General features: G+C 35.7%; 4 pseudogenes; 2 read left to right on the forward strand and 2 right to left on the reverse strand.

Moving 5' to 3' along the window:
* Nucleotides 1-24,447: 24,447 nt before the first annotated feature.
* On the reverse strand, nucleotides 24,448-25,280 carry LOC125814054 (endoribonuclease Dicer homolog 2-like; annotated as a pseudogene).
* Nucleotides 25,281-25,359: 79 nt separating this feature from the next.
* Nucleotides 25,360-26,560, forward strand: LOC125814127 (endoribonuclease Dicer homolog 2-like; annotated as a pseudogene).
* A 3,353-nt stretch (nucleotides 26,561-29,913) lies between these two features.
* LOC125814221 (endoribonuclease Dicer homolog 2-like) lies at nucleotides 29,914-32,621 on the reverse strand (annotated as a pseudogene).
* A 101-nt stretch (nucleotides 32,622-32,722) lies between these two features.
* Nucleotides 32,723-36,586, forward strand: LOC125814318 (endoribonuclease Dicer homolog 2-like; annotated as a pseudogene).
* Nucleotides 36,587-72,089: the final 35,503 nt, after the last annotated feature.

The raw sequence follows: 72,089 nt of genomic DNA on the forward strand, positions 1-72,089 counted from the left end.
TCTTTTATTTAGTGACTGAACGTGGTCAGTCATGGCCATAACTTCTCATTGAAACTCTATAATATCACTCATTATTTTATCTTTTTATGTTTTGTAATGGGATAAAGCACAAGTACCCCCTAGAATATGACCAAAATCTTAGAGACACACCTAAACTTAACTAGGGTCCTATTGCCCCCCCCCCCCCGAACTCATTTTTTCCATATTTTTGTGCACCTTTTGTGCTGACGTGACACGTTCAACCACCCAAGTAAGTTGTGTTTGTACACTTTGTACACACTCGCCTTCCACGTGTGTAAATATATTTTTTTATTTTTTTTATTTAAAAAAAAATTATTATAGAATATTCTTATTTTCTTTATCTTGTGTTTAAATTAAGTTAATACACTTTTTTTACTTTGTACCGAAACTTCTAATTTTTACCTTCATTCAATGTTTTTCTATTGATTTTATTTTCTTTATCTTTCGTTTTGATTTGATTTCAAATTTAATTACAAATGTCTTGTATTTAAAATAACTTAATTTTGAACTGATATCAAAATAAGTGAAGGAAACCAAATAAAACATCAAAAAATAAAACGTTAAAATTAAAGGACACTTTTAAATTTTTTATTTTTAAAAAATATACATAATTCTTTTTAAAAAAAATGAAAGTGAAAAGATAACAAATTAATTTTTTAAAATTTAAAGTGAGAGAGAAATTAAAACAAATATTTTATAAAGAAAGAAATAAAAATAATTAAATGTATATAAGTTTTATAATCAATAAATATGTGTACTAACTAATTATAAAATTACTAATCAATAAATGACATGTGTCCTATTTGTGCACTCATCACTTGTCTTCAAGTGAGTGTGCACATTCTCTATGCCATGTTAGTGTATGTAGTATATTTATTCCATTTTAAATTAGTTTGGGGGGGGGGGGGGGGGGGGGAATAATAGGACCTAGTTAAATTTAGGTGTGTCTCTGAGATTTCGGTCACAATCCACAGGGGTACTTTTGCCTTATCCCTTTTGTAATTTATGTAACCTCTAGGCCATTCATCTACCCAATTTAATACCCCACATCTTCCTTTTTATTGCAAGGAAGAATTTCTCCCCTATAAATAGTTATGGTCTTACTCTATTAGCAGAACATTGAGAATAATTGTCTTTTGTTTAGCAACTGAACGTGGTCAGCCATGGCCATAGCTTCTCATTGAAATTCCATTATTTTATCTTTTTTATGTTTTGTGATTCATGTAACCTCTAGGTCATTTATCTATCAAATTTACTACCACACAATCTTCCTATTCATTGCAAGGAAAAATTTCTCCCCTATAAATAGTGATGGTCTTACTTTTTTGGCAGAACTTTGAGAGTAATTGCCTTTTGACTGAACGTGGTCAGCTATATTGTCCACAACTTCTCATTGAAACTCCATTATTTCACTCATTATTATATCTTTCTATGTCTTCTAACTCATGTAACCTCTAGGTCATTAATTATCTACAAAATTTACTACCCCATAATCTTCTTATTCATTGCAAGGAAGAATGTCACCCTTATAAATAGTGATGGTTTTACTTTGTTAGCACAACGTTGGAGTAATTGCCATTTATTTAGTGACTGAATGTGGTCAGCCATATTGGCCATAACTTCTCATTGAACTCTATTATTTCACTCATTATTCTATATTTTTATGTCTTGAAACTCATGTAATCTCTAGATCATTTGTCTATCCAATTTACCACTCCATAATCTTCCTATTCATGGCAAGAAAGAATGTCTCCACTACAAATAACAATGATCTTACTTTTTTCGGAGTATAAGAAAATATAGAGTGCATAAAAGTGAGTAAAAAAAGTTCTTATTAGTTGAAGGGAGATGTTCTTTTTATGAAGCTTTGGATTCAATTTTTGTCTCGTATTTGCTGACTTGTCTTTGAGATTGAGGTATGTTGTCTGGAGAGGACAAGTTAAGAAGATTATTGCTGGACTGGTGAAAAGACTTGTTGCCATGGGCTTAAATCTATTTAAAAAGAGCAAGATATATATTCATGTCTCAACCTGGAAATTTATTTTCTTTATTTTATTTTCAATTGTAATTTTGTAATTTCACCAACAAAACTACTTGACTTTCCCATATTAATATATATCATCCTGTAATTTCTTTTAAAATTATTTTTAACAAAAACTATACTATCTAATCAGTTGAAGAATATCTTGTTGGGTATGTAGCAAGAGTTAATGGGAAATTGAGGGAAGATGAAAGAGGAACTTGGAAAAAGTTGGGAACTTGAAAAGTTGAGAACTTGAAAAGTCCTCTTATGCTTTATTGAAAAGACATTTGTCCCTCATCGGTGGTGGAAAGAAAAATAGGAGAGTTTAAATATAGAAACACTTCTATTAATTGTTAAAAGGGTTGGAAAGAGGGACCCCCCTCGCGCCGTCGTCGTCGCTCACTCGGCTCGGCTTGGCTTCAGATTTGGATTTGGAAAAATGATCGAGAGATTATTTTTTGGACAAAGTTTGTTTTAATTATTTTAGTTAATTAATTATTTAATTAATTAAATTAAATTAAATGGCCAACGTTTTAATTAGTTAATTAACCGATTCAATTAATTAGTTAATTGACCCGACCCGACTCGGATCCACGCGCGGCCCATTTTATTTAAATCTTTCCCATTTTATTTAAATTTCCCGCAGGAAAATGCACAACCTAATGAAGATCCTAGGCGTAGTACTCCCCAATGGAAATCCACTTCTTTCGGACCAGATTTTGTGGCATTTTTGCTTGAAAATAAGCCTCCAACATTTAAAGCAGCTATGTCGTCATCTGAGTCAAGCTATTGGAAAGAAGTTGTCAATAGTGAGATCGAATCAATTTTAAGTAATCATACTTGGGAATTGGCTGATCTTCCTCCAGGAAATAAACCTTTAGGATCAAAGTGGATCTTTAAAAGGAAAATGAAAGTCGATGGGACTATTGACAAATATAAGGCTAGACTTGTAGTCAAAGGATATAGACAAAAGGAAGGTCTGGACTACTTTGATACATACTCTCCAGTAACAAGGATAACATCAATTAGAATGTTAATAGCACTAGCGGCAGTGCATGAACTTAAAATCCACCAAATGGATGTAAAGACAGCCTTCTTAAATGGAGAGTTGGAGGAAGAAATTTACATGGAACAACTTGAAGGGTTTGTGGTTCCTGGTAAAGAAGAGAAAGTGTGCAGACTTGTGAAGTCGCTTTATGGACTCAAGCAAGCACCCAAACAATGGCATGCTAAATTTGATCAAACAATGTTGACAAATGGATTCAAGATTAACGAATGTGATAAGTGTTTTTACATTAAAAACGTTCCGAATCATGAAGTCATTGTTTGTTTGTATGTTGATGACATGTTAATAATGAGTAAAGATATTGACAATATAAATGCTACTAAGCGCATGTTGTCCAGCAAGTTCGATATGAAGGACTTAGGAGTTGCTGATTTGATCTTAGGGATCAGGATTCTCAAAACTCCTCAGGGACTAGCATTATCTCAATCTCATTATATTGAAAAAGTATTGGATAAGTTCAAGTACTTGAATTTCAATGTTGTCAAAACTCCAATTGATTTAAGCTTTACATTTCAAAAGAATGTAGGCGAAAGTGACTCTCAAGTGGAATATGCCAGAGTGTTGGGAAGTTTGATGTATATTATGAATTGTACGCGACCAGATATAACATGTGCTATTAGCAAACTGAGTCGGTTCACTAGTAATCCGAATCAAACTCACTGGATGGCAATGAAACGTGTGATGGGTTATTTGAAACATACACAACACTACGATTTGCATTATAATAAGTATCCTGCCGTGATTGAAGGATATAGTGATGCAAATTGGATCACCGGGTCAAATGAAGTAAAATCCACAAGTGGTTATGTGTTTACACTTGGTGGAGGAGCAGTCTCTTGGAAATCATCCAAACAGACATGTATCGCTCGCTCCACAATGGAATCTGAATTCATTGCCTTAGATAAGGCCGATGAAGAAGCTGAATGGCTCCGGAATTTCTTAGAGGATATTCCATTCTGGCCCAAACCTGTGGGACATATTTGCATTCATTGTGATAGTCAAGCAACAATAGGTAGGGCAGGGAGCGTTATGTACAACGGGAAGTCTCGTCATATACGACGGAGACATAATACCGTAAGACAACTCCTCTCTAGTGGAATTATCACAATTGACTATGTGAAGTCAAGTGATAATGTGTCAGATCCACTAACGAAAGGCCTAGTGAGAGAGGCAGTTGAAAGATCATCTAAGGGAATGGGTTTACGGCTTAGGACAAGTCAGCATGGCGGTAACTCTATCTAGCAGACTGGAGATCCTAAGAGCTAGATTCAAGGAGAAAAACAAAGTTGTGACTGACGGTTCGACATTGTTAATCAACTCAATCCATTCTCATGATGAAGACAATGTTCAGGAACAAGGTTAAGACTTTAAGGCTTGTTAATGAGTTAATAAAGCTTAAAGTTTTTAATGATTTGCTAAGTTTGGCAGATTTGACCAAATAGTGTATCTACGAGATGACACGGTTAGAAATCACCTATGTGAGTGTGAAGTGTAAGCCGCTTCAAAGAGAATTTTATGTCAAAAGCCTATTCTCTATACACACATGAAACCAGGAGGTGTTCATGGCTGAAACGAACACAACCGTAAGAACCATAAATGGTAAAGGGTTAATTGTGTGACATATGGTTGTCTAGGTATACACCAAAGCTCAACGGTTCAAAGATATCACATCTACCGATTGACCGAGTATATCCGACATATGTTCACTACGGAAAGTCCAAGGGGGAACCTACTTATCCAGATGCAATTGATTCTTGCTTGTAAAGTACACACTCGTCCGTGCATTCCTTATGTTATAATCATTCCCCATTAATGTGGGGGATTGTTGGGTATGTAGCAAGAGTTAATGGGAAATTGAGGGAAGATGAAAGAGGAACTTGGAAAAAGTTGGGAACTTGAAAAGTCCTCTTATGCTTTATTGAAAAGACATTGAAAAGACATTTGTCCCTCATCGGTGGTGGAAAGAAAAATAAGAGAGTTTAAATATAGAAACACTCCTATTAATTGTTAAAAGGGTTGGAAAGAGGGACCCCCCTCGCGCCGTCGTCGTTGTCGCTCGCTCGGCTCGGCTTCGGCTTTGGCTTTGGCTTTGGATTTGGATTTGGAAAAATGATCGATCGAGAGATTATTTTTTGGACAAAGTTTGTTTTAATTATTTTAGTTAATTAATTATTTAATTAATTAAATTAAATTAAATGGCCAACGTTTTAATTAGTTAATTAACCGATTCAATTAATTAGTTAATTGACCCGACCCGACTCGGATCCACGCGCGACCCGTTTTATTTAAATCTTTCCCGTTTTATTTAAATTTTCCGCAGTGACTGTTTTGAAAGGTTGCAACTTTCAGAAACAGCCATGACCGTTTGAAAGGTTGCAAACTTTCATGAATGGTCGTGTGGATTCTGAAAGGATTGCAACCTTTCGGAACCAGTTCCTCTTGCCTATAAATACATTGATTCTTCAGATTTATTCCTTACGAATTTTTCTGATTTCTTCTTCTTCTTCTGCACAAAATCTCTTCGTGTATTTTACTGCTGTTGAGTGGTTCGCTGACACCAGAGTTTTGGGTATCAATACACTGGTGATTGAGATCATTCTATCCTGGGAGGACATATTCCAAATCAAACCTCGGATACTAGAGGGGAATAATTTCCTTAAGGGGACACTATGCATTCAGTGGGCTTGATTTTTTTCTGATTCTATTTTCCAGATTGTGGTACGTTTTTTACAGGATTTAGTTTTGTCAATTAATTTCTGTTCATCTATTCTTTCTGGTTTATTAAACTTTGGTTACTTCGTGTTTCTGCAAAGTTTATTGAAATCAGTAATTTTGGTTTTTTTATACACAGATTGATAACATATCTACGCATAAACCTAAATTTGTTTTCTCTATTGCTATTTTATTGTCATATTTTTTTCCTTACAACCATGTTATGAACTTTTCTTTTGAATCGTGGGTCTATGAGAAATAATATTTTTATCACACAAAGATATGGGTAAAATATGTGTACATCTTAATTCTTACCCTCCTCAAACTCACTTGTGAGATTATACCGAATGTTCACTACTAGAAAAACCAACTTCCAAAGAGGTCTGAATAAACCCATCTTTTGAATTGTGGATCAATTAGAAAAAAACTCTTTATCCCGCAAAGATATGAATAAGATATGTGTACATCCTACCTCCCAGATTCAACTGTAAGATGAATATGTTTTTCACTACTAAAATTTGATATTGGGCAAGACTTCATTAACATCAAGTTATGGTGATGTTAAAAAAATTGATCATAAATCTTGACAAATTGCCTTACAAAAAGTCATGGTGATCGTCAAAAAATTGTCCACAAACCTGGATGAATCACCATAATATTTTCAGCATTAACAACAATATCATATTGTTTGATTTATCTCTTGATATATTTGGGATAGTTCTGAAGGAAGTGGAACTGATACACTCCCTACTAGTATTGTTGAGCTCTATCCATTTATACTTTGTAATTTCATCATTCTCTTGCTATTAAACTAAAACTATACTCTTGAAAACTCAACGATAAATTAATGTGTGTGTAGAACTTTTCCAGCCCATTTCAATGGTATGTTTTTTCTTTACTAATCATGAATAGCTTGGTTCTACAGGTTGAAATCTCTCTTTTCGAAAGGGTTAAACACAGTGAAGTTTGGCATTTTAGCTAAGCAACTTTGTGATGAATTAACCAATTATGGGATAATGAGTGATGAACTTGTAGAAGTGGTAGCTATGAGAAAGAAAGTCGTGAAGGACACTACGATAGCAATTTGGAATGCTAGTTTATCCATTAGTATTTTCTTAAATGTATTTTTAAGGTTAGTTAACATTTCTCTTTCTTGACCTTTCTAGTAAGGTTGTAACTTAAAGAACTATTAATTACCATTCCTATATTCCGTTGTGCTAGTCTAGGAATTCTTCCTTTTTGCCCCCATTCTTTGTCCTCAATTAATTGAAATGTTTTTATTTTTCGAGTTACCCTAATATGTTGTTCGTATATTTATGAGGAAGCATCTCACCTATATTTCTTTGCACTTTTCAATATTTGTTGTTAACGATATTGTGAAATCACTATGACCATACAAAATAGTAAATTCTTTGAAATTTACTTCATCTCTATTAAAGACTCACTTCCCTTCACTTGCAATACAATTTTCTTACTTAAATAGTCTTGCTTATAGAAAGTAAGATACACCAATATTGAAGATGGAAGTGTAGTTAAGGTAAGAATTCTTCATATTCCCTTTAGCTAATGATGAAAGAGAATGTGGACCATTTTTCTCGAGATGATAATATTGTGCCCTCCTAATTTGATGCGCGTAATTCCTTTTCATAGCTACAAAAAAAGGTTGAAGGTATAGTTGATAAGTTGGAGACCCAACATCGATCTATTATCCTCATCTACTAATTTTACTTGTTTGCACATTCTTAATGCAAGGCGATTCAAATCAAAGGTAGGATTTCCTACCTTTAAGTTTGTGACATAAGTACTTGAACATGAGCACAGTTTCAATGTTTACCAGATTCCTCTACTATATAAGTCTAATGGTTAGGGGGACATAATTTCTTTAGATTTTCTTGATTATGGTGTATTAGAGTTTGATATCTAAAGAGTAAATCATCATTGGTCATTGTGCAGGGAGTTCATTGAGAGAATCAACAAATTTGATTCATATTGTTCTCAAATTTTTGGAGGAGCTAGCAAACTCTTCAGGATTACTTCATCTTTGGTGATCAATAAATCTCTCATATTATCATTATCTACAATAGATGGAATTTTGATTTCTTATATTCCTACACAATCCGAATGTAAGTAGTTGTGAAGGGGGATGAAGGTATTTTCTATATGAGGAACTCACGAAAATCTTGGCAATTTCATATTTTAACTGTTTTGAAAATATTACATGATTGACATTTCTTTACCATATTTGATATTCCGATACTTCCTAAATTACCCCGAAAACCCTTTTCTTAAGAATTGTTTTTTGTCGTATAGGCCATTTTATTAATTATCAAAAAATGAAAATAAAGTTTTGGCCCAAGCCCAAAATAAAACAATCAAAACAACCTATTTCTAATCTGATTAGGGTAAAGCCCACTTTCATTAACCCTATCTATAAAAGCTAATTTCAACTTCCTCTAGAGATCACTTTCATTTCTTCTTACTATGTTGCCTCCTTGCTCACGGCTGAATGTTACTCTACTCCTTCTTCTCTTATAGGCTGTACCAGATCCCTATTCCAACATTCTCATCTCTCTTCTTCTCATACAAGATGTGTCACTCAACCAAGTTAATGTAACTCTTATCTTTTCCCTTCTTTCATTCATCACTGTTCTAACTCTTTGTTGTTTATCCATGTGCAAGAATTTTTTGTTGGAAAAAATCATTCTAGAATTTTGAAATTTTCTTTTGAGTCTTGTTGGAAAAAATTATTCTAGAATTTTGAAATTTTCTTTTTGAGTTTAAAAATTGGCTAAAAGGGAAAAGTCATTTATGGGGAGAATCAAAGGAAACTCTTCAGTTTCTTACCTAGAAGATGTTAATTACTTTATTCCAAATCACACATGTAGTCATTACACATTACTAATGTATATTTAGTGATTTGAGATTAAAACTTAAATTATTTAAGATTGTATTCATGTAGTGGTGTTCTAGACAGATCATGATGTGATATGGATTAGTCATCATGGATATGAAGACCATCAAGTCGATTCAAAGTAATTTGGATACCATAGAAGATTAATGAAAGAAGCATGAAAGATTTAAAATATACTAAAATGAAAATTTAAGCAAGAGGTGACTACATATTAAATAATTAATAGGCTAGACTTTCCTTCGTTTTAGCTCAAGGGTATTATTTTAACTAGCTTAGGTTAGTTTATCTACTATTATAAATAGCAGAAACTAGGGTTTGTTTTAGGGGTCGGTTTTTGAATGAACATTTGATGTTTAGGCTACTTTGTGAATTTGGGGAAACCCTCACATCTGTCCAATTGAACCCTCTTGATTATTTGGGTAAGTCTTCACTTTTATGAGTTCAATTTCTTTTCACCTTTATATTTTACTCTAGTAATTAAATGCCTTTTAGTTGATAGATCGTCCTTTTTTTCTTCTAAATCTCTCCGTCTTTCTTTGTGTTTCTTAATAATATATTTTGTTTGCTTGATTGTGGTTCACTTTATTATTCTTGCATCTAGAATTACATCAAGTATCTCTCCCTCTTCCTTACTATTTCTAAACCATATATCTTGCTTGCTTTATCATGGTACTAGGTAAGTCTATCCTTCAAGGCATAAACAGAATAAATCACCTAGATTTTTTCCATCGCTGAAAATTGTACTTGATACCTCATGGTTCTCAACTCACTTCCTTGTCAACCAGGTAATGTTTTGATTGTATGCTAAAAAAATTATATTTCTGATGCAAAGGGAATTTTCCTCTTGTGAGCAAGATATTGAATTGCCTTTTTATTAAGATCCATGAACCCTACTATTCTAGGTAGGTATTAAGTAAATTTTGGTGCACCTCTAATCTCTGAAGTTCTTTATGTCTTCATAATTCAATTATTAGGTTACCGTAGTGCGGGGATTGGAAGTATAACTTATACATGTGTAACATCCGACAATTTAAAAATGAATATGAAGAAGCTTGAAATTTGGAAATAGTCTTTTTTTTGAAAAAATTTAAAATCTGGAAATTTGGCAGTCCAGAATCTGGAAAATTTGGCTAAGTTCAAAAATTTGGAAATTTGGCTAAGTGTGGAAATCAGTGAGTTTTTGGCCAACTTTGAGCAGTCATAACTCCTAGCTCAGGATGAGTTAGGAGTAGTTCCAGTTATGGTTTCGAAGCTTGTGGAACGATCTTTCCAACGCCACTGAGTTTGCTCAATTCCGAGTTCGTATGAGCGAGTTATGATCTTTGAAAGTTGGGCAGTTGGCAGGGATTCCGTTCCGGAAATTTAAGGGCGTTTTGGTCTTTTCACGAATCATTTCTTTTGAGCTTATATTGTTGTATTAGGCTGATATTTGGATCATTCTATCCCATTTTGAAAGAGAAAGAGTTAGGGTTCAAGAGAAGAAGAAGAGAAGAAGGAGAAGAAGAAGAGAAGAAAGAGGAGATCAACAAGATTGGTCAAGATCATTGTGGATTTTCGTCGGGGGTGATCCCTATCAAGGTATGTGAGTCTTTAGTGTGGGTTTATCCTTTCCCCCCACATACCAAGCTCGTTTTTATGATTTGAGAAGAGATTGGATTTGTTGTTGAAGTTGTTGAAGTTGTTAGTTGTGTTGTTGAAGTTATTGTTGGTTGTGGGACAGGATTGGGCTGTGTATTTGAGTTGTGATCTATTGTATGTTGAGAGATTGATGATCCTTAGTGTTGGTTGGTTCATACCCCCACACACCAACTCGTTTTTAATTCCGAGAGAAGATTTATTGGTTGTTGAAGTTGTAGTGGTGTTGTGTTGAAGTTCTTGCTGATTTAGTACAGATTTCTGGCTGTGATTTTTGAGTTGAATCTATTGTATAATAAGGGTCTTTATGGTTCTAAGTGTTGCTGCTGAAACCTTGAGGTTGAGAGGGTTTAGAATTGGAAAGAAACAAGGGGAAAAAGTCGGATTTTTGGGGAAAAAGGGGCTGGGCTGTTGCACCTCTCCTAGTGCCAAGGACACCAATCCTTCCCTTTCATTCACCATTTCTTTTTTCATACATGTTCCTAGGTATTATACCTATGTTTCCTAGTTGTTTCCAACACTCCAAGGTACTTCCAAAAGTCAAGTAAAACTACAAGTCAAGTGAAGTTAGTTTCCAAGTCAAGTGAAGTCAAGCTTAGAAGTAAGTAAGTCAAAGCAAGTCTTTAAGGTTTTCCAAGAGTCTTCATTGAGCGTTTTAACTTCATTCTAAGGCTCAAGTTCCAAGTTAAGTATTGAGTTTCAAGTCAAGTCAAAAGTTAAGAGTTTCATGTTAAGTTAAGAGTTTCACATCAAGCCAAGAGTTCAAGTAAAGTAAAGAGTTTAAAGTTGAGTTCTTTTCTCAAAGTTATTAGGGAACTATGTATTCCCAAAGAAGTTTTAAAGAAATGTTTTTACATTTAAACAAGGTTGGAAACTGAGATTTCCAAAAGAGCCTTCGGGCTAGTTTTTGAGTAATTATCTCATATCAGCAGGAAGAAATATGTTTTAAAAACATAAGAGCCAGTACATTTTTGGGAGTAGTATCGAGCACCGAATTGGGGGAGCGTTCAAAGAACCCACAGCCCCCATAGAACCATGTTAGCCACCATGGGTAGAAAAGGATCATACTTTTTAGATGAATCCTTTTCAGATTAGACTAGTGGATCCATTAGGCAGTTCAGGTCTTATACCTTTGGCCGGGTATAAGATGCTCTGGCAGCGTGAGGTCGATCGCTGTATCATCACTATAGCTCTTATGTGATGGTTGTCGGTTAGAGAAACTCCCACAGCAGTTATTGTATTTTTCATACACAGAGATTATTGTATTTTTTATATACATCAGTTCATTGTATTTTTATACACATTTCAGGCTTATTGTATCCTTGTATACACACAGAGTTCATAGCATGTTTTAAGCAATCTTTCTTTATATCGCACTTGTTTTAAATTGCCTTATATTGAAAGAAGTCAGTCAGGTTGAGTTAAGTTGAGCCAGGTAAGCTATTCAGTTTCTTCCAGTTTTCCTTCTAGCCTTTGTTGCTTAGTTTTCCAGCTTGCATACTCGTACATTCCATGTACTGATGCCAGTTGGCCTGCATCGTTTGATGATGCAGATTCAGGTACCCCGGATCAGCATCCTGCACGTCGTTGATCCAGCTGAGCACTCCAGAGTCAGTGGTGAGCCTCCTTGCATTCCGGAGGACTCAATTATTTTGTGTTCTTAGTTTTTGTTTTATTAGGATGTTGCGGGGTCTGTCCCAACATCCATCTCAGTATTTTAGAGGCTTCATAGACAGACAGTCAGTCAGTTAGTTTTGAGTCTCTCATCTATATATATGTAAATATTCTATTTTGAGATTCGAGTTGCCTTTATGGCCATATTTTATAAGTTAAGTTGTTTTGTAATATTGCATTTCATTGAGTTATTCTGTTGAGGTTTCCGCTGAGTTAAGAAAGCCAGGCCAAGGGTTCGCTTGGGGCTAGAAATGGTCTCCGGGTGCCGGTCCCGCCCAGGGTGTAGGCTCGGGGCGTGACAAACTTGGTATCAAAGCACAGAGTTCAGGAGTCCTAGGGAGTCTATGAAGCCGTGTCTGTAGAGTCCTAGTTATCGGTGTGAAGCGCGCCACATCTATAATTGGGAGGCTGCAACATTTAGGAAGATTTCTCATTTCTTTCACACTCATTTCATGCGTTAGAGTTGATCTCTAAAAAGTTTCTTTCTAATCCGTGCTTGCGCGTGTTTCAGATAGTCATGCCTCCACGAAGAGTTGGTAGAGGGCGTCTTCCTAGACGTTATGTTGATGAGCAAGAGTTACCCTATGCACCGGGAGTGCAAGATCAAGGGGAAGTTTCTAATGCCGAGTTCAGAGAGGCAATTAGAATGTTGAGTCAAGCTGTAGCAAATCAGATTGGTCAGCAAAGAGGAGCTCGACATGAAGGAGCTGACACTTCAAGGATTCGTGAGTTCTTGGGGATGAATCCTCCGAGTTTCATGGGTTCGAGCACTACTGAGGATCCAGAGGATTTCATTGAGGAGTTGAAGAAGATTTTTGATGTGATGCATGTGGCAGATATTGAGCGGGTTGAACTAGCTGCTTATCAATTGAAGGATGTTGCTAGAACTTGGTTCGACCAGTGGAAAGGGGGCAGAGCTGAGAATGCACCACCTACAAGTTGGGCCGATTTTGAGGAAGCTTTCTTGGGGCATTTCTTTCCTCGAGAATTGAGAGAGGCCAAGGTACGTGAGTTCCTCACACTTAAGCAGGAGTCCTTGAGTGTTCATGAGTACAGTTTGAAGTTCACACAATTATCCCGCTATGCTCCGGAGATGGTTGCGGACATGAGGAATAGAATGAGCTTGTTTGTTGCTGGGTTGTCTCGGTTGTCGAGAAAGGAAGGTAGGGCTGCAATGCTTATCGGGGACATGGACATATCAAGGTTGATGGTTTATGTGCAGCAGGTTGAGGAAGAGAAGCTGAGGGACAGAGAAGAGTTTAGAAATAAGAGAGCTAAGATCGGGAACGAGTCCGGGCAGCAGAGAGGTAATTCAAACCGTTCCTCCTTTCAGCAAAGGCAAAAGGGACCTGCTCCATCATTTGCTAGAGCACCTGCACCCAGATACAGAGGTGAATTTAATGTTCAGAATTCGAAGGACTTCAGGGCTAGACCAGCACAATCTTCGGGTAGTGTGGCGCAAGGGAGTAGTAAGCCTCTTGTTTGCGCCAAATGTGGTAGGAACCACTCAGGTATTTGTCGAGATGGCTCCATTGGTTGTTTCAGGTGTGGTCAGAATGGACATTTCATGCGAGAGTGTCCAAAGAATAGGCAGGGTAATGGAAGCAATAAAGCACAGTCTTCTTCAGTTGTTCCACCAGACAGGACGGCACCTAGAGGAGCTACTTCTAGTGTAGGTGGAGGAGCAAACCGCCTTTATGCTATCACCAGTCGCCATGAGCAAGAGAATTCTCCGAATGTTGTCACTGGTATGATCAAAGTCTTTGCTTTTGATGTGTATGCTTTGCTAGACCCAGGAGCGAGTTTATCTTTTGTAACTCCTTATGTTGCAAATCAGTTTGAGGTTTTTCCTGAAAGACTTTGTGAACCCTTTTGTGTTTCTACACCTATTGGGGAGTCTATTCTAGCGGAAAGAGTTTATCGTGATTGTCCTGTTTCTATCAATCACAAGAGCACCATGGTTGATTTGGTTGAGTTAGACATGGTAGATTTTGATGTCATTCTAGGTACGGATTGGCTTCATGCTTGTTATGCATCGATAGATTGTAGAACTCGAGCAGTCAAGTTTCAGTTTCCGAATGAGCCAGTCATAGAGTGGAGTAGCAGTTCAGCAGTGCCTAAGGGTCGTTTTATTTCGTACCTTAAGGCAAGAAAGTTAGTTTCGAAGGGTTGTATCTATCACTTAGTCCGAGTTAATGATTCTAGTGTTGAGATACCTCATTTCCAGTCAGTTCCTATAGTAAGAGAGTTTCCAGAAGTGTTTCCTGATGATCTACCCGGAATTCCTCCTGAGAGAGAGATAGATTTCGGCATAGATCTCATTCCAGATACTCGTCCTATCTCTATTCCGCCATATAGAATGGCACCAGTAGAGTTGAAAGAGTTGAAAGAGCAGTTGAAAGATCTCCTAGAAAAGGGTTTCATTCGACCGAGTGTCTCACCTTGGGGTGCTCCGGTTTTGTTTGTGAAGAAGAAAGATGGTTCCCTTAGAATGTGTATAGATTACCGCCAGTTGAACAAGGTTACCATCAAGAACAAGTACCCTCTTCCGAGGATTGATGATCTTTTCGATCAGCTTCAGGGTGCCACTTGTTTTTCAAAGATTGACCTCCGATCCGGCTATCATCAGTTAAGGGTAAGGGAATGTGATATCCCAAAGACAGCTTTCAGAACCAGGTATGGTCATTATGAGTTTTTGGTCATGTCCTTTGGTTTGACTAATGCGCCTGCAGCTTTCATGGATTTGATGAATAGAGTCTTCAAACCTTATTTAGATATGTTTGTTATTGTCTTTATTGATGATATACTAGTCTATTCAAGGAATGAAGAAGATCATGCTAGTCATCTCAGAGAAGTTCTTCAGACTTTGAAAGACAAGGAGTTGTATGCTAAGTTCTCTAAGTGTGAGTTTTGGCTTAAGTCTGTGGCATTCCTAGGCCACATTGTGTCCGGTGATGGAATTAAAGTTGATACTCAGAAAATTGAGGCAGTGCAGAATTGGCCTAGACCCACATCTCCAACTGAAATTAGGAGTTTCTTGGGATTAGCTGGCTATTATAGAAGGTTTGTTGAAGGGTTCTCGACTATTGCATCTCCTTTGACAAAGTTGACTCAGAAGACAGTGAAATTTCAATGGTCTGAAGCTTGTGAGAAAAACTTTCAAGAATTGAAAAAGAGATTGACTACAGCTCCAGTTTTGACGCTACCAGAAGGTACTCAAGGTTTTGTGGTGTATTGTGATGCATCTAGAGTTGGTTTGGGTTGTGTCTTAATGCAGAATGGCAAGGTTATAGCTTATGCCTCCAGACAGTTAAAGGTTCATGAGAAGAACTACCCAACCCATGACTTAGAGCTAGCTGCTGTAGTATTTGCTTTGAAGATATGGCGTCATTACTTGTATGGTGTGCATGTCGACATATTCACTGATCACAAGAGCCTTCAATATGTGCTTACTCAGAAAGAGCTTAATCTCAGACAGAGGAGGTGGTTAGAGTTACTCAAGGATTATGACCTGAGTATTCTTTACCACCCAGGTAAGGCTAATGTTGTTGCGTTTGCATGGTTGTTTGTTGGGTGTTGAGTTGATGTTACACCCTTAGCTTTGTAAGAGTTACCTCATTCGAGGACGAATGTTCCCAAGGGGGAGATATTGTAACATCCGACAATTTAAAAATGAATATGAAGAAGCTTGAAATTTGGAAATAGTCTTTTTTTTGAAAAAATTTAAAATCTGGAAATTTGGCAGTCCAGAATCTGGAAAATTTGGCTAAGTTCAAAAATTTGGAAATTTGGCTAAGTGTGGAAATCAGTGAGTTTTTGGCCAACTTTGAGCAGTCATAACTCCTAGCTCAGGATGAGTTAGGAGTAGTTCCAGTTATGGTTTCGAAGCTTGTGGAACGATCTTTCCAACGCCACTGAGTTTGCTCAATTCCGAGTTCGTATGAGCGAGTTATGATCTTTGAAAGTTGGGCAGTTGGCAGGGATTCCGTTCCGGAAATTTAAGGGCGTTTTGGTCTTTTCACAAATCATTTCTTTTGAGCTTATATTGTTGTATTAGGCTGATATTTGGATCATTCTATCCCATTTTGAAAGAGAAAGAGTTAGGGTTCAAGAGAAGAAGAAGAGAAGAAGGAGAAGAAGAAGAGAAGAAAGAGGAGATCAACAAGATTGGTCAAGATCATTGTGGATTTTCGTCGGGGGTGATCCCTATCAAGGTATGTGAGTCTTTAGTGTGGGTTTATCCTTTCCCCCCACATACCAAGCTCGTTTTTATGATTTGAGAAGAGATTGGATTTGTTGTTGAAGTTGTTGAAGTTGTTAGTTGTTGTTGATGTTGTTAGTTGTGTTGTTGAAGTTATTGTTGGTTGTGGGACAGGATTGGGCTGTGTATTTGAGTTGTGATCTATTGTATGTTGAGAGATTGATGATCCTTAGTGTTGGTTGGTTCATACCCCCACACACCAACTCGTTTTTAATTCCAAGAGAAGATTTATTGGTTGTTGAAGTTGTAGTGGTGTTGTGTTGAAGTTCTTGCTGATTTAGTACATATTTCTGGCTGTGATTTTTGAGTTGAATCTATTGTATAATAAGGGTCTTTATGGTTCTAAGTGTTGCTGCTGAAACCTTGAGGTTGAGAGGGTTTAGAATTGGAAAGAAACAAGGGGAAAAAGTCGGATTTTTGGGGAAAAAGGGGCTGGGCTGTTGCACCTCTCCTAGTGCCAAGGACACCAATCCTTCCCTTTCATTCACCATTTCTTTTTTCATACATGTTCCTAGGTATTATACCTATGTTTCCTAGTTGTTTCCAACACTCCAAGGTACTTCCAAAAGTCAAGTAAAACTACAAGTCAAGTGAAGTTAGTTTCCAAGTCAAGTGAAGTCAAGCTTAGAAGTAAGTAAGTCAAAGCAAGTCTTTAAGGTTTTCCAAGAGTCTTCATTGAGCGTTTTAACTTCATTCTAAGGCTCAAGTTCCAAGTTAAGTATTGAGTTTCAAGTCAAGTCAAAAGTTAAGAGTTTCATGTTAAGTTAAGAGTTTCACATCAAGCCAAGAGTTCAAGTAAAGTAAAGAGTTTAAAGTTGAGTTCTTTTCTCAAAGTTATTAGGGAACTATGTATTCCCAAAGAAGTTTTAAAGAAATGTTTTTACATTTAAACAAGGTTGGAAACTGAGATTTCCAAAAGAGCCTTCGGGCTAGTTTTTGAGTAATTATCTCATATCAGCAGGAAGAAATATGTTTTAAAAACATAAGAGCCAGTACATTTTTGGGAGTAGTATCGAGCACCGAATTGGGGGAGCGTTCAAAGAACCCACAGCCCCCATAGAACCATGTTAGCCACCATGGGTAGAAAAGGATCATACTTTTTAGATGAATCCTTTTCAGATTAGACTAGTGGATCCATTAGGCAGTTCAGGTCTTATACCTTTGGCCGGGTATAAGATGCTCTGGCAGCGTGAGGTCGATCGCTGTATCATCACTATAGCTCTTATGTGATGGTTGTCGGTTAGAGAAACTCCCACAGCAGTTATTGTATTTTTCATACACAGAGATTATTGTATTTTTTATATACATCAGTTCATTGTATTTTTATACACATTTCAGGCTTATTGTATCCTTGTATACACACAGAGTTCATAGCATGTTTTAAGCAATCTTTCTTTATATCGCACTTGTTTTAAATTGCCTTATATTGAAAGAAGTCAGTCAGGTTGAGTTAAGTTGAGCCAGGTAAGCTATTCAGTTTCTTCCAGTTTTCCTTCTAGCCTTTGTTGCTTAGTTTTCCAGCTTGCATACTCGTACATTCCATGTACTGATGCCAGTTGGCCTGCATCGTTTGATGATGCAGATTCAGGTACCCCGGATCAGCATCCTGCACGTCGTTGATCCAGCTGAGCACTCCAGAGTCAGTGGTGAGCCTCCTTGCATTCCGGAGGACTCAATTATTTTGTGTTCTTAGTTTTTGTTTTATTAGGATGTTGCGGGGTCTGTCCCAACATCCATCTCAGTATTTTAGAGGCTTCATAGACAGACAGTCAGTCAGTTAGTTTTGAGTCTCTCATCTATATATATGTAAATATTCTATTTTGAGATTCGAGTTGCCTTTATGGCCATATTTTATAAGTTAAGTTGTTTTGTAATATTGCATTTCATTGAGTTATTCTGTTGAGGTTTCCGCTGAGTTAAGAAAGCCAGGCCAAGGGTTCGCTTGGGGCTAGAAATGGTCTCCGGGTGCCGGTCCCGCCCAGGGTGTAGGCTCGGGGCGTGACAACATGTCACCTATATATCCATTCCTTCTCGCCCTGATCCAAAAAAAACCAAGAGAATTGACCCCAACTAGCTTAGAATTGACATGTAATTGTTGTTTATATCAATTTTTGTTTGACAAATGTCTTTATCATAACTTTCACATAATGCCTTATGATGTAAACCTTTTATACTAGTATGATCAATATAATGCTAGCTTCGATATTCACTTAAATTTTGCTTACTTTAATATTGGATAACTTAGCATTGGGTGTTATAGTGGGTGTTCAGGAGTTATTATTGTCCAGATACCTAATGGAAAGTGTCGTTTGTCTTGGACCTTAGTGATCCATAGCTTATGTAAAAATATAGGACATAAGAGGAAACTTGTTAGCATTGTGTGTTGCAGGAGTTATTATTGTCTAGAGACCTAATGCAAAGTGTGATTGGCTTGGACCGCAGTAATCCATAATGTCATGTCCCTCCACTTCACTGTTCAGATTCGGCATCAGGATAAGGGAGAAAATCTTAAGTTGTAGAGAGGTTAGTAGAACACTCTAGAACTCCCTAGATATTTTCAAGAAGGCTTTAGAATTCCCTGAACTTGTAGACAATTCTAGAATAGGACTAAAGTGTAAATATTGTAGGGAATTGTAAAGTAAATAATATTTACACTTAGGCCCTTAGGAGATAATATAAATAGAGGGCCTCTCATTGGCAAAATAGTCCAACCAAGTGTAAATCATTCAACAAAGTAATACAAAACCTTCTTCCAAAGCTTTTCAAGTCTTTCTTGCATTCTCTTAGCGGTCTTAGTTTGAAAAGTCTTACTTGAGCTTACAAGACCGTGAAAGATTCGTGAGTAAGTTGTCAGGTGCTGCACAAAACATTAGTGAGACTCTAAGTCTCCGACAACGTGGTATCAAAGCAAAGGTTTGTACTAAGGAGATGTAAATGTTGCTAGCACCACCAACATTAGGCTGGATGGTGGAAGGAAGATCTGCAAATGAAAGACGCACCATAAGAGTAGTAAGGAAATGTTGCTCGACCTTACACCAAGCGAGGCGCTAACATGTCACCCACCTTCGACCATTGAAGCAAGTGACGATGAGCATGGTGACGAGGCCATTGACGTCACCGTCGGAGAGGAATGGGTCGCAAGGGTTGAAATGGCGAGGCAGACCGTGGATATATTAGGCCGGCGTTTGAATGAGGTTGATGGAAAGTTCAAGACTCTAGAGGGCTTCACCCTTGAGGAAAACAACAACATCCGCAAGGAGTTGGAGGGCCGCTAGCGTGTCGAGTTCGAGATGAAGGAGGCCATCACTTTCTTGGAGTGTCGACTCATTGATGCACAAAGTATGATTGAAGCCATGAGATCCGAGAAGAAAGCACTCAAGGAGGGCGTTAAAGTTGAAGGATCTACGTCATCCGACCGAGATAGGGAAGCCAAGGTCGAGGCTCCCAATCCACATATGTTCAAAGGCGTCCGTGATGCCCAAGAGGTGGAGAACTTCTTATGGCACTTGGAGAATTACTTCAAGTGTAGTCAGCTAAATAGCGACAAAAACAAGATCAATACTATCGTGATGCATCTTTCGGAGATGTCCATGCTATGGTAGAAACACAAGAAAACTGAGATAGGGAACGAGCTGTGCACCATCAACACTTGGGCACGATTTCGAGAATAGTTATAGAATACCTTCTTCCCTAACAACATCATCTATGAGGTCAAATGCAAGTTCATGGAATTGAAGAAAACAAGCAGCATTTGGGCATACGTGAAGGAATTCATTACTCTCACGGTTCAAATTCCTAACTTGAGGAATGAAGACATATTGTTCCACTTCATGGACGGATTGAAAATTGGGCTAAGATGAAGTTGGAATGAAGGCAGGTTAGGACCATCGACTACCGGGATCTTAATAAGGTAACCATAAAAAATAAGTACCATATCCTGCTTATTGCCGATTTGATAGACTTGGACAGGCCAAGTATTTCACCAAGGTGGATTTTAGTAAAGGTTACTACCAGTTTCGCATTGCGGAAGTGGATGAGCAAAAAATGGTGTGCGTGACAAGATTTAGAGCATACGAGTGGTTGTTCCCTTCAGCTTAACCAACACACCCACCATTTTGCACGTTGATGAACAAAATCTTTATTCTCTACTTGGATCAGTTTTTGGTAGTATACTTAGATGATATCATCATCTATAGTAACACCTTGGAGGAGAACGTGGAGAATTTGAAGAAGGTTTTCCAAGTCTTACGGGATAACCAACTCTATATCAAGTAGAAGAAATGAAAGTTCACCCAGTACGAGGTACACTTCTTGGGGCAAATAATTAGCTAAGACGAACTGCGGATGGATGAAGTGAAGATACGTGTGATCAAAGAGTGGGAGGAACCCACAAAATTGATCAAGTTGAGATCTTTCCTTAGACTTGCGAACTATTATCGCAAATTCATAAGTGGCTACTCCACTAAGGTCGGTCCGCTGACCGAGTTATTGTAGAAGAATAAGTCATAGGTTTGGAGCGAGGAGTACCAAAGGGTTCTCGAAAACCTCAAGGCCACTGTGACTAAAGAGTCGGTCTTGACGCTGCTCGACTTTTGAAAGAACTTCGAGGTACATACAGATGCTTCAGATTTCACCATTGGGGGAGTATTGATGCAAGATAGACACCCAATAACATTTGAGAGCCGCAAATTGAATGAGACCGAACGACGCTACACGGTGCAGGAAAAAGAGATGACAATCATCTTACATTGCCTACGCACATGGAGATACTATTTACTAGGCTCCAAGTTCGTGGTTAAGACCAATAATGAGGCCACTAGCTAATTCCGATCACAAAAGAAGATCACCCTGAAGTAATCTAGGTGGCAAGACTTTCTAGCCGAGTTTGACTACATCTTAGAGTATAAGCCGGGAAGGGGCAATGTAGTGGCTGAGCACTAAGTAGGAAGGCTGAGCTCGCTTCCATCACTACAACTCATTGTGACATCTATGATGATATCAAGGATGGCATGCAACACGATCCAAAGGCAAAGAAGCTAATGGAGTTGGCCTCCCAAGGCAAGACAAGATGTATTTGGGTCTATTAGGTAGGCGGCAAATCATCAAAGAGAGCCACGCCACACTGTGGCTGGGCATCCAAGGAAGCAACAAACGAGGGCATTGATTAAGGCAATCTATTATTGGCCATGCATGTGGGACGACATAAAATGCTACATATAGACATGTCTGGTGTGTTAGCAGGACAAGGTAGAGTAGAGGCAACCGAGAGGGATACTTGAGCCACTACCTGTAACAGAACTCCGATGGGAGAGCGTGACCATGGACTTCATCACTTCCTTACCCAAGTCTGATGGGCATGGAATGATAATGGTCGTGGTGGACATATTTTCAAAATATACTACTTTCATGCCTGTCACAGCCGATTGCATCGCTAAGGAGGCAGTCATGCTATTTTTCAAAAAACGTGGATAAGTATTGGGGGATGCCAAGACATATCATTAGTGATCAAGAATGTCGCTTAACCGAGAACTTTTGGTGGGATTGTTTGAGATACTTGGCACGGAGCTTCACTTCTCCACAAGTTTCCACCCACAAACAGATGGGTAAGTCTAGCACGTCAATTCCCTACTAGAGTGCTATCTAAGGAACTACGTAAGTGCAGACTCGAAAGATTGGGCAGACTCCTAGACATAGAGCAATTTTCTTACAATTTGCAAATGAGTGAGTCCACCGGGTGCACACCATTTGAGTTGGCGACTAGCCAACAACCTTAAACTCCACATTTGTTACCTGCCATTTTTCATGGAAAGAGTTTGGGACCCTACCATCTTTCCAAAGGATAGGAGAAACAGCTCAACACTGCCAGTCCGACTTAGACAAGGCCACCAAAAGAATGAAGAAATTTTCTGACCGCAATTGACGTCCCACTGATTACCAAGTTGGAGACATGGTCTTGGTAAAGTTCAACCTAAGATAGTTTAAAGCACTAAGGGTCGTACATTAGAACTTATTGCGAAAATATGAGGTCCCGTTCAAGATCATTCCTAAGGAAGGCAAGATCTCCTACAAAGTGGAGTTACCTCCACACTTCAAGATCCATCTAGTATTTCATGCGAGCGTTTTCAAGCCATACCATGAGGACAAAGATAATCCCTGCCAGAACTAGTCATAATGGGCAACCATAACTATCACTGCCTCGCATGATTGAAAAAATGAGTCTATCATAGACTATCAAGCAAGAAGGAAGCGAGGAAAGCAAGTAAGTGCCATCTTCCTTGTACATTGGAAGGTACAATCTTCGTAGGAGGCCACATGAGAGAGATATGAAGATTTCTGGCAGTTTAAGAACCGAATTCGGGAGTTCTTGCAGCAATGCGCCACACTCATTGCATCAACAAGTGGGGGAGAGTGTCATGTCCCACCACTTCACTGTTCAAATTTGGCATCGGGATAAGGGAGAAAATTCTAGAGTTGTGGAGAGGTTAGTAGAACCCTTTAGAACTCCCTAGATATCAAGAAGTCTTTAAAATTCCCCAGAACTTGTAGAGAATTCTAGAATAGAACTAAAGTGTAAATATTTTAAGAACTTGTAAAGTAAATAGTATTTACACTTAGGTCTTTAGGAGGTAGTTTAAATAGAGGGCCTCTTATTTGTAAAATGATCCAACCAAGTGATATTTTAAGAACTTGTAAAGTAAATAGTATTTACACTTAGGTCTTTAGGAGGTAGTATAAATAGAGGGCCTCTTATTTGCAAACTGATCCAACCAAGTGCAAAGCTTTCCACAAAGTAATACAAAGCCTTCTTCCAAAGCTTTCCCAGTCTTTCTTGCATTCTCTTAGCGATCTTAGTTTGAAAAGGCTTACTTGAGCTTACAAGACTGTGAAAGATTCGTGAGTAAGTTGCTAGGTGTCGCACAGAACATTAGTGAGACTCTAAGTTCTTGACACATAGCTTATGTAAAATATAGGACAAAAAATAAAACTTGTTCTTCTATTTATAATAATAATAATCTTTTTTTTATATTAACGTATTTAGGCAACCTATTAAATATTGAGACATTTAATACTAGAATTTTGGTAATTTAAATGAGAATGCTTTGTGTACATTGACAAAAATGATATTGAAACACAATTTAAATCTGTCCTAAGCTACAAGTGTGTTAAGCTCGTTCGGGAGGATGTTCCCACTAATTGTGACTTTACAATTTGTCACCCATTTCTTGAGGAAGTGACCTATCTCATAGAGTTCCACAAAAAATTGGTATCTATAAATGCCCACTACTTCAAGGCTTGTCAAAGTGTAAACTTGATAAACTCAAAGATCATACTTGAAGTACCCAAACAAATGGAGTTTCAATTTTTGTAGTTTGTGGCTTCATTTTTGCATTTTATTTGTGAGAGAGGAGATGAAGAGTAAATTAGGTCACACTAGGCGTGCAAATTTATTTGCACTATTTTTTTCCAAATACAAAAAGAATATTGCAATCAGATAATAAATAAAAAAGAATGAGTTTATTCATAAAGATTATGAGTACAAATATATTTATCCCTTGATTCCCCTCTCATAAGATTTCTCTATGATTCAAAGGCTATTAGTGTCACTCAAACTAGGATGATGTGGACCTTCTTAGGATTTATTTGATCTTCGTGAAATGATTTTACAGATCTTGTTAAAGTATTTGGTTGTCAAGAAGAGTGCGCCCATATCTTGATCACTTCATGAATATTTCATGAATATATGAAAATTTAGAGATGCCTAATCAAAGAAATATATTACACTTTATATAAGTGTTATATAAGTGTGAGCTAGAGTTTAGGGTAACTAGTCTCCAAAAATCCTAAATGAAATTGGACTCATCTTGTAGAGTCCCACAAAATTTTGATGTCTCAAATGTCAAGGTCTTGTCCCATGAATTTTTTTGGGTCACATAGTTCACTTAATAGTCTTGCTGGATAGAGTTTTATTGGTTGAGGTCTAATCAACTATTCCAGAAGAGGTCTTATGCTTAGAAATGTAGTATCTTTGTCGAAGCCAGTATCAACAAAGATCGCTCTCTCGCAAGGGACTCAGAATCATCTCCAAGCACCTTTGGGAAAGTAGTTCCACTCTCCCATCCAAACGTGGACACAAGATCCAATTTCTAAATATCTTCAACAGTACAACATATCTGCCTTTGCAGATCTGGCGAGGCAAGAACAATGTGCTTATGCAGGCTAGCCTTGTCTACAATTTGAGAATAACATTCATTATTTACAAAAGTAGACCTCAAATAAGTAATTAGTCTTGGATTCAGTTTCGAATATTTGAAATAGAGATGTGTTGTAACAACATAACTAGCACTATATCTCCAAGAAACTCCAAGTGATAATAGCATCTTGGTATCTCAGGTAGCATGTAAGATCCGTGAGTTAGCGCTTTAACAAGCAACGAAGGGTCATAAAACTTGTAACGTAGCGGTGATTTCCAAGTACCGTACAATGACTAGCTTCTCAACATTCATGAGGAAATGCCTTAGCATAGGTGCATCAATAAAATCAATGTCCATCCCGATCCATTTCATAATTGATAAAGTTGCTACTTCCCCGCCTAAGTTGAGGTAGGCACATATTAGCGCCTCAACCACATCAACTACTCTCTTGCTTCAAATCTCCTACTTTACCCTACTATATATACATTTTTACCGAAGGCAAACTCTTTGCCAAAGTTTTAAACTTGAGGATTATCCCTAGGAATGAGCCCCATTTTAAGATTGAATGGTTCATTCCAGATAAATCTCAGAAATTTACTATCACATCCAAGCTTGAACAATGAAACACTGAAAATTATTTTATATTTCTTAATGCTGAAAAGACCCTCATGATGATTTTCACAAGTCTTAAACAGCTGTATACTGATAGCATATTTAAGAAAAGAGTCTCAAAGTTACCTAAGTGATTTCAAATGAAACTTCTGGAGGCATTTCTTTGTTGTCATCACTTCCAAAACCTTAGCAGTTGGGATAAAAAGTTTTAGTTTGCAGTTATAAAAAAGAATTCTTTTCAAGTTTATTCTGATGGCTTCCCCTATAAAGTCTAAAGGTTCTAGCACGGCAGATAGTTATTGGCGAAAGATTCTTGACCTAGAGAATCTTATGAATCTAAGTTATACACATATGGCAGTGAATCTGTTCGGGTGAAGTATAACAAATTCACTGTCATACGTGTATACCTAAGAATTCATAAGATTCTCGAGCTCTAAAATCTTCCGCAATACCTATCTGTCGTGCTACAACCTTTAGACTTTATAAGGGAAGCAGTCATGCCGAATAAACTTATAAAGAAAGCTTTTGGATCACTACAAGCTAAAACTTTGTAACCCAACTGCTAAGGTTTTGGAAGTAATGACAATAAAGAAATGCTTCTAGAAGTTACATTTGGAATCACTTGGGAAACTTGGAGACTCTTTTCTTGAATGTGATGTTAGTATACAACTGTTTAAGACTTATGAAAGTCATCACGAGGATTTTCTCAAAATTAAGAAAAATAAAATCATTTCCAATGTTACACTGTGCAAGTTTGGATGTGCTCGTAAAATATCAAAATCCATCCATAATGAACCATTCAATCTTAAAACATGAATCATTCCTGATGATAATTCTCAAGTGCATAACTTTGATTAAGAGTTCATGTTGCCTTCAATAAAAATGTATAGTAGGCTAAGGCAAATGATTAGAAATAGTAAGAAGTAGTTGATGTGGTTGAGGCACTAATAGGTTCCTACCTCAACTTGTGTGGGGAAGTAGCGGCATTACCATTTACGAAATGGCTTTGGTTGCACAGTGATTTTGTCGATGCACCTATGCCAAGACACTTCCCTGTGAATGCTGAGAAACTAGTTAATGTCTGGTACTTTGAATCCCTGCTACATTACAAGTTCAATTATCCTTCAGTGCTTGTTGAAGCTCTAACTCAAGGATCATACATGCTACTTGAGATTCCACGATGATGTTAACGTTCGGAGTTTCTTGGAGATGCAGTTCTAGATTATGTTGTTACAACACATCTCTATTTCAAATATTCGAACTGACTCCGTGACTAATTACTAATTTGAGGTCTGCTTCTTTAAACAATGAATGATATGGTCAATTTGCAGGTAAGGTTGGCCTGAACAAGCACCTTCTTCATGCATCGCCAAATATACAAAAGCAGATATGTTGCACTGTTGAGGATTTTTGAGAAATTGGATCTTGTGTCCATGTTCATATGGGAGGCTGAAACTACTTCCCAAATGTGCTTGGAGATGTTGTTGGGTCCGTTGTTTGTGCGATCTTTGTTGATTCTAGCTCCAACAAAGATACTAATACATTTATAAACATAAGACCTCTTCTGGAACCGTTGATTACACCTCAAACAATAAAACTCCAGCCAACAAGAGAGTTCAGTGAACTATGTGACCATAAAGGTTTTTTAAAAAAGACATCAGTTTCTTCATGAGACAAGAACTCGACATTTGTAGATATCAAAATTGTGTGGCACTCTACCAGATTAGTCAAATTTTAGTTAGGATTCTTGAAAATTACTCCTAGCTTACACTATATAAAGGGTAATATATCCCTTAGAGAGGGATCTTCAAAATATCATAAATTCATGAAATATTTACAAAGGTATCAAGATGTGGGTGGACTCTTCTTGATAACCAAATACTCAAAAAAAGATCCACAAAAACCTCTTTACATGGATATCAAATAAAATTCATTTAAGGTGCAAATTATCCTACAAAAGAATCAAGAGAGGGACATAATTGTACCCAAACTGTTAATTGATAAAATATTCATGTTTCGTCATATTTATTTTGTGGTCAAAGTTTATTTTCCATATATAAGATTTATTGCAAACAAATTTTGTCTCCTAGAACCCTAACTAAAATTATAATTTGTTTTGGGGTTTGATTAGTTCGATCGGAGTTGCTTAATTGGTGAGAATTTGTTCGACATTGAAAAAAATGAATATTTATTGATCAAATCACACTCCGTAGTCTGAAAGATCTTTTGTAGAAATTAATTAATCAAACGAGAATAAAGATAGATCAAGTGCCTTTGGGTTCATCTCATACCTTGTATGTAATATTTATCTCCCAAAAGCATGGAGATGCACACACAAGATTTGTTGAAGTCTGACTTAAAATAATGAGAATGACCTCAAACAGTATAATAGGCATTGTTCATATATATATATATGATGACTAAATTTTAAATAATTAATAGGCTAGACTTTCCTTGGTTTTAGCTCAAGGGTATTATTGTAACTAGCCTAGGTTAGTTTATCTATTATTATAAATAGTAGAAACTAGGGTTTATTTTAGGAGTTGGTTTTTGAATGAACATTTTATATTTAGGCTTCTTTGTGAGTTTGAAGAAACCCTCATATTTGTTCAATTGAACCCTCTTGATTACTTAGGTTAGTCTTCACTTGTATGAGTTCAATTTCATTTCACACTTAGATTTTATTTTAAAAATTAAATGTCTTTTAGTTGCTAGACCGTCTTTTTTTACTTCTAAATCTCTGTCTTTCTTTCTGTTTCTTAATAGTATATTTTGTTTGCTTGATTGTGGTTCACTTTATTGTTCTTGCGTCTAGAATTACATCAATTGATATTTCTCCCTCTTCCTTTCTATTTCTAAACCATATATATTGCTTTCTTGATTGTGGTATTACGTAAGTCTATCCTTCAAGGCATAAATAGAAGAAGTCCCTACATTTTTGCCACCACTGGAAATTGTACTTGATACCTCATGGTTCTCAACTTCCTTCCTTGACGACCATGTAATGTTTTGATTGAATGCTAAAAAATAATATTTCTGTTGCAAAAGGAATTTCCTCTAGTGAAGAATATATTGAATTGCCTATTTATTATGTTCCATGAACCCTACTATTCTAGGTAGGTATTAGTTGAATTTTGGTGCACCTCCCATCTGTGAAGTTGGAACCCTACTATTCTAGGTAGGTATTAGTTGAATTTTGGTGCACCTCCCATCTGTGAAGTTCTTTATGTCTTCATGATTTAATTATTAGATTAAAGTAGTGTATGGATTGGAAGTGTAACTTATACATGTCACCTATACATCCATTCCTCCTCGCCTTGATCCAAAAAAACCAAGAGAATTGACCCAACTAGCTTAGAATTGACACATAGTTGTTGGTTATATCAATATTTTTCTGACAAATGCCTTTATCATAACTTCCACATAATGCCTAATAATGTAAACCTTTTATACTAGTATGATCAATATATTGCTAGCTTTGATATTCGCTTAAAAGTTGCTTAATTTGGTATTTAATTACTTAGCATTGGGTGATGCAGTGGGTGTGCATGAGTTAGTATTGTCCAGATACCTAATGCAAAGTTTCACTTTGCTTGGACCACAGTGATCCATAACTCATGTAAAAATATAGGACATAAAAGAAAACTTGTTAGCATTGTGTGTTGCAGTGACTGTGCAAGAGTTATTATTGTCCACATACCTAATGCAAAGTGTCACTAGGCTTGGACCGCAGTGATCTATAGCCTATGTAAAAATATAAGACATAAAAGAAAACTAATAATCTTTTTTCTCTATTAAAGTATTTGGGTGACCTATTAAATGTTGAGACATTTAATACTAGAATTTTGGTAATTTGAATGTGTATGATTTGTGTACATTGACAACAATGATATTGAAACCCAATTTAAACTTGTCCTAAGCTAGAAAGCGTGTTGAGCTTGTTAGGGAGGGTGATCCCACTGATGGTGACTTTCCAAATTGTCATACTTTTCTTGAGGAAGTGTCTCATCTCATTGAGTTCCACAAATTTTTGGTGTCTATAAATGCCCCCTACATCAAGGCTTGTGGGAGTGTAAACTTGATAAACTCAAAGACGAAACTTGAAGTACCCACAAAAATGGAGTTTCAATCTTTGTGGTTTGTGGCTTCAGATTCGCATTTGATTTGTGAGAGAGGAGATAAAGGGAAAATTGGGTCACACTGGGAGTGCCAATTTATTTGCAATATTTTTTCTCAAATACAAAAAATATATTGCAATCACATAATAAATAAAAAAGAATGACTTTATTCATAAAGATTGTGAGTACAAATATGTTTATCCCTTGATTCCTTTCTCTTAAGATTTCTCCGTGATTCAAAGGATGTTAGTGTCACTCAAACTAAAGATGATGTGTACCTCCTTAGGATTTATTTGATCTCCGTGAAAGGATTTTATGGATCTTGTTAAAACATTTGGTTGTGAAGAAGACTGCACCCACATCTTGATTACTTTATGAATATTCCATGAATATATGAAATTTTAGAGATGCCTATTCAAGGAAATACATTACACTTTAAATAAGTATGAGCTTGAGTTTAGGTTAAGTAGTCTCCAAGAACCTTAAATGAAATTGGACTCATCTTGTAGAGTCCCGCATAATTTTGATGTATCACAAATGTCGAATTCTTGTCCCATGATTTTTTTTTGGGTCACATAGTTCACTTAACTGTCTTTTTGGATAGAGTTTTATTGTTTGATCGACTATTCCAGAAGAGGGCTTATGCTTAGAAATGTAGTATCTTTATAGAAGCCAGTATCAACAAAGATCACACTCTAGCAAAGGACTCAATAATATCTCCAAGCACATTTGGGAAAGTAGTTTCACTCTCCCATTCAAACATGGACACAAGATCCAATTTCTCAAAATCCTCAGTAGTACAACATATATGCCTTTGCATATTTGACAAGGCATGAAGAATGTGCTTATGCATGCTAGCCTTAACTGCAGATTGAGCATAACATTTATTATTTACAAAAGTAGACCTCAAATAAGTAATTATTCTTGGATTCAGTCTCAAATATTTGAAATAGAGATGTGTTGAAATAACATAACCTAGCACTACATCTCCAAGAAATTCCAAGTGCTAATAACATCTTGATATCTCAAGTAGCATGAAAGATCTGCGAGTGAGCACTTTAACAAGCAGCGAAGGGTCATGAAACTTGTAATGTAGCAGTGATTTCCAAGTACCGTACATTGACTAGCTTCTCAGCATTCAAGAGGAAGTGCCTTAGGATAGGTGCATCAATAAAATCAATGTCCATCGCAATCCATTTCATAAATGATAAAGTTGCTACTTCCCCGCCTGAGCTGAGGTAGGCACCTATTAGTGCCTCAAGCACATCAGCTACACTCTTGCTTCTAATCTCCTACTTTACCCTACTATACATTTTCACTGAAGGCAAACTCTTTGCCAAAGCTTTAAACTTGAGAATTATCATTAGGAATGAGCCCCATTTTATGATCGAATAGTTCATTACGGATAAATCTCAGAATTTTACGAGCGCATCCAAGCTTGAACAATGTAGCATTGAAAATGATTTTATTTTTCTTAATGCTGAAAAGACCTTCATGATGATTTTCATAAGTCTTAAACAGTTGTATACTGATAGCATCAGAGGCGAATCCAGTATTTCAAGAAAACGGGTGCACCATTGCTTTAAAGATAAGATCAAAAATTTAGGAAAAAGGGTAAAAAATGCCTTAAATTATGTGAAAAGAACAAAAATGCCCTCCGTTTATAGTTAGGCTAAAAAATGTGCTTGCCGTCAATATTTTGGTTAAACAATTCCCTTGCAGTCAATACTTTGGTCCAGAAATTCCCTTATAGTTACTAAAATGGGTCAAAAATGTCATTTTCCGAATACATGTATTTTTTTCTTTTTCAAATTTCAACACATCTTCTTCCTAATTAAAAAAATATTATTAAAAAACCACGTTCTTGTTTTCTTTCTTTTAAAATCACTTTAACAAATAAAACAGTAAGAATTTTTTTTTTTTCTTAATCTCATTTTATCAATTAAAATAGAATAACTTCATGTACCCTTTCGACAAATAATATATGCCATATATATAAGATCATAGTATATCCATCCTTAATTATATTTAAATAACAATAAAAAATAATTATAATAAAATAAGAAATATTTTCATTTTTTATTTTATTTTCTGAATTGAAGTTAAGATAAACATTTGCTAATTTTAAAAAATATTATAACAAAAAAATGTGTTAAAAATAAAATCAACAATATAATTATTTGAAAAATAAGTATTTTTGACTCACAAATAACCCATATGGGCATTTTTGTCCAAAGTATTGAAGGTAGGGGCATTTTTGGACCAAACTACAAACGGGGGGCATTTTTGTTCCTTTTCGCATAGTTTAAGGGCATATTGACCCTTTTCCCAAAAAATTATAATAAGAATAACTAAGCGAGCAATATATAAAAATTACATTACCACAAAAAACATCATCAGTTTACAATTGTACTCTACGAGACTTAATATTTTGAAAACGATCTATAATAGCATCATTACTTACATTTTCAAATATCTTTCGCTCTATCTTGCAAACTAAACAACCATTCAAAAAATAAGGGAATCACACCCCTTTCACATTAAAAAAAAAAAAGAAACCACATCCTTCAAAATTGATAATATAATATTAAACGTATTCCTTACAAGTTACATCCGCAAAATATGTAAGTTTGAGATAATCAATTCTTTAGCTCTTGATGATTTCCTATTATAAGTAATGAATATTTTTTTTATATGGAAACCCTAAAATTAAAGTGATATATTTATTTTTATTTTTTGATTTTGTTAGTTTGTTTATTAAAAAAATAAATCATAAACTAAAAAGAAATTTACCTTAAACTTTGATAATGATAATTTTTCTAGATTCTTGACTTGAAGTTGGAGACTTGAAGCTTGTTCTTTGTGTGGAAAATAAAAGGTAAATTTGAATAGAGAAGAAAAATATTGTTGGAACTTGAAAAGTGGGTGGCAAGGAAACTTTTGAAGTCTTTGACTTTAAAACTTTCAGAATTTAGTTTTTTTTTTTAAAAGTAAAAAACGTGTTTTAAGTTAATAAAAATAAATTGAAGCGAATTGGGGCTAGCAAGGATCAAACCTGGGACCTTGGTGCTGAAATCTGGCAGTCAAACCAGTGAACCAACCAGCCATCTTGAGTATGGGTTCCACAAGTTTTAATTTAATATGTTCTTTAATAATTATACAAGTAATATATCGAGTTTAATCGGATGACCATGGGTTCCGGTGACCCAATTTTAACACATAAATTTGCCCCTGGATAGCATCTTTGAGAAAAGAGTCTCCAAGTTACCCAAGTGATTCCAAATGAAACTTCTGGAGGAATTTCTTTGTTGTCATCACTTCCAAAACCTTAGAAGTAGGGATAAAAAAATTTAGTTTGCAGTGATAAAAAGAATTCTTTTCAATTTTATTTGGCATGATTTCTTCCCCTATAAAGTCTAAAGGTTCTAGCACGGCAAATAGTTATTGGCGAAATAATCTTAACTTTGAGAATCTTATAAATTCTAAGGTTTACACGTATGGCAGTGAATCTGTTTGGGTGGAGTATAACAGATTCACTGCCATATGTGTATACCTTAGAATTCATAAGATTCTTGAGGTCAAGAATCTTTCGCCAATAACTATCTGTCGTGCTACAACCTTTAAACTTTATAGGGGAAGCAATCATGCTGAATAAACTTGGAAAGAAAGCTTTTGGATCACTGCAAACTAAAACTTTGTATCCCAACTGCTAAGGTTTTGGAAGTAATGACAACAAAGAAATGCCTCTAGAAGTTTCATTTGGAATAATTTGGGAAACTTGGAGACTATTTTCTCAAATGTGATGTGTCACGACCCGATTTATCAAGTCATGATGGCACCTACTATAACCCACCAGCAGGTAAGCCAACCCGTAACCCGGAACAACAAGTAATGGGTCTGAGGGTAGAAATTAAACAAGAGTAGGCAAATAACAATATAAACAGGCGGAAGCAAACCAAAAACATATATACAAATAAAGATCCCTCCCAGAACCTGGAAGTCACTAGTACAGAGCTACTACAAAATGAGTACAAGTCCTAAAACCGGACAACAGAGACTGGACTGTCTCGAAAGGAAAAAGACAAGTCTATATATACAGATGGAGACTGAAATAGTACAAACGCCGTGTGCTCACCCCCATCTCCGGATAAGTCTACTCCAAGCTAGATCAACGCTGGCTACTAGTGCTCGGACCTGCATCACAAAATAGATGCAGAGCGTAGCATGAGTACCAAAACAACCGGTACCCAGTAGGCATCATAGGCCGACTTAGCAAGATAAGCAAAAGTAAACTGAAATGCAAATAAAGGGTCACATCAAGTGCAAAGAGTAGTAAATGGGGGTATGTACACAAGCGTACAGGCAAAAAAGACAAGCAATCTAACTAACTTCGCCGAGCTCCCATAAACCCGACAGGTACGCTCGTGCACAATAAAAGAAACCACCTGCACGGACCCCCATAAGCCCGGCAGATGGACCGGCAGTTGAAGTAAAATAATGGAGCTAGAAGGTCTATCACAATATTACCAAATTCCGGACTTTTAACTGAACCATTCCCAATCATATTCCAGGATTTCATTACGTCCCGGACTTTAGTCAGAATCTCTCCAACCTCCAAAACCTCAACCTACAGATGAGAGTAATCAAGACTAAACTGAAGCTTTAGTGAGGAATTGGGAATACACCACGTGCAAGCTGGACCACGGACTCGAACCGGGTACTATAGCTAATGAGTCAACCTATATGGGCTGGACCACGGACTCGAACCGGGTGCTGTAGCCAAAGGTTGGGCACGGGTGGGCTGGACCGCGGACTCGAACCGGGTACTGTAGCCAAAACCAGATCACAGGTAAGCTGGACCACGGACTCTAACCGGGTACTGTAGCTAAGCCTGTACATAAGTAAGCTGGACCACGGACTCTAACCGGGTACTGTAGCTAAAACCAGATCACAGGTAAGCTGGACCACGGACTCTAACCGGGTACTGTAGCTAATAGAAAAGCAGGGCATTATGGATACAAGGTCATAAGCTGAGTTACCGATTTTCAGACTCAAGTCTGCTATATCAGTCTACAAGGAGCTGACCGTCCGAAACGACGTCGGAAAAAGTTCTACTGTCCAACGACATCCGAAATCTCGCAAGTCTATGGCAACACTAGTCTAAGCCTAGACTAAGGCCAAACATACTTCGATTCAATATTATCATATACGCCACAAGATATGGATATTCAATAATATCAAGAGACATGCTGTCATAATCAAACACTTTCCCGAAATAAGGTCTAAGGCAGGAATTATAGAAATTTAGCATGCTCGACACCCGAACCCTCCATACTCAAGCAAATCAATAAACAAATGCCTAAACATGCTCAATCTCACGAGAGAAAACCATAGCCTACCTGAAAGCCGATCACGCGTGCTCCAACTCACGGTACTGGATCTTTTCCTCTCCGAACGGTCTCCAAATGCTTTCCCCACTAACAAAAGGTTAATCACCTCGTCATTACGAATATATTGACACTAAAATTATATTTTTCGGAGACGGACCCAAAATCGGGTCTAAAACGGAATTGTGGGGCCCACAATTAGAATCTCGAAATCGAATCCGTGGAAACGTCCCAAATACCTTACTAAACTAATACCCCAAAATTATAGCACAAACAGATGCTTAAAACACCGCAAATCAGCCACAACAATTAAAAGTAGCAGCCCCTAGTTCACCAATTTCCGGAAAAACGAGGCCCTTTCAACCCAAACAGATTATACCACGACGATCCTTGCGAAAAACTCTACAAGTTAGCCTCAAGAATGACTCAAAACGGACTTACGATGATCAAGAACTCACATTTCAAAATTCAACAACAAAACCATCCGGAAATCACCCTGGCAGTGGCTAAAAATCGATTTCTTACCTCAAATGAAGCCTCCCCTCGCGTTTCTGAGACCACCACTAGATTCCCCTCGAAATTCTCTTGAAGTTTGCCTTTTGAATCACTTAATTTGGACTAAAAATGAAGGAGCAATTTCAAGTTGAAGTTGAAGGAAAAAAAATGGACGAATTTCGTCTTAAATTCTGGAAATTTCCAGATTTCACTCCTCTGCCACGTGTCGTCACGTGGCTCTGCCACGTCACCGCCGCGTCAAAATTCTACAACCCTTCAAACTTAAGTTTCGATGTTTCGGACTCGTTCGGAGTCGGAAAAATACAAACCTTATATGGAATCTGATTGGAAATGATATTTCGGACTCAACGGTGAAGGCGGAATTTCCATTTGGAGCTCGCTTCGATGAAAAGTGGGTCCCACATCCAGTATCGTTTGAACCAGATTCCACAACTGCTATCTAAAATCTCGGGAAGTGAACAAAGGGTCGTTCTAGACCAAAATCGATCTTCCGAAGCTAACCTAGCTGTCAGAATTTTCATCTGAGCACACCTTCCAAAAAGGTTGACCAAAGTCAACTTTTCAAGTTATAAAAACTCCAAAACAGGAAAACGGGCCTAAAACCCAAACGAACGACCAGGCGACCGAACAGTCAGTGCCAGCAAGTCATAAATGACTTGGGGTCGCTACAGGAACGCTCTAAACGATGAAATGAATTCTTTAATTTAAAAATGACCTGGAGGGTCATTACATGATGTTAGTATACAACTGTTTAAGACTTATGAAAGTTATCACGAGGGTTTTCTCAGAATTAAGAAAAATAAAATCATTTCCAATGTTACACTGTGCAAGTTTGGATGTGCTCGTAAAATATTAAAATTTATTCGTAATGAACCATTCGATTTTAAAGCATGAATCATTCCTAATTCTCAAGTTCACAACTTTGATGTGGTTGTAGGCCAAGGCAAACGATTATAAATAGTAAGAAGTAGTTGATGTGGTTGAGGCACTAATAAGTGCCTACCTCAACTCGTGTGGGGAAGTAGCGGCTTAATCATTTATGAAATGGATTTGGTTGCACATTGATTTTGTCGACGCTCCTATGCCAAGACACTTCCCTGTGAATGCTGAGAAGATAGTTAATGTCTGGTACTTTGAATCCCTGCTACATTACAAGATCCATGATCCTTCACTGCTTGTTGAAGCTCTAACTCAAGGATCATACATGCTAAATGAGATTCCATGATGATATCAACGTTCGGAATTTCTTGGAGATGCAGTGCTAGATTATGTTTTTACAACACATCTCGATTTTAAATATTCGTACCGACACCATGAATAATTGCTGATTTGAGGTCTGCTTCTTTAAACAATGAAAGATATGCTCAATATGCAGTTAAGGCTGGCCTGCACAAGCACCTTCATCATGCCTTGCCAGATCTACAAAGGCACATATGTTGTACTATTGAGGATGTTTGAGAAAATAGATCTCGTGTCCACGTTCGTATGGGAGGCTGAAACTACTTTCTCAAAGGTGCTTGGAGATATTGTTGGGTCCGTTGTTTGTGCGATCTTTGTTTATTCTAGCTTCAACAAAGATATTAATACATTTCTAAAGATAAGACCTCTTCTGGGACTGTTGATTACACCTCAAACAATATAACTCTAGCCAACAAGAGAGTTAAGTGAACTATGTAACCAGAAACGTTATTTAAAAAAGAAATCAGTTTTTTATGAGATAGGAACTCGACATTTGTAGACATCAAAATTGTGTGGGACTCTACCAGATGAGTCCAATTTCAGTAAGGATTCTTGAAAAGTACTCATAGCTTACACTGTATAAAGGGTAATATATCTCTTAGAGAGGGATCTTGAAAATTTCATAAATTCATGAAATATTTACAAAGATATCAAGATGTGGGTGGAATGTTCTTGATAACCAAATTCTTTAAAAAAAAAAAAAATAATCCACCAAAACCTCTTTACATGGATATCAAATAAAATTCATTTTAGCTGTAAATTATCCTACAAAAGAATCAAGAGAGGGACATAATTGTACCCAAACTGTTAATTAATAAAATATTCTTGTTTCGTCATATTTATATTGTGGTTGGAGTTAATTTTCCATATATAAGATTTGTTGCAAACATATTTTTGTCTCCTAGAATCCTAACTAAAATTTATAATTTGTTTTGGGGTTTGATTAGTTCGATCGGAGTTGCTTAATTGGTGAGAATTTGTTCGACATTGAAAAAAATGAATATTTATTGATCAAATCACACTCCGTAGTCTGAAAGATCTTTTGTAGAAATTAATTAATCAAACGAGAATAAAGATAGATTAAGTGCCTTTGGGTTCATCTCATACCTTGTATGTAATATTTATCTCCCAAAAGCATGGAGATGCACACACAAGATTTGTTGAAGTCTGACTTAAAATAATGAGAATGACCTCAAACAGTATAATAGGCATTGTTCATATATATATGATGACTAAATTTTAAATAATTAATAGGCTAGACTTTCCTTGGTCTTAGATCACGGGTATTATTGTAATTAGCTTAGGTTAGTTTATCTATTATTATAATTAGTAGAAACTAGGGTTTATTTTAGGAGTTGGTTTTTGAATGAACATTTGATGTTTAGGCTTCTTTGTGAGTTTGAAGAAACCCTCATATCTATTCAATTGAACCCTCTTGATTACTTAGGTTAGTCTCCACTAGTATGAGTTCAATTTCTTTTCACCCTTAGATTTTATTCTAGTAATTAAATGTCTTTCAGTTGCTAGACTGCCCTTTTTTACTTTTAAATCTCTGTCTTTTTTTCTGTTTCTTAATAGTATATTTTGTTTGCTTGATTGTGGTTCACTTTATTGTTCTTGCATCTAGAATTACATCAATAGATATTTCTCCCTATTCCTTTCTATTTCTAAACCATGCTTTCTTGATTGTGATACTCGGTAAATCTATCCTTCAAAGCATAATTAGAAGAAATCACTTACATTTTTGCCACCGCTGAAAATTGTACTTGATACCTCGTGGTTCTCAACTCACTTCCTTGACGACCAGGTAATGTTTTGATTGAATGCAAAACAAAAATATTTCTGATGCAAAAGGAATTTTCCTATAGTGAACAATCTATTAAATTGCCTTTTTATTATGTTCCATGAACCCTACTATTCTAGGTAGGTATTAATTGAATTTTGGTGCACCTCCAATCTGTGAAGTTCTTTATGTCTTCATGATTTAATTATTAGATTAAGGTAGTATGGGGATTGGAAGTATAACTTATACATGTCACTTGTACATCCATTCCTCCTCGCCCTGATCCAAAAAACCAAGAGAATTGACCCCAACTAGCTTAGAATTGACATGTAGTTGTTGTTCATATCAATATTTTTTGACAAATGCCTTTATCATAACTTCCACATAATGCCTAATACTCTAAACCTTTTATACTAGTATGATCAATATGCTGCTAGCTTTGATATTCACTAAAATTTTATTCAAGTTGGTTTTTAATTACTTAGCATTGGGTGTGCATGAGTTATTATTGTCCAGATACCTAATGCAAAGTGTCACTTGCCTTGGACCACAATGATCCATAGGTTATGTAAAAATATAGGACATAAAATAAAACTTGTTAGCATTGTGTGTTGCATTGGGTGCGTAGGAGTTCTTATTGTCCAGATACCTAATGCAAAGTGTCACTTGGCTTGGACCACAGTGATCCATTGCCTATGTAAAAATTTTAGGACATAAAATAAAAATAATAATCTTTTTTCTACATTAAAGTATTTGAGCAACCTATTAAATGTTGAGACATTTAATACTAGAATTTTGGTAATTTGAATGAATATGATTTGCGTACATTGACAACAATGATATTGAAACCCAATTTAAATTTGTCCTAAGCTACAAAGCGTGTTGAGCTCGTTCAGGAGGATGTTCCCACTAATCATGACTTTCCAAATTGTCACACTTTTCTTGAGGAAGGGTAATCATCTCATAGAATTCCACAAAATTTTGGTGTTTATAAATGCCCCCTACTTCAAGGCTTGTCGGAGTATAAACTTGATACACTCAAAGACGAGATTTGAAGTACCCACAAAAATGGGGTTTCTATCTTTGTGGTTTGTGGCTTCAGATTTTCATTTGATTTGTGAGAGAGGAGATGAAGGGTAAATTGGGTCACACTGGGCGTGCCAATTTATTTGCAATATTTTTTCTCAAATACAATAAATATATTGCAATCACATAATAAATAAAAAAGAATGATTTTACTCATAAAGATTGTGAGTACAAATATGTTTATTCCCTGATTCCTCTCTCTTAAGATTTCTCCGTGATTCAAGGGCTGTTAGTGTCACTCAAACTAAGGATGATGTGGACCTCCTTAGGATTTATTTGATCTCCGTGAAAGGGTTTTTTGGATCTTGTTAAAATATTTGGTTGTCAAGAAGAGTGCACCCACATCTTGATCACATTATGAATATTTCATGAATATATGAAATTTTAGAGATACCTATTCAAGGAAATATATTACATTTTATATGTGTGTGAGCTAGAGTTTAGGGTAAGTAGTCTCCAAGAACCTTAAATGTAATTGGACACATCATGTAGAGTCCCACATAATTTTATGTCTCAAATGTCGAATTCTTGTCGCATGAAATTTTTTTGGGTCACCTAGTTCACTTAATTGTCTTGTTGGATAGAGTTTTATTATTTGATCGACTATTCGAGTAGAGGTCTTATGCTTAGAAATGTAGCATCTTTATAGAAGCCAGTATCAACAAAGATCACACTCACTCTAGCAAGGGACTCAATAACATCTCCAAGTACATTTGGGAAAGTAGTTTCACTCTCCCATCCAAACGTGGACACAAGATCCAATTTCTCAAAATCCTCAACAGTACAAAATATCTGCCTTTGCAGATCTGGCGAGGCATGAAGAATGTGCTCATGCATGATAGCCTTAACTACAGAATGAGCATAACATTCATCATTTACAAATGTAGACCGCAAATAAGTAATTAGTCTTGGAATCAGTCTCGAATATTTGAAATAGAGATGTGTTGTAACAACATAATCTAGCACTTCAACTCCAAGAAATTCCAAGTGCTAAAAGAATCGTGGAATCTCAGGTAGCATGTAAGATCCGTGAGTATAATGGACAAGTAAAGATGGACGGAGGGAGTATTCCCTATACTGAAAATAAATGTTTCATTTTACTTGTTCATTGTCACTAATCAAGATAGTGTTTTTATGCTACCCATAATATTAAATAACCACATAAAATAGTAGAGTATTAGTCAAATTTAGATTTTTAGAGCATTAATAATAAGGTTAGTTTAACACTTTCTTGTTCAGTTTTACTTGTGTACTATATTCTAAAATTTATTTTCATTCAATATATTCAGATTCTTCTTAGTATATTGTGGTTCCTAGTCCTGCTATGAGTGTGGTGAGTCAGGAAAAATCAATAGAGATTGCTCTAGACTTAGAGAGGGAGACCGACATTAACAGTGTTTTGTAAAGTGGTCACTTCATTCTATTTTTATAAAAATAAAAATTGACAATTTTTTTTTAAAAAAAGAAGTGAGTAAAATTTCTAAATTCAGCTTGGAAAAAATGAACAATTTCATAACAAAACACTAATATGGTAAAAAAATAAAATATGTTATTTTAAGAAAAGTGAATACAACTTTTTTCTTTTTGCCACATTCTCATTAGTTGGTCTTGATTCATTTAATTCATATTTGACCAAAATAAGATTTTTACCAAATATAACCACTACTAATTAATGCAAGTATGCCCATTTTAAGAAAAAAAAAATGGATTATAAATTTACCAAGTGATTCAGTTCCTTTGAAAAACTCTAAACCTTCTTTAAAAAATGGAGAAAGTTGAAGAAGATATGGTGTTGGCCTGTTCAGTGCGTCGCCATGGATTAGAAAATTGGGAAATGGTGGCTGCCGAATTCTCAAATTCCATTTCCGAATGATTTCAATGTATTCTTCAATATATCTCTGTAGAATGTCAGGTCAAGTACAAAAGTTTACAAGGGCATTTTAAGAGTCTATATCAGACAAATTTTACTAAAGAAGAAGATGATGAGAGTGCATTCATAAATTTGATGGCAGATAAACTTACAAAGACTTATAGAGATTATTGGACAGAGCAAGTCAAACTAGGGGATACTCCACTTCAGTATGATTTATCTTTTTCAAAACTCCCTCTTTTTTCCCTTTTCATGTTTTTTACTTATGATATTTGAAGAATTGTGCGTTTTCACTAATATTTTGTTTGATCCACATTTATATGATGATTTCTACAAAAACAAAATTATCTAGGAGACACAAAATATATTCAAAGATATATATCTTTTCTAAAGCTTAGGAATTGGGGCATAAATAAAGTATCACTAATTGGTATAATCTACACTAATATATTTCATTTTTTTCTTCAAATAAAGTGTTCTTGATTCCAATTTTATCATTACTACAAAAAACAAAAGGAAGAGAAAAGAATAACCACTATCACTAAACATCAAAACTACACTGTTCATATATTTAGGACAAAATGTCAAATAATATTATTAGCAATATACTTTTTAACAACAAATTTCATAACTAATTAATGTTTTTCCTTATAAAAATCACTAATTGATAGTTAGCTTTGATGATTGGCCCCATATAATTATTCATTAGTTTTGTACTTTTATTGTCCAAATTAATGTTTGTAAGTTTATTTTTTTGGTACACTGAAAAATAACTAAAAAGGATAAAACTAAATTTTGATAAGTAAAATTGCTTAAATCTTCCAAAAGAAAAAACTTCATATTATTCATGGCATCTTTCAAAACCAGAAATTCTTATTTATTTTAAAATGTAAAAAAAAATTGAGGTTAGGGAAATGTAAAATGGAAAAGGGGATTACAAGGTAGGAGTTGAACCCTAAACTATAAATTAAAAATTTAGCTAGTAAAAAAATAAAGCTACTAAGAGTCTCCAACTAGCAATTCTTTGTATGTTAGGATCTTTATTTCTCAAAGAGTCTGTACGATTATTTGTCATCTCTCTTCAAATGCATATTTTATTCTTCTTGATGGTTTCTATCAAGTGTTTATAATTTTCACCAATAGCCATATGAGGCTGAAATTATATATCCACATTTTTTATTATAAGTCTGCCAACAAAATGGTAATCTAATTACTGATATCTTTATTTATTTTATGTTTATGTAGGAAAAAATCTCCAAATATTTTCAAATAGGAAGCTGAAGAAAGAACAAAGTTAAATGAGGAAAAAGGTGATGATAAATCTAATGAAAAGATGGAGAATATTAATCAAGATTTCATAAAATTCCTTAATGTGGTGAGATCTCACAAGCATTGTTGTCTTTTTGAATCTCGACTTCCCAGTCAGGTAAATACATTGCTAATCTATATATTGTGGTTTGTTATCCTCATATTTTAAATCTCGATATTGTGGTTTGCTAATCTATAAATTGTGGTTTGCTAAACATTAGCTTTAAAGTTTACATCTTTTTATCTTTAAAGACATATTTAATTTGGTTCAACACAAAACATAGAATTCTGAAACTTGTGGTCTTAAATACATTGTAATATTTGTGTGACTATAAAACTTCTCACTAATGATAAAATAGAAATTTTATATCTTGATTATTTTTAAATATAGACATATGTCATTTATTTTTAACAGATTGATAATAAAATAGTGCTACAATCGGAAAGCAGGGAGTATCTAACATGTTTAATACCAAAGGTCATTTTTTTTCTTTCTAAACTCACTGTGAGGTCAAATTTATAGTATAATCATCATAAAACATGGATTATATATATTCCTTATTAGTGCTAATGTTTATATTTTTTCAGGAAGATCTATATTATGTTAAACAAATTAAGCAGCATATGGATTTACAGATTATACAAAACAAGTTAGAACAAGATGTTTATTCGAACGTGGAAATCACCAGCTTATTTAGAGATCTCTTGTTGATTTTCAACAATGCCATTGTTTATTACCCAAATAAAACTCTTCAGTATCCTATCGCGCTAGAACTCAGAGCCAATATTATGAGAGAAATGGGTAAGAAACACCTATTTTGTTGCAAAATTGTGTGTGGATTACCTGCAGCAGGTAACCCAATGTTGGCCAACCAAAAATTGGAGAAAAGGGCATACAAGGCACGTAACAAAGCTCAAGAAGGTGAGTCATCAGTCAGGAGGAGCGTGAGAGTGAGAAATAAGCTGGCTTGCGAATTTAAGAACGATCCGGATTATGATTACAAAGGGCAACAAAGAAGAGCGACAAAGAAAAAATAAGAATATTTTGGGAATCATGAGTGAAGCTTACTAAAAGGTGGTCGAGTTTATATGATTTTTAGGTGTATTAAATTTCTTTTGTTTTGTTGTTCTGGTAATATTTCACAGTTTATTATCAATGTAGATTGTAGACTATAATTAATATCCTAACCCTCGTCATGTGTTTTTTTATCTCTAGGTTTTACGATTTGCATCAACCTCTTGTGTTAGCAGAACGTTGGGAGTAATTGCCTCTTTTTAGTGACTGAATGTGGTCAGCCATGACCATAACTTCTTATTGAAACTCTATTATTTCACTCATTATTCTACCTTTTTATGCCTTGTAACTCATGCAACCTCGTTTTAGGCCATTTATTTACCTCATAATCTTCCTATTCATTACAAGGAAGAATTCTCTCCTTCGGTAAATAGTGATGATCTTACTTTGTTTTTGTGTATAAGAAAATATAGAGTGCATAAAATTGAGTAAAAAGAGAAAGTTCTTATTAGTTGAAGGGGGTGTTTTTTTTATTGAGCTTTTGACTCAACTCTTGTCCAGTGTATGTTGAGTTGTACTTTGTGGTCGGGCTTTGTTGTATCCTAGAGGGAACAAGTCAAGATGATTACTACAGGACTGATGAAAAGATTTATTATCGTGGGCTTGAATCTTCTTTAAAAGAGCGAGATATCCATCTCTCATCCTGAAGATAAAGTTTTTTCTTCAGTTTATTTTCAATTGTAATTTCACCAACAAAAACTATTTGATTTTCCCATATAAATTATATCATCCTGTAATTTATTTTTTTTAAAAAAACCTATACTATTTGATCAATTAAAGTACATCTACGAGTAAATCTAAATTTGTTTTCTCTATTGCTATTTTGTTGTCATATTTTTTCTTTACAATCAAGTTTCGAACTTTTTTTTTGAATCGTGTGTCTATTAGAAACAACATTTTTATCACACAAATATATGTGTAAAATTTGTGTACACCTTAGCCTCCTCAAACTTACTTGTGAGATTATACTGAATATGGTGTTCGCTACTAAAAAGACCTGACTTCAAAAGAAGTCTGAATAAACTCATCTTTTGAATTGAGGATCAACAAGAAATAACCTCTTTATCTCGAAAAGGTAAGGGTATGATCTGTGTACATCCTACCTTCTTATATTGAATATGTTGTTCTCTGCTAAAAAAGGCCTCAATCGATCTAAAAAATCCGACTTGAAAAGTGGTTTGAAAAAACTAACCTCGCGAAATCAATTCTTTAAAATATCAAAATCAAAATCAAAACCCAAAAAGAAAAACGAGAGAAAACTTTTGGTTCAATTTTCAGTCATAAACAATAGTGATTTTTGCACCCCCCCCCCCCCCTCGCCCCCAAACTTCAACTTAAACTTTGCACCTAATTGACCCACCAAAACATTCAATGAGGACGAGAGAGGGGGGAAGGGGGTAATGAGTTCCCCCTCCCTGTGGTTGGAATTTCAAAAAACAATGGGGCTAAAATTTTGCAAAAAGAGGTAATTTTTTTAAATTTATTTCAGAATTTTGATGGTAAAAAAACTAAGATTTTTATATATTCCTTGTTTCATGTTTTAATTTTGATGGATTTGTTGTCAAAAGCTTGTATAGCAAATTTTCAAAAAGAAAAAAACTATATTGATATGGTGAAACTTCAAATTTGGGTACCCATTGTTTAGTCTGTCTTGACCCAATCCATCTCAACAATAATAACATTTGGGAGGGCTAATCACCACCCGAATTGCCCCATCTATTCTATTGAGAAGGATGTGGATTTCTAACCTCGGTACAAACACGAGGAGTACTCCATGCTAATGTGTCTTGAATGATCCACACATTCTTGATTGTCCTACTCCTAAGATATAAAGTTATAAATCAACCACACATTCGCTAGATCGCTCATTTCACCTAAATTTAGTGAGTTTTCTAGTTTGACGAATCTTGATTTGTCACATTCATATTCTTCATGTCTAATCCCTTCACTTTATGACTTGGACATGAGTGACTGTAATCTCTCGGGGCTTATTCCTAAACCTCTATGGAGTCTCACCAACATAGAGGCTTTGGACCTTGGTAATAACCATCTTGAACGACCAATTTCCGATTTCTTTAGATTTGGAAAGCTCAAGGACTTATCAGTTGGAAATAACAACTTCGGTGGCCAACTTGAGTTCTTATCCTTTAACAGAAGTCATATACACAACTTGAATGGCTAGATTTTTCATCCAATTACCTAACCGGTCCAGTTCCATCCAATTATTGGAGATCTCATTGGACTTCGTGGGTTGAACTTATCTCATAATGTCTTGGAATCTCATATACCAGGGACATTGCAAATTTATTTGTTCTCGAATCATTGGATCTCTCATCTAACAAAATCATCTGAGAATTCCGCATCAACTTGCATCACTCACATTTCTTGAAGTCTTAAATCTCTCTCACAATCATCTTGTTGGATGCATCCCCAAAGGAATTTTTTTTGATACATTTGAGAAAAGGTCATACCAAGGAAATGATGGACTACGAGGATTGCCACTCTCAAAACATTGTGGCGGTGATGATGGATACCAAAAGCGACAACTCCAACTGAGCTAGATCAAGAAGAAGAAGGAGATTCACTAATGATCTGTTGGCAGATGGTTCTCATGGGTTACGGTTGTGGTCTAGTTATTGTACTGTCTGTAATATACATAATGTTGTCAACTTAATATCCAACATGGTTTTCAATTATAATTGTAAAATTGGAACATAGAATTATTACGATAATGAAAAGGCACAAGAAAAGTTATTAGTGTGTAACCTCCAGGTATTCAACTTGATCTTTATCCTTTAGAAGACCACTTTTTATGTATGGTGTATTTTAGACACCCTTCATCCTTAAAGCTCTTAACTTTAATTCTTTATCTTTCATAGTTTGTGATATTTGCATAAAGTGTTTGTTATTCTATAAATAACAAGACATGACTTTTCTTCCTTTGAAAGTTGACCAGATGTAGAAATAAATTCATCTAATAAACATAAATCGGACACAAACTTGAATCTTTAGATTATTCAATCGAACAATATGTGCCATCGCTAAAAACATTGTATTTCACGCAATTCTTTGCCAACTAGTAACTAGTCCCAATAAAATTGTATTTTATTAAGATAAAAACTATATATTTTGATTTAAATTTGTTCCCTTTTAACCCATTTCGAGTATATTGCCTTGGTGAGACCGTGGAGGATGTGATGGCCTCCACATAGACCCCAATATTCTTAATACTTCTATTACCATGTTTGGTGCCATGAAATCCACCAGATGTACGATCATGATCTCCTATTTGAAAGTTTAATCCTTTTTGGAGTATATCATCTTGGTGTGATCATGGAGGATGTGATGGCCTTCACATATACCCTTATACTCTCAATGCTACTACTACCAGGTTTTGTGCCATGAAATCCACCAAATGTACGATCATCTCCTCTTTGAAAGTTGAACTCTTTTAAGTAGATCTTAATTTTCCATGTATGTGTGCTTCAGTTATATATGACTAAAATGCATATAAAATGGGCCAAAATTTCAGTCTTGTTTGTCTTTTTTTTTTAATGGAATCAATTAGGTGAGGTGCTTAGGGATAGTTTTTCAATTAATAAATAAAAGTGGACCTAAAAGAGAATAGTACAAGCAACGGGATCTAGACTTCTTTACTAAATTTAATGAGGTAACGAACATCTACTAATTAACAAGCATGAAGAATATAAGAGCTAGAAAAAACTAGGTACTTTATGATCATTATAGTGTTTATAATAAACTCTATGATGGTGTTATAAACGAGGATGCTTAAGTAATCCAAAAATAGAAAAATTAAGAATAAAGTTGAGTTATCAACCCCACAGTTCATTTTATATATGTATGAACTTAAAAAGATGTCTTGCCCATCTAACTTAACACTTCTTTTATCTCATCTTCTTCATCAAATCTTTCCAACAACTCTTGACAGTTCATCACTTCTTCTTGAATTTATTGGATGTTGTTGACACTGTTGTATGGTTTTTATTCTTCTAGTCACATTGGTAAGTGACTTTTAGAACAAATTCCTCCATCACCTTACCATCCCAACTATGTCGCATTCCATGTGTCATCATTTTGGTTTTGAAGCTTCCTCTCCTTTGTTGCCTTGGTGAAAGACCCCCATCCTTGGCCAACTTATCAAAGCGTATGTCCAGCATATCATCCTCTACATCACCATAGAACATTTCATTGCCCAAGTTAATACCATAAACTGTAGTTGGACTTATAATGACTGAAACTACAACTCCTAGCTCATGACTCTTTGTCAATTCTTCAATCCACAACAAGCTCCTCAATTTGACCAGGTCCGTCACACTTTGGACATCGCCACCGGGATCGTTGAGGCCCTGATAGAAAATATGTGTCCACTATTAGTCAATGGACCAGGTCCTTCACAAAATATCAGTGCGGAAAGTAAAAAACAAAACGGGAGCTTACGTGCAAACCCCCTTGCTCAAGGGAGGATAAAACCACGACATGTCACATAGGATTTCAACACAACTCCATTATCATCAAAAGGATCAAAGATTCAGATTGCAAACTCTAGTAATCTAGGAATTAACCTCATAATCCCTTCCCCCTTAATGTAGCAACTATGTTACTCAATTCAGAGCAATAACTCTATGGCTCACTAGACCAACTAACTCTAGTCAATCTAGAATTTAAGAGCCAGACATAGCTAACTCTAGCTATGATACAAAATGATGAGGATTGAAACTTATCTAATTCCTTTATAACTTAGGAATATATCTTACAAGAATAAACACAGAAATATGAACCATAATAACAACTAAGAACAAAGATAACTCTATCAGGTCTCATTGTTGTTCTTTGAGAGATATTTCACTCAAGAATGGCTTTTGCTTTTGTTAATTTCAGGATGCAAAAACTATGTTGTATCATTGGAGAAGAGACTTATATAAGATAGACAAAAGAAATCTTGAAGCAATGCCATTGGCTGAGAGTACTGTTGCTCTGCAAACAGACGTGCACCAACCACAACAGTGACACTGTTGCAACTTTTAGACAATTGTCCTTTTCAAGTGACGGAACTCTTAGTCTCACCTGGGATCTGGTTACCTATTAGATCCCAAAGTTGGTTAAATCATAAAAACTTCCGAGTTAGCTCAAAATAACATTTTCTCCCTCTTTGAGGATGACAAACTTACTCAGCTTCTTCCCTTTTTCATCAGTTCCCCATATCAGCATGACCATGTCCTCTTCAAGAAACTACTAACAGATCTCATACCCTTAACAATTTTCCCCCTTTTGACGTCATAAAAAGAGTTAAAGCAGTAAACCAAGTTAACAGAAATGCAGTTCAAAAAAATCATGGCCGCTTGGACAACACTAAGCATAAGTAAAAGATGGATGAAGTAATGAGACAAGTCAGCAGCAACAAGGTCATTTTCATTCATAATCAAAGAGGAACATACAAAACATTCCAATTAACATTACAAACAAGATCGGGGACAATACCCACTGAGTTGCAATGAACAAAAGAGAAATGAAGGGACTTATATTGGAACTTAGGAGGAAGGAAGCTTGGAAGAAGGGGTTTGAAAGAGTAGGGATAAGCGAGCATCTACCTCAACATGGTTCTTGAGAAGTATCTCATTGAGCTCAACATTTTGGTTTCCATGAATTCATTTTGAACTTTCAAGGAGGCCAATTCTTCTCCACCTGGTCCCTCTGTTTTTGCTAATTGCACCTGAACATGCAGGCAAGCAATCTCTGCATTCCCGTTGGCCAGTGTTAATACTATGGATTCCAACTCATGTTTGAGTTGCTCATGTTCAATCAATAGTTCAGACACCTTGCTCCTGTTCCCTGCCTTTCCTTCAACACTTTCACACTCAATAAGAGTGTTCAAAGATATAGTTACTTCACAGTGCCTCTTACTCCATGTTCAAAAGGAATTTTAAAATGTTTGAACACCTTTGTTAGCAAATACTCATAGCACATGCCATGTTTGCCATCTTTAACAAACATGGTCTTGTGCATATGCTCCAGCATGATGGCAGGGAGATTGACTAACTCAATTGTGCTCAAAGCTCAATAAGGAACAAGTCCGCATTAGAGGAAACAATTCTCTTTTCACACCTAGGCAACACCACCTTATTGATAAACTCAAAGAACAGTTGATACTTATTTTTGAGATACTCTTAAGGAATACCTTCATAACTTTGATTAAGAAGTTGCTAATTTCCTGAACAAATTCCTTTGATGGGGACTTTTCAACAATTGTCTGGATTCCTTCCCTTGGCACTTGCAGAATTTTCCCCAAAATCTCCTCATTCAAATGGAACCGCATGTTGCCTACTTGAGTATTTAGGCTCCCATCTTCAGTAAATACCATCTTGTAGAAGAATTCCCTCACTTATGATTCATGCAGTACAAGCACATGTACTGTAAAAAAAATGTGTCCAGCTTTGTATCATTGCAGCATCAGCCAGGCTTCTTATCCCTGGCTTTGTATTTATTTCAAGATCAAACACACTTCCATTGAGAACTTTCGGAGTTCTCAAGATCTCAATCCTTTCCTCCTTTGTCAATTCCTTCTCATCCTTCCCTTTCCTTCCAGATGAACTTGGTCCCTTGTCAGACTCATAATCTGGACAGGATTCCTAAATTTTCCTCTTCACAGTTTCTTTTTTGCCTTCCCTTTGTAGGCAACCTTTTTCCTTTCCATTCTGATTCATTCTTCTTTTGTGCTTGAGGCTTTCTTATCCTTGGTTTTTGGTACGCTTTTTCTTTGGTGCCTCCCCTCTTCTCTTCTCAACTGCAACAACATCTGCATACACCGTCTCACTTTCTTCCTTATCTTTAGAATTGTCAACCAGATTCACATCAGGAACCTAGTCCTCATCATTAATAGAATGTTTCCTTTTTCTCCAGTTCTCCGTAGTTCAAGTTTTTCTAGACATCATCGTATCACCCAGAATGGTTCCCCTTGTATGATAAGGACTTGGTTTCACACTTTGCTCCTCAACTACTTTTTCCTTTCCTTTTGAAAACGGAACTCATTTTCTTTGCAATTTCCACCGTAAAGGTTGATCATCCTTATTTTCACCCTTATCAGTATCAGCAGAAGCAACAGCTAAACCAGTGCCTAGGTCTGATCAAATCTGGGTGGAGAACCCAAACCTAGAGAGTTAGAGCGAACACAAATTTGGTTTTCCTCTCCCAAAAATGGAGTTCTTATTGAAAGTTAAGAGGGGAGGGGTATAACCTACACTCAGTATCTTTCCTTCTCTTTTCTTTTTCAATTGTTCACTCAAATGTGTACAAAGCTTTATGAAAGATGAAAGAAGATTGCAATATAAATTCAAGTGAAGTTGCGCATTTTCAGCTTTTGAGAAGGAGCTTAATTTATATGCTTATTAGTGCGCTGACTTAGCTCTAATAGGAAAACCCAAGGGAATATCCTTCAATTAAGGATTTGTAACGTTTCCTTGATTCAAAATAACTCTTCCTTGATTGAGTTACAGCACCGTCCATTCTGCCTTGAAACAGAGTTTTGTAGTTAGTCCTTTATCAGAATGTGATCTTCCTTGATCTGCTTGCCTATCTTGGTCGTCTGTTTTTTCTATTTTTTTTTTGGTTTCATACAATTCGATGTGGTATCTAGTTAGATTGATATCTGATTGGTCAATTGTTTAGATTGATTTGATTTAATCAATCTATCTCCTTGGGTGATGCTGCTTATCATTCTCCAAATCTTTGTCCTTGATTTCTTGCAATAAGAATTCAGTTTGTCCTTATGCAAAATATCTCAAGTTAACACTTGTATCATCCCTCATATCAATAAGACTTTTAATAACCCACTCATCACTTGTAGCAAGAATATTCGACCCTATGATTTTACCTTCCGACAGATCTCCGTCGAAGTTTTGTTTAGATAGGGCGGGAAGAACATAACCATGTTGGATCACAATAGGGTCAGAGGCTTCTTTTCACAGACTGAACCTTTGTGTGAATAGATCCCTCAAGAGAATATTTTTGAGATGCATTTAGGTTTAGGATAGGAGAACAAACATGGGAGGTCATTTTCAAAGAGGGTTCACCACTAGGTGAGACTAGACCCTCAGTTGTTGGGGGTTAAAGATTCTTCTTCTAGGGGTTGAAGGAACTTCAGTAGTAGGTGCAACTTCTTGTTCGATAGGAGGAATGGTCGAAGTAGGGGGGTTATGAAGAGGGTTTGTCTATCTGATTAACAAACAGATAGGAGTCGATCTGATTTTGGAAGCAAATTTGAATTTTGGGAGAGATTGAAGGAAATGGAGAATATAAAAATAACTGAAAGGGTGTAAGATCTCCCGAAAGGAAGTGTCGTTTGGTATTCAATGATGGGACAATGGTCAGATATCTGGATGACTGCCACATGGCAATTGCAATTGATCTCTTAAGTAATTTAAGTGTTGTGTTAAGAATGCTAACCTTCGAGAAAGGACCGGGTCCCTCCATATACTTTGGATGTAACTGCCCAGATCTGTCATGACCTCCCTTTTCCATCGGCATACTCACCTAGTGTGTATACCTACAAAAGGTATGAGACTGAATTTACTAAAACATGCATATCTAAAAAATGAGGATACATGTTCTCTTTTTATAGTCATGTACATGTTGATTTCTTCAGACATCCACTCAGTCAAGTTTCAGCATCCCCAACTTTTCTATTTTTTTCTTGAACATATCCCTACTCAGAGATTTCATGAGAATATCAACAATTTGATCTTCAGTCTTGCTAAATTGCATACTAATGTTTCCCTTTTTAACAATATCCCTCAGAAAATGATGCCTCACTTAAATATGCTTAGTCCGTTTATGCGGACTAGATTCTTAGTCATATTGAGAGCACTTGTATTTTCCCACAGGAGAGGAATAGTGTGAGTAACCACTCCAAAGTCTCCAAGTTGCTGCCCATAAGAGTTGTGCACAACAAGCTGCTATTGTTACATACTTTGCCTCAGCTATTCAAAGGATAACAAAATTTTGCTTTTTTAATTACTTAGGAGATAAGAGATGAGCCCAGAAAATGAGTCATTCCTGAGGTGCTCTTTCTATCAACTTGATACCCAGCATAGTCTGCATCAACATATCCTACCAAATCAAATGAGTCTTTTGATATATAGAATAGAACCGGGTCCCTGTCTTCATCAAATATCTCAGAATCTTCTTCGTAGTTCTCTAACAAGATTCCTTCGGATAAGCTTGGAATATTGCACACATTCCGACATTGAACACAATATCACATCTGTTTGCACTTAGATACTCTATCTCACTGATTTTTATCGTAGAGTGACACTTATTCTTGATGAAAAACTCTCTTGTGCTACCACAACTTGATGTTGAAGGTTAGCTTGGTTTACTCATCAAAACTAAAACATAAAACAATGAACATCCATCTCATTTTTGTTACTATCAAAATTTTGAAACAACAAAGTAAAAACTACCTCTTTTTCCATCATGTCGTATGTTGTGTCTGATGAAAGCATTTGGATTTCTACTAAAAGATGTTCATGGAAACTGAAGATTTTTTGGGGCGTTTGGGGTTTGTTTCTGATGATTACCTCAGAAGGGATCCACCACTTGTTAGAGTTGAGAAAATGTTTGAACAAGTCCAATCTAAGCTTCCAGGGGCACCAAAATTTCTGTTTGTTTTGGTTCATGAGTGGAAATATTGGGGCATATACAGTTAATATAATGCACTTGTTCTCTTGATTAGTAGCTAACCTTGTTAAATCTGTATTATTTCAATATTGAGTTAACTACTAATCAACAGAACAAGTACATTATACTAACCGTATATGCCACAATTTTTCCGCTCATGAAGCAGAACAAGCAGAAATTTTGGTGCTCTAGGAAACTTAGATTGGACCTATTCAAACATTTTCTCAACTCTAACAAGTTGTGGATCCCTTCTGAGGTAATCATCAGAAACAAACTCCAACCCCCAAAAAAATTCTTCAGTTTTCATGAACATCTTCCACCAGAAACCCAAAAGCTTTCATTAGACACAACATAAGACATGTTGGGAAAAAAGTAGTTTTTACTTTGTTGTTTCAAAATTTTGATAGTAATAGAAATGAGATGGATGTTCATTGTTTCATGTTTAAATTTTAATGAAAAAACTTTGCTTCTGTGACATCCGTCCCTCTGTTGGTCTATAAGTTGCCTTACCTAGCACATGATCGAATAGTTGCTACGAGATTTCTAAGGACCATCATGATTTTGAAGTAATATATATATATATATATATATAAGCAATCAATTTTAACAAATGTAGTTTACAATGGAACAACTTAATGTCCAAGACAATACATATAAAATACGAGACACTGACTCATTAGTTTTTCTTTTTAATTCATATTTTGGGTAGAATATCTTATAGGCCAAGACAAGGCGTTTTAACCTGTAGGGGTGATTTTATTTTGCTTCTTCATTCAATTTAAGTATTATGGAAATAGCTCAGCAGCCAAGAGGAGACATACTAATGCAACTAAGAGAATAACGATGTGTTTCTTTATTTTATTCAATACATTATTGCATTAATCCTCTTACAATGAATGGCTTAAATTATGTGATGGTGACTTTGATTCCATCCAAATCTCATTTTGGCATTCAATGATTTTTTTTCTTCTTTTCCCTTGTGTTCACCTATATATTGATGGTTCAATTATTATATTGTCACTACTTTATTAAATATGTTAACTGAGATCTGCAATTCATTTTAGGTTTCTTTTTCCTTTTCTCTTTCCAGTTCTAATAAATTTTGGACAACTAGTAACAAGATCGACAAAAGCTTAGTTTTTTTCTATTCTCCATTTTCTTTTATTTCTTTAGTTATCTCTCAATTGTATCAGTCTAAATACAATATATTATTGCAAGTCTTCACATCTCACACAAACACAAACAAACGGGTACATAAACATATATTTGAATCCTCTTGGCAGAAAATGTTTGTTCACAATTTTTTTCCTTCTTGATTTTGTGGTAAAATTAATTTTTTTCATATGTTTGATCCTAAATTTTGATTTGTTGTCCATATATATCAGTGTTAGTATCTGTGTTTTCATAGTTTTGTATGAATATATACTCAGTCTAATTAAATTTGATTTAAGCAAAGTGTACCAATGATTGAACAAAAGATTTCCCCTTTTTTGATTCATAATTCATAATTCATCAACGAATTAATACAAATCCAAAAAGAGGAAACATTTTGTCCAATCATTGTTTGTTTTGCTTAAATCAAATTTAATTACTTTGAGTATATATCCATACACAACAATGAAACACGGACACTAAAGCGTTGATACAAGTGTCCAACAAATCAAAATTTAAGAATGAACATAAGAAATAAAAATCAAATTTACCACAAAGTCAAGGAGGCAAAAAGTGAGAACAAATATTTTCTATGCCAAGAGAAATCAAATATACGTTTGTGTATCCTTTTGTGTTTGTTTCTATGAGATGTGAGCACTTGCAATAATTTACAGTATTTAGATTAATATAATTGGGAGATAAAGATAGAAATAAAATAAAATAGAGAACAGAAAAAACAAACTTTTGTCAATTTTGTTACTAGACTTCCAAAATTTATTAGAACTAGGAAAAAAGATAAGGAAAAAGAAAGAAAAAAAGAATTGAAGATCTATGTTACATGTCTAATATAATAAAGAGATGACAATATGCTAATCAAACCATTAGATTATTGGTGAACTCAAGAGCAAACAAGATTTTTTTTATTAAATACCAAAATGTGATTCAGATAGAATCAAACTCACTATTACATAATCTAAGTCCTTCATTGTTAGACTATAAACAAACAATAATGGATTGGATAAAATAAAAAAGCAAATCGATATTATCTAAGTTGTGCCTATTTGTCTCCTCTTGGTCGGTGTGCTATTCTCTTAATACTTACATTGAATAAATTCAACAACATTATTATTCTAGTGCACAAGTGTATTTTAGACTATGTCAAAATAATTCAAATAGTTCCAAAAGAGTTAATCCAATATGTATTTGAACAATCAAATCCACTACTTAAGTCAATAAATGTTGGTCATTCCTAGTCTTTGACCAAATTTATTTAAAATATTTTCTCAAAGTTAATCAAACTTCATGTATTATATCATTTGACCAATCAGATTCACTACAAACTTTAAGTATAGTGTAAATTAAGATAGTATTATTTGTTTTCTTTAACAAAAGACATTTGTAGTGATTTTGCTCTAAAATTGAAGTTTTTTATTTTCCCTTTTTGGACTCTTTGCCACCTCTCTATAAACTTTGTAAATATATGCATTAATAAATGTTTGACACTCTTAAAACAATATATATAAATAGGTAATTTGAAACAATCAGTCTAAAGCCCTTAGCAACATTATATGATCAACAATGGTAACACAAGTAACCTTATGCTCAGAAGTTTGATAAGCTACATTATAGTTCATTAAAACAATATCGAGTTGGATATACAAAGTGATTATACATCATTATGAAGAACTGGCTAAAGATGTAAATGCTATTAAGTATGAAAATGTTCATATATTTTGAGGCATATGATCATTTTCAAACAGAATAGCATTTATATTTTCAGCAGCTAAATTTTTAAGTACTATTGTAACAAATGTAGATCAGATGTAGTAATAATGAGCTACAGATAAGAAGAATAAGTAAGTGTTGTTATCTCCTATATTCAGATTAGCAAATAAGAAAGGGAAAATGCAGCCTATGCCCAAAATTCCTGAGACACACCTAACCTTTACTAAGGTCCTATTAACCCCCGAACTTATTTTTTAATTAATTTTCTACCCCTTTTCGGCCTACGTGGCATTATCCTTGAAAAAAATTTCAACATGCACTGGGACCACAAGATAGTGCCACGTAGGCCGAAAAGGGGTAGAATGTGTCTGAGGGATTTTGGGCATAGGCTGGGGGGTACTTATGCATTTTCCTAATAAGAAATAATGAAAGACGATTAAATCCAACAAGTTTCAGACTGAAATAGAACGAGCATATAAAACATTGCTAGATGTGAAGTTGAACATCGACATTAAGGGAAAACAAGAAAATATCAGAATATAAGAGTTAATTAACATGAAAATAATTAAGCCACAAGTGTAGTGATGAGTTACAAATAAGAGGAATAAGCAGGTTTCGAAGTACCTCTAGTTAGAATCTTGTCAAGCATCCGCTCTTCATTGATAGTCCGATTTAGATATGCAATAGCTCCTTTTAGACTTAGGGGATTCAAGAAGGCCTTGGCCAAAAGAGGAGTTTTATGATAGAGGTGAATTTTAAGGATCAACAATTTGACAGAATAATACACCATTAGAAATGGTAGCTACAAGTGATAGAAAAATAGTACTTTATGGAGAATAGAAATTACTTTGAGGCATGTTAAGAAACTATCCTTAAAGATATAATTAGGCATATCCCCCAAGATGCAACAAACTTTTTAAGTGATTAACTGGAAGCAGAAATAATAAACCCAAATTGGAGAAAGAAGAAAGTAGATAGATAAATTTGACTATTTTGTGTTAACCAAAGTGGTGTATATATAGGTGTTTCTACAACGGCTAGTTTGACTACATTAAATGTAATAAAATATTTTAATAAATAGATGTAAAAATAATACCCCAAAATTAATGTTTTCCCAAACCAAGGATGCACATTAACCACCTTTTGAGATTACACTAATTTCTCCAACAAGAAGAAAGATACTTTTGATAGGTACCCACCAAAGTAAATCGAAACATACAAAAGGAATTTTTTTAAGTACTCTACTTTTTTTCTATAAGAAGGAACAAACTTACTAACAAAGAAGGTCCCTAAGATTATGATAAATTTCGCTCAAGCTAAACAAATATTATATCAATGAAATAAATTCCACATCTCATGGTTAGACATCCATGTGGCTAAATTCAGTCACAGCCCAGACACAACAAAACTTTTCATTCTCGTTGAGAGACCATGAAGGGGACAATGTGACAAAAATCTAAGCTTAGCACCATAAAGGAAAGAAAGCTACAAATTCAACATATGTATTGTGTATAAAAGATTAATAAGAAGATGATAATCTGTGTGTTGGGAGAAAACCTCCCCATTAACAAAAGTCTCTAAACGACTACATTGTGGATGCTATCATATTTTATGTGAGAAGAGTAGTCTTCAATTTATAGAGTTCCAAACTTTTCCTTCAAGGAAGGAATAACCCAAATATAGAAGAAATTATATTTTCCTTTCAGAAAAAATTAAAGCATTTATGGTAATACTTTGATTTCCCTTCAAGAGAAAAATAAACTTCAAATAAGGTATGAAAATCAGAGGAAACTCTAATAGGATCTTGGACTATAATAGCTCCTCCACACCCCGAACCATGATGCTAGGCACGCAATACTAAGTAATCCAATACCAAGTTAAGCAATATTTTAATTGACTATTGAAGCTATCAATATGTTGATCATAATAGTATAAAAGGTTTATACAATTGGGCATAACATGTAAGTTATGACAAAGGTATATATATAAAAATAAAAAGATCAATATAAACAACACTTACACGTCAATACCATGCAAATTAGGGTAAATTTTTTACCGGCATATAAATATCTTATTGGATAAAAGATTCCTAGAAACTCTTAACTAATATAGATATTGTGAAAGTGTCAGAATATCGTGTTAGCAATAGAATATTAAAAAATGACAAAATATACATGAGATGCTTTCTTGTAAATAACGGACAAAAGATTAGGATATCTCATGAAACAAAGAATTTCAATTTATTGAGGACAAATAATGAGGAAATAAGGAAGAACAAGAATTATTTACAATCCTACTAAAAAAGTTCATAGTGAGAGACACTAACTACCATAAGTGGAGTCTTGAGAGAGACTCTAATTAACTGTAAAATAGAAAGGCGAAAAAACAATTTGGATGGTTAAACTAACTTTATAAAATATTAACATATTGTTCTTCACGACTCCTCTTCCCCATAGACAACTTCTGCAGGATCATCACTCGTTCTCTCACCATTAATTAATTCATCACAAAATTGCGTAGTTAAAATGGTCGAATTCACCGTGTTTGGTCCTTCTTTCTAAGAGATAGATTTGAATCCCCAACAACAATCTATTCATGATTAGTAAAGAAACAACATTACTTTAAAACAAGGTGGGAAAGTTCCACACACATTAACCATTGAGTTGTCGAGAGCATAGTTCTAGCTCAATAGCAAGAAACCCATTAGATTTTTCTCTAACTAGAAAGTTTAATAGGACACAAATCACAACAATGTATCTCCACTTCCTTAAGAACTATTCTAGAAAAACTAAGAGTTAAATCAATGCATTCTGAGATTGTCATTCCATGTATCTTATGTCTTTTACACTACGATACATATGGAAATAGACTGAGATGGTCAGTTTAAGTACAATACTACAACAACTACAACTATTGCATCTTAGTTTCAAATAAGCTGGGGTCCGGTTATATGAATCCTCTCAGACCATGTTTCTCCGTTTAAATTTATCTTATGCAACATATTTTGAGTATAATAAACTACACATATATGAGGAAAGAGCAGATCTTATAACACAATTTTAGACACCTCAATCTAAGTAACATTGAATGTGAAGCTAGTTCCTCGAGTAGAATTCATTAGAAGGCACGATAAAAGTTCTTGTTTTTACCTTTTAAGGAACCACTTCTACCTCTTTACATTAACTGTTGGTAAAAGAAACACATCCCAAAAGAGGAACATTTTAGCACACCTAAAAGAAACTCAGTATGAAAAAGTACAACTAGAACTTCAACTAATTTTTTTTAAAAAAACTTCATTTTCATATACTTCATATATTGATGCAGAATAAAACTTTGTAAGAAAGGAAAATCTCTAAGCAATAGCACCCACCAGCCAGCATAAGATCCTATTATTGAAAATTTTTAACTAGTGTCATGGAATTTGTGGAACTCCATAATTGTAGATATGTAAAATTTAACTCGAGAATGTCATCATGTGTTAGGTAAGGAAACTTACACACTAATAGAGGTACAGATGTCACTGAAGCAAAGCTTGTTCATGAAAATTAAAACATGAAACAATGAATATCCATCTCATTTTTGTCACTATTAAAATTCTGAAACAACAAAGTAAAAATTACCTCATTTTGCAACATGTCTCATGTCTTCACTTGTCGGCCAATTAATCTTTGGACATTGGATTCTAAAGAAATTGTAACCATTATGTCTTTATTCTGTGTTCTAGCCTTCTTTGAGAAATCTCCACTGTGAAGGAGTAGTAGCCTTGTGTCTCCAGTAGTGGGGTGGAGTAGGGAAAGGATGGAGGGTTGGAGAAGCTCCGGTAGTTAAAAATAAAAATTGAGATATAATTTTTTTTGGTGAAACTCAATATTCATTGGTTTGATAAAGAAACATTGACACAACCCAAACAAAATTGTATCAACATCAAGGGTTTCTATAATATTTTGCTTTCTCTCAAAGAATCACTTGTACATTGAAACACTAATGATTGGTAATGAATAACATCCAAAACAAGTATAAGAATGGTAGCATACTTGTAAGATATTAATTATCACAAAGTAATATTTAGCTAACCTCTATAGCTTGCACCTCTAAGTTAAGCTTCAAAATGATTCAACTGCAATTAGAAAAGATTATTCGAAGCCGACCGGTTTAAATGGGTGAATTTGATTGAATTAAAAGGTCTGTGCAAAAAAAAAACATAACCTTTATTTCAAAGACCTTGAATTTTTTTTAAAACCTCATCATTTTGATATACTTCGCTTGGGCTGAAGAAAATTTTTCAAGAAACCAAGCTTATTCATCAAAATTACGGATGTCACAATTCATAGAAACAAAGCTTTGTCATCAAAATTAAAAAAAAAATGAAACAACGAACATCTGAAATCTCATTTGTGTTACTATCTATCAAAGTTCTGAAATAATAAAGTAAACATTACCTCTTTTTCCAACATGTCTCGCGTCTTCACTTGCCAATTGATCTTGGGACATTGAATTCTTAACAAAACTTTGTGAAATCTGTTAGAAAACTTTGTGAATTTTGAAGAAAGCTTTGTGAAGCTCTAACCTTCTTTTTGGGGGTGACACTAACAATGTAAGAAATTATATTGTACCCTTTCTTTTGTCTTCAATTAGTCAGAAACGGTTCAGTTACATTGGAACTTGGAACTGAATGCTACTTTTTCTTTTTGTTTGATTCTGATTTGGTGTGCCCACATATTTTTGTTTTTCCTCGAAATATAGGGTACAAATTACTACTCTCTCCATACATCTTTATTTGTAGATGTTTTATTTAATACTCCATTAAAAATAATAAATAAAAGAATAATTTTACTATATCACTTTTATTAATTATAAGCTACTTAAATATTGGAGAATAAATAGTATTTAATAATAATGATAAAATAAATATAAAATGATAAAATATCTCTTGATTTTCCAAACCGAATAAGTAAATTTTCGGTTCTATTTTTAATATAATGGACAAGTAGAGGTGGACGGTGGGAGTATTCCCTATACTGAAAATAAATGTTTCATTTTACTGGTTCATTTTCACTCATCAAGATAGTGTTCTTATACTACCCATAGTATTAAATAACCACATGAAATAGCAAGAGTATTAGTCAAATTTAGATTTTCAAAGCATCATTAATAAGGTTAGTTTAACACTCTCTTGTTATCTTTTACTTGTCTACCATTCTAAAATTCATTTTCATCTTTTCTTGTCACTTTTCACATAATAGGAAAAGACAATTATTTTTCCATGTTCTACCCTAAACATTAATTACTTATTTCCCAAATAATTTTCCATGACTTAATACTAAACATTAATTAACAGGGGTAATGTGGTAAAATAGTCATGTCAATCATTTCTTTTATATTATCATTGTTTTTTGAATGGGAGTGTAAATCCCAAATATAACAAGTAAAAGTGAATGGACAGAGTAAAACACACATATGAATAAAAGCCTGGCTCGGTCAGGTCTGATGGAGTCTTGGCCTTTACGCTTGTGTGGGGCTTGTCGCATTCATGATGATGGTTTGGATTGGTAGGTTTTGATCGTGAGGACTCGGCTGCAATCATGAAAATCAATTGTAGCTACTAGTCTAAGTCTTGTAGAGATGTTTTGATATTTGAGTTTGAGCAGGCTAGGGAAGTTTAGGGTTGATCCTCGCCATCACTTTGATAAGGTTCAGTCTATAATGCTGTTGAGTACACGTAGATTCATACTCACACTTATTTATTTCTATACCTTTTTATGCAGATTCGGAGCCAAGTACCTTTGACCTATGATCGATAGTGGTGTTAAGATAATTTCTCTCAAGATTCTGATATAGCTACTTGGTTGATCCACATACTTCTTGGATGTCTTCTATCCTCTTACTTTATGTGGATTTCCCTCCTTTGGATGATTTTGAGACTTATTGAGTTGTACTCGAATTTGTAAAGGCGTGTACTAGTATCTCCAAGTTTTGGATGGCTTTGTATGGACTTTCCACATTTCTTTAAATATTTTATAAAAGGAGTTGCTTATTGACTTAAATTTTTACCTTTCATATATTTATGTTTCGTGTTTGGATTGAGTTGTTTGGGTTGGCTCACCTTTTTGCGTGGTTGAGCAAGGTGTCATCAGTTTCTTGATTTCGGGCAATGAAAATTTGGTGTCAGAGCACAAAGTTCATTAGTCTCACAAGTACAAGAGGATTCTAGTAAAGTACTGCAAATCGGTGTCGAGATGTCTTTTATCTATCTTAAAGAGGCTATAGGACTTTAGGAGAATTCCATTCTTTCATTCTTCTTGTGCGTACTTGATTCCATTGGTTACTACGATTCCTTTTTCTACTCTCTCATATATGCTGAAAATATGTGCTACCATGTCAAGAGATAACGAGATGTAATGACTTTGAATGTCATTTTTGGAAATTTTTTAAAAATTACCATTTTACCCCTTTCAATAGTTTCCCTAAGTCATGTTTGATCGGTTTATGAAGTTTTTTTTGAAATTTGATTGAAAACCTGTGACTTTTTTGGAAGTTTCAGAGTTTTGGAGAGTTAAAGTTGACAAAAGTGGTTTTTTGTAATAACTGAAGCTATGAGTATCGAAATGAAATTCCATCAGTTATATCAGCTCTACAATATGAAATTTGGACTAAATGTGTTGTCATTTTCAGTTTTGGAGTTATTACATGGATTTGAGCCTTTAAGCGAGCGTGACTTTAGCGACAAGGGGCTCACAAAAGCAAGACCCACCTCTTGTTGACCTGTCTCTTTTAGCGACTTTGGTGGTCGCTTAAGAAGCACTTGTGTGGTCTTAAAAAAATGATATGGGATCAACTTTGTTCCTTAACTTGTTCATGCGATTTCTCCCTCGATATTGCTCCGAATTGGGTGGTTTAAAGTTGGTTGTGTTCAGTAAGCTTGGGACTACGCATTTTAGTGATCGGGGAGCATGGTGGACTCTTAGTTTGAGGTAAAAATTGTGTTTTGTGGGCTGCCATGGCTATTTTTTTTCTGTTTATTGGTGATGTATTTGCATGTGTTGAATTCAAGTTGTTTCGAGCCCTGAATTGTGTTCCATTTGAGGACACAAGTTTGGGGTACTGAATTGGACCCTTTGATGAAGTCATTTTTGGAAATTCCAGTGTGGGTCTAACGATTCCCATCTGGACTCCAAAATTGATTCGTCTTTGTTTTATGTGTTTTTGGTGTCTTCACGGTCGTATTAACACTATGATACTATTTTTGGTAGTGTGGCATCATTCTGAGGCCATTCATAAAGGAAAAGCTCCAAATACTTGATTTGGAGCACGCACGGTTAGCCTAAAGGTAGGCTACAACTTTCCTTCTTCTAGATTGAGCTTGAATGTGTAAATTCATGTTGATTTGAGTGAGTTGGGGGCAGGTACCGAGTTATTCTTACTACATTGCTTAGAAACTGTGTTTTAGGCTTGATTCAGTATATCTCAAGAGGAGCATGCTAGTTGGGGTTATGTGATAATCCTTATCTTGTGGTTTGCCTAGTGTGTTGTTGTTGTTGTATATTTGATAATGCTTTGGACTTAGTCTAGGCTTAGACAAGGGATTTCCATAGACTTGTGATATGTGTAGCCTTTCAGGCCTTGTTTCATCTCCTAGTTGATTCAGATAACTTAGCTCCTTGTAGACTAGTGTAGAAGACATTAGTCTGACCCGATGAGTCTTAGTTTAGGCGTCTTCCCAGATTTGACGACCTTTTATCCTTCTTCTCTCATTCTATGGTCTCGTTGCAATATTTAAGGTTTCGTGCTTTATTGGACGATTATGTGTTGGAGTTTGTTTGATCTTGGAGCGTTTTTCAGGGAGTGGACATCATCCCAAATTGGTATTGTTCATGGTTGTTATGAGGTTCTTCAATGATCTTGTTGATGCCCCTGGGTTTACTCTTCCTAGCTAGATGGGTGCCTCTAGGAGTTTACTGTTTAGCTGGGCGGCCCCTGCGTTTACTCTTGCTAGCTGGGTAGGTACCCCTAGGAGTTTATTGGCTTGATGGGACAGCCTCATCATTATTTTATGAGGTTTAGAGGCCTATCTTATGCTTCTTGGATCTGGACTCAGAGTACTTCTTTCTTAGTAGTTTAGCTATTTTGTGTACCTGTCGGGCTTATGGGGTCTGCTCGGGATATTTTGTGTACCTTTTGGGTTTATGGGTCAGTTAGGTTTAGTTTAGTTGTACTTAGTTTTTTATATTTTAGTACACTCATGTGCTTTTCTTTAAATTCCTATTTCACCTCTGTTTGTGTCTAGATTCTATCTTTTCATATTGTATTTACCTTTCTTGCTCAGTCGGCCTATAATACCTATTGAGTACCTATTTTTTTGGTACTCATGCTACACTCTGCATCTGTTTGTGATGTAGGTCCTAGTACCAGCTACCAATAGTGATCATTTGACCTTGTTGCTACGGGTTATCGGAGGCGAGGGTGAGCACTTGGCGTCCTGGACTTACCTGTATCCTTGTATATTTTGTAAGCTACTCTTTTGTTTTTCGAGACAAGCATGTATTTTGATCCACTTTTGGGACTTGTAATATTTTGTTTAAACAACTCTGTACTTGTGACTTCCAGGTTCTAGAAGAATGTTATATATATATTTTTAGCTTGCTTTCACTTATTGTCTTGTTCTTTTGTTAAATTGTTGCTTCTGCTTGTTTTTACGCTTATACTCGTTACTTGTTATTCTGAGTTATGGGTTGGATTACCTACTGGTAGGTTATAGTAGGTGTCATCATGGCTTGAGAATTTGGGTCCTAACATATGCGCCACAAGGTGTTTAGGGATTTGATGGACGAGAGGTCTTGAACTTCTTGTTATTTTAGTAGTACCTCATTTAAGAAGGTAGAGGATCTTCAAGGAGGGGTTTTCATCCTTGGTCTAGTAGACCTGTTCATGCAGCTATTCAAGCGTCCGGGAGAAGTTATTTTGATCAAGGCTCCTAGAACTCGAGTCAGACTTCTCAGGGTTGCTGTTAGAGGTTTTAAGGTCATGGTAACCATTTAGTATATTCAGATTCTTCTTAATAAATGGTTGTTCCTAGTCTGAGTCTGGACAAATCAATAGAGATTTCTTCAGGTTTAGAGAGGTAGGCCGGCATCAATAGTGTTTTGTAAAGCGGTCACTCCATCTCTATTTTTATAAGAAAAAGAAGTGAGTAAAATTTCCAAATTTAACTTGGAAAAAAAATTCATAACAAAACACTAATATCGTTAAAAAAAAATAAAATATGTTATTTTATGAAAAATGAATACAACTTATTTCTTTTTGCCACATTTGCATTAGCTGGTCTTGATTCATTCAATTCATATTTGACCAAAATAAGACTTTTACCAAATCTAGAAACTACTCATTAATGCAAGGTAAGCCCATTTTAAGAAGTAAAAACATTGTATTATAATTCACCAAGTGATTTAGTTCCTCTAGAAAAACACTAGAACTTTTCTTTCAACATGGAGAAGGTTGAAGAAGATATGGTGTTGGCATATTCACTGCGACGCCATGGATTCGAAAATTGGGAAATGGTGGCTGCTGAATTCTCAAATTCCATTTCCGGTCGACATCGATGTATTCTTCAATTTTCGTCCGTGGAATGTCAGGTCAAGTAGGAAAGTTTAAAAGAGCGTTTTAAGAGTCTATATCAAACAGATTTTACTGAAGAAGAAGATGATGAGAGTGGATTCATAAAGCTGATGGCAGATAAACTTACAAAGACATATAGAGATTATTGGACAGAGCAAGTCAAACTAATGGATAAAGACATATAGAGATTATTGGACAGAGCAAGTCAAACTAATGGATACTCCACTTCAGTATGATATATTTTTTTTAAAAATCCTTGCGTTTTCCTTTTTGATTATATTTTACTTGTGATGTTTGAAGAATTATGGGTTTTCACTATTTTTTTTGTTTGTTCCACATTTATATGATGGTTTTTACAAAAACAAAATTATCCAGTAGATACAAAAACATTCAAAGATATATATTTTTCTATGGATTAGGAGTTAGGGTACAAATAAAGCCTCACTAATTGGTACACTAATTTTTTTTTCAAAGAAAATATTCTTGATTCCAATTTTATCATTACAAAAAAGGAAGAGAAAAGAATAATCACTATCATTAAACATCAAAACTCCATTGTTAATATATTTAGGAAAAAATTGTCAAACAATACTATTACCTATATACTTTTTAACAACAAATTTCGTAGCTAATTCATGTTTTTCTTATAAAAATCACTAATGATTGTTAGCTTTGATAATTGACCTCATATAATTATTCATTAGTTTTGGCTACTTTTATTGTCCAAATTTATGTTTGTAAATTAATTTTTTGGTGCATTGAAAAGAAAAACTAAAAAGGAATTTTATTTTTTTTGATAAGTCAAATTGCTTAAATGTTCCAACAGAAAAAACTTTAATTATTGATGGCGTCTTTCCAAACTAGAAATTCTTATTTATTTTTAAAAATAAAATAAGATTGGTGTTAGGGAAAGGGAAAATGGAGGAGAGCATTACATGATAGGAGTCGAATCCTCATCAATAAATTGAAAATTTATTTAGTCAACCAACAGAGCTACTAAGATTTTCCAACTAGTCATTCTTTGTATGTTACGATCTTTATCAAAGAGTCTATAAGATTATTTGTCATCTCTCTTCAAATGCATATTCTATTCTTCTCGATGGTTTCTATCAAGTGTTTATAATTTTCACTAATAGTCATATGAGGGTTGTCATGCCCCGAGCCTACACCCTGGGCGGGACCGGCACCCGGAGACCATTCCTGGTCCCAAGCGAACCCTTGGCCTGGCTTTCTTAGCTCAGCGGAAACCTAACTCAACAGAATAACTCAATGCGATGCAATATTGCAAAACAACTTAACATAAAAAGTATGGCCATAAGGCAACCCGAGTCTCAAAATAGGATATTTACATATATTATATATATATATATATAAGACTCAAACTAGCTGACTGACTGTCTGTCTATGAAGCCTCTAAAATACTGAGATGGATGTTGGGACAGACCCCGCAACATCCTAATAAAACCAAAAACTAAGAACACAAAATAATTGAGTCCTCCGAAATGCAAGGAGGCTCACCACTGACTCTGGAGTGCTCAGCTGGATCAACGACGTGCCGGAAGCTGATCTGGGGTACCTGAATCTGCATCATCAAACGATGCAGGCCAACTGGCATCAGTACATGGAATGTACGAGTATGCGAGCTGGAAAACTAAGCAACAAAGGCTAGAAGGAAAATCTGGAAGAAACTGAATAGCTTACCTGGCTCAACTCAACTCAACCTGACTGACTTCTTTCAATATAAGGCAATTTTAAAACAAGTGCGATATAAAGAAAGACTGTTTAAAATATGCTATAAACTCTGTATGTATACAAAGATACAATAAGCCTGAAATGTATATAGAAATACAATGAACTGATGTATATAAAAATACAATAATCTCTGCATATTAAAATATAATAACTGCTGTGGGAGCCTCTCTAACCGACAACCATCACATAAGAGCTATAGTGATGATACAGCGATCGACCTCACGCTGCCAGAGCATCTTATACCCGGCCAAAAGTATAAGACCTGAACTGCCTAATGGATCCACTAGTCTAATCTGAAAAGGATTCATCTAAAAAGCATGATCCTTTTCTACCATGGTGGCTAACATGGTTCTATGGGGGCTGTGGGTTCTTTGAACGCTCCCCCAATTCGGTGCTCGATACTACTCCCAAAAACGTACTGGCTCTTATGTTTTTAAAGCATATTTATTCCTGCTGATATGAGATAATTACTCAAAAACTAGCCCGAAGGCTCCTTTGGAAAACTCAGTTTCCAACCTTGTCTAAATGTAAAAACATTTATTTAAAACTCCTTTGGGAATACATAGTTCCCTAATAACTTTGAGAAAAGAACTCAACTTTAAACTCATGACTTAACTTGAAACTGAGACTCTTACTCAACTTGAAACTCTAAACTCTTTTACTTGACTTCTGACTATTTTTCCTTGAATCGGAATTATGAATTCCAGGTATTCGATCACATGTTGAGGAGGGATCCTTGAACGCTTAGATGTACTTAGGAGTGTCGGAAACTACTATAAAACATAGGTATAATACTTTGGAACTTGCATGAGAAAGTGAGAAAAGAAACGGGGAAACTTGGCTGAGACTTCAGGTTTCAGGTGACACAGGTGGAACCTACGGACGCCATCGACGGACCGTAGATGGACTTACGGTCCGTACTGCAGGTCCGTGGATCGCGTCAGAGATTTTTCCCCAGAATTCATTTAAGAAAAAAAAAAGGACTAAGTGTTGACCTACGGTACGGACTTACGGTCCGTAGGTCAGGTCACGGACCGTAGGTCGCGACCGTAGATCGACGCCCCATAACCCCAACTTCTATCCCAATCGACGGTTGACCAGTACGGACCGTCGATTGATATACGGTCCGTAGGTCAGGCCCGTGGATGGGGATCGACAGCCCATAATTTGCTGCGAATGATGGTGATTCAACTTTAAAAGGGTCATAACTCTTAGAATCGTAATTCCCTCAACATACAATAGGTTTCAACTTAAATATACGACCCAATCATGTCTCACAACGTACAATAAATTCAACAACACCACCAACAACATCAACAACAACTAACAACTAACAACTTCAACACTTCAACAACAAACTCCCAATCTTTTCTCAAAGCATGGAATAAACTTGGTGTGTGTGGGGGAAAGGATCAACCCACACGGAAAAACTCGCATACCTTGATAGGGATCACCCCCGACGAAAATCCACAACGGAAACTTGTTGATCTCCTTTCTCCTCTTTCTTCTCTTCTTCTTCTTCTCCTTCTTCTCTTCTTCACTCTCAAGAACCCTAACTCTTTCTCTTCAAAAAAATGGGACAAAAATGATCCAAAGATCATCCTAATACAACAATATGAGCTCAAAATAAATAATTTGTGAAAGGACCAAAATGCCCTTAAATTTCCGGATGGATTTCCCTTCCAACTGCCCAGCTTCTACAGGGCATAACTCCCTCATACGAACTTGGAATCGAGCAAACTCGGTGGCGTTGGAAAGATCGTTCCACGAGATTCGCAACCATAACTGGAACTACTCCTAACTCATCCTGAGCTAGGAGTTACGACTACTCAAAGTTGGCCAAAAACTCATTGATTTCCACACTGCCAAATTTCCAGATTCGTCATTTTTCCAAAAATGACTATTTCCGAATTTCAAGCTCCTTCTAAGCCACTTCAAATTGTCGGATGTTACAATATCTCCCCCTTGGGAACATTCGTCCTCGAATGAGGTTACTCTTATAAGGCTAAGGGTGTAACATCAACTCAATACCCAACAAACAACCATGCAAACGCAACAACAATAACGGCAGGCTCATTATAATTTAAAGAACACTAAGAAGGAAATTAATACCTTGATCTGCGGATTCAAAGAGATATGGATATCTCTTCTTCATGTCTTCTTCAGCTTCCCAAGTAGCTTCCTCAACAAATTGGTTCCTCCAAAGGACCTTAACTGAGGCTACATCCTTTGTTCTCAACCCACGAACTTGCCGATCTAAAATTTGAACAGGAATCTCCTCATAAGATAAGTTATCCTTGATCCTTATACTTTCAGTCGGTAGGATCAATGAAGGATCGCCTATGCACTTCTTCAACATGGAGATGTGAAATACTAGATGAACCGCTGCTAGTTCATGTGGTAACTCCAACTCATAAGCAACATTGCCAATCTTCTTGGCTATGCGGTAAGGTCCAATATACCGGGGACTGAGTTTCCCCTTCTTACCAAACCTCATAACGCCTTTCATGGGTGAAACCTTCAAATATACCCAATCATCTACTTCAAACTCTAACGCCCTTCTCCTAACATCAGCGTAGGATTTCTGACGACTCTGTGCCGTTTTCAACCTCTCTTGAATCACTTTCACTTTCTCCATAGCTTGGTGAACTAAATCTTGTCCTATCAACTGTGCTTCACCAACCTCAAACCATCCAATAGGAGATCTACATCTTCTCCCATAAAGAGCTTCATATGGAGCCATCTGGATGCTAGAGTGATAACTGTTGTTGTAGGCAAATTCTATTAGAAGTAGGTGATCATCCCAACTACCTTTGAAGTCAATTACACAAGCCCTCAACATATCCTCTAAGGTCTGAATAGTGCGTTCTGCTTGCCCATCAGTCTGAGGATGAAAGGCAGTACTTAAGTTCACCTTTGAACCCAAGCCCTTCTGAAAAGATTTCCAGAACTGTGCAGTAAACTGTGCACCTCTATCTGAAATAATGGAGATTGGGACTCCATGAAGTCTCACTATCTCTTGAACATACAACTTGGCATAATCTTCTGCTGTATTGGTAGTCTTTACCGGTAGAAAATGAGCTGACTTTGTCATTCTGTCGACAGTCACCCAAATAGAATCATGTTGTCTGCGAGATCTTGGCAACCCTGTGATGAAATCCATATTGATCATCTCCCACTTCCACTCTGGAAGTTCTATCCTCTGGGCCAAACCACCGGGCCTTTGGTGTTCAACTTTCACTTGTTGGCAATTTGGACACTTAGCAACAAACTCAGCAATGCCCTTTTTCATGCAATTCCACCAATAAACTTCACGTAAATCACGATACATCTTGGTGGAACCTGGATGAACGGAATATCTGGAGCTGTGAGCTTCCTCCATAACCTTCTCTTGGAGTCCATCTACCTTAGGTACACACAATCTACCTTGATATCTCAATACACCATCTCCCCCTTGTTCAAAAGCTAATACTCTTTGCTTCTGAACATTTGCCTTTAACTCAAGCAAAATGGGATCTTGATCTTGCTTTTCTTTCACTTCTGACATTAATGATGACTCGGCCCTGCTCGTCATTGCTATTCCTCCTTCTGCGGAATCTGTAAAACTGACTCCCAGGCATGCCAGTCTGTACACATCTTTTGCTAACCCTCTCCTTCCTTCTTCAATATGGGCGGTGCTACCCATAGACAACCTGCTCAAGGAATCAGCCACAACATTAGCCTTACCTGGGTGGTAAAGAATGCTCAGGTCATAATCCTTGAGTAACTCTAACCACCTCCGCTGTCTGAGATTAAGCTCTTTCTGAGTAAGCACATATTGAAGGCTCTTGTGATCAGTGAAAATGTCGACATGCACACCATACAAGTAATGACGCCATATCTTCAAAGCAAATACTACAGCAGCTAGCTCTAAGTCATGGGTTGGGTAGTTCCTCTCATGAACCTTCAACTGTCTGGAGGCATAAGCTATAACTTTGCCATTCTGCATTAAGACACAACCCAAACCAATTCTAGATGCATCACAATACACCACAAGACCTTGAGTACCTTCTGGTAGCGTCAAAACTGGAGCTGTAATCAATCTTTTTTTCAATTCCTGAAAGCTTTTCTCACAAGCTTCGGACCATTGGAATTTCACCGCCTTCTGAGTCAACTTTGTCAAAGGAGATGCAATAGTCGAGAACCCTTCAACAAACCTTCTATAATAGCCAGCTAATCCCAAGAAACTCCTAATTTCAGTTGGAGATGTGGGTCTAGGCCAATTCTGCACTGCCTCAATTTTCCGAGTATCAACTTTAATTCCATCACCGGACACAATGTGGCCTAGGAACGTCACAGACTTAAGCCAAAACTCACACTTAGAGAACTTGGCATACAACTCCCTGTCTTTCAAAGTCTGAAGAACTGTTCTGAGATGACTAGCATGATCTTCTTCATTCCTTGAATAGATTAGTATATCATCAATAAAGACAATAACAAACATATCTAAATAAGGTTTGAAGACTCTATTCATCAAATCTATGAAAGCTGCGGGCGCATTGGTCAAACCAAAGGACATGACCAAAAACTCATAATAACCATACCTGGTTCTAAAAGCTGTCTTTGGGATATCACATTCCCTTACCCTTAACTGATGATAGCCTGATCGGAGGTCAATCTTTGAAAA

Source organism: Solanum verrucosum, unplaced genomic scaffold (genome assembly GCF_900185275.1).
Source record: "Solanum verrucosum unplaced genomic scaffold, falcon-dt-bn FXZP01001241.1, whole genome shotgun sequence".
Lineage (NCBI taxonomy): Eukaryota > Viridiplantae > Streptophyta > Magnoliopsida > Solanales > Solanaceae > Solanum > Solanum verrucosum.